Genomic DNA, 72,089 nt, shown 5'->3' with positions numbered 1-72,089 from the left:
TTTATGTCCCTAGGGGCTGTAGTGTTGAAGTGTAAGTGTGGGGTTTTTTACCTTTGAAATACATTGGAAAAAAAATGAATACATTATTTACTTGCAAGACAGTGTTTCTTTGAAAGTCTTCGTCCCCACATTTTAAGTGTTGCAAGTGAAATGTACATTATTCACATATGACTTCTCACATGTCTTTTTCAGAAATACAGTAACAATAAATTGTGCATAATATATTGTTTGCAAAGTAAGTTTCCATCTCCTGGGTTAAAATTCTGAGAAGGCATCTTTCTCCAACAGAAAAATATACAAATACAATTGTATATCGTTCCTTCTCATGCCCCTTTCTCTGCTTGTGTGAATAGCACAGGACTGTTGATTCCTGCCATATGCGGTTGGTATAAAAGAGTGACAGTCCAAACGTTAAAGTTTTCCCAAATGTCCTCTCTTCTCTTCTAACAGGCTTTTTGTTCACAATCTGAAAAGAAATATTAAATCCAGGTCATTTCTGTAATTTACAGCAAGCTTTAAGCAACTTAAATATAGTTGGAGAGGAATGGTTTGCAAAGAATAGCATTTAGAAGAATGTTTCTTTCAGCATTAGCAGTATGTTTGTCAGCAGACTGTGGTTTATGCAGGTTTTTGAGTTTTCTCAGCAAATGTTTTCGAATGTTTACTCTATTGATTGATGGTGAATATTCAGTGTTTGAGCTCTGTGCCTATGAGCTCTGTGCCTACAGACTATTGATCAGAAGCATTTTATAATGTTTTTTCTGCTCCTTGATTAGACAAACATACAAACACTTTGGCACAAATAATTGTGTGGGTGAAGCTGAGGCATGGTTGCTAGGAACACTCTTGGATTTTTAAAATTTCTCCAAAGTGTTCGGTCAGAAAAACAAAGTGAATCAAACATTTTGAAAGAATCAACCCAACGGGCTCAAGAAAGGCCGAAAAAGAACTTAAAACATCCAAATAAATAGCTGTGGATATATTTCTTTTAGCATTTTCCTTATTTGTTTAGATCAGAGAAGAAGGTCACAGAGTATGTATCCACGTGATCACATCTGTAAATAGCAGTAGCATTAAAGAGTACTGCTTAATCTGGGAGAAGCACTTCTGTCGATCCTCATCCTTCAGCGGTGATCTACAGAAGCTCCATTGGGTTTGATCCACCCACGCTGGTGGGGATACGTGTGGCAGTAACTCCTCCATGGCCGAGCCCTTAGCTGGCTGATGTCTGGGGGCTCTAGGCAGCAACTGAGATACATCTGTAGAAAGAACGCTATGGTCTCAATTTCCAATAAAACCCCTGAGATCACTGTCCTGCTGAGGGCTGGGAATAAGGAATAGAAGAAAATTATTAACTAAGGTCTCCTTAGAGCAAGAAATGCTGCAGCATTCCTTATGGTCTGTGAAAGCCTCTAGTAAAAATAAAGTACATGAGAGCTACTGAGAGCACCGTTCAGACTCTGAATCTGGGTCCTTGGAACCTGTCAGTTTTCTCTCATAAGCTCACTTTGGTTCCTGCAGGAGGTCAGGGAGAAAGGCAGGAACTGTTCCTCTTCAACCATCAAGCTGCAGGGAAATGCCATCCTGTCTGGCTCTGACGGTGGGAGCCGGTGGAGCTGCCGAAGTCGTGTAGCATGAGATGGCACTTCTTCTCTCCTCTCCCTTCTCCTCTGCCTTCTCCTCTCCTCTCTTCTCAGCACTGCTCTGAACACGACCTCAGCTACATGGATAAGCTGAGGCTCAGATCTCAGAGAGAGCATGAGAAGAGAAGGTTGGATGCCAATAAAATACTTCTTACATTCACTAGTGTGACAGTGTTTGAGAGTTGGAGGAAGGGTCAGTTTGCTGCACCCCGGTCCAGGTTTTGTCTGCTGTGCCTGGACGTGTGCTCCCTGTGTATCTTTACCAGGGCTCGTAAAGTGGTTTCTACTGGGAGTAATGCAAACTGAATTATTTATTTCACCTAATGCACTTCTTCATAAATTGTTTGGGAACTGCAAGAGTATTTGTTTTGTGCTTATTAGCCAAAGGCTGAGGTTTGCAAAATATGTGATATTCTCTGAGGTCCTCCCCTTCATAGTGGAGTGAAAACAAGGATCCAGTGAAACTAAATGAGAATTTTGCTGCTGAAATTGGTAGGCATAAGACTCTCTGTGTATTGATTAATTACCATGATTGGGCTACTCAGATTTTTTTGAACAGGCAAATCACAAATTAATGAATTACAAATAAGACAGTTTTCTTGCATAAAATCTTTATACATTCTTTTTTTTTTTTTTTTTTTTTTTTTTTCCTGGTGTGCTGAGCAGTGCAGATGACTAATACGGCACTCCTTTTGTGCTTTGCTTTCCCCAGCTTTCAGCAGTGGCCAATCTGTCTGTAGTGGGTTTCTCTGTCAGGAAGGACCATCATTTTGAGGCTATTTTGAAAGTGCCTGTCCGTGTGGGCTCTGCTACAAAAGAAAAAAAAAAAAATAGGTGAACAGTATGCTGCCAGTTCCCAGTAGTGAACGGGGAGCAAGAAGGCTGATATATCTGGACACACTGAGCTGCTTTGCAGAATAACAAGCAGATGGGTAGATTTCTCTTGCTACACGTGACTCACTGCTACAGTGGTTTCCTTTTCATTTATTTAGCTATGTTTGCTGTCTAGCACATCTGTGCTACGGCTGTTTTTCACCTCTGTTTATTTGCCAATATAAGGCATATATATGATACTCCTCTTGCTCAAACTGAGAGTAGCACTGGAAACCTTCCTTTCATGTATCAGAATATACAGTGCTTTGAAGATCCTTCAGTGAGACAGCTGTAGTGATCTAAGGCCTCAAGGCACATGGAGCGCTCAAGGACATAGGTTGAAATTCTGGTCTTGGCCTTGAGCTTTGCTTTTACATGTTCTTGTCAGCGGGTTTTTTGGTTTTTTTTTCTGCCTTCAAGTTTTGAAGTTGCTGATAGAAGATGATCGTGCTTCCTACAGTCTCTCTGTAATGCCCAAAATTGCCCGACTTACCACAGAGAAATAAGGGCAGGCAAAACTAAAAAGACCAAAAAAAACCCCAACCAACAAACCAAACAAACCCACAGAACTCAGAGATTCTGATGTTTCGTACAATGACAGATATGGAGTTGGTTCAGTCTTTCAAAAGGCCTTTCAGGAGCCTTCCAGTCTTGCACAGGGGTCTGCATGGACCATTGCAGAAGCCAGGGTCATGGTTGCATGCATTTACCTTGATCATGGTATATGTTTACTTTGCGTTGTTCATGCTCCAGTGTGGCTGGGCACGGCTTCTGCCACAGGGTACACTGCACAGCTGTGCAGTCATGGCCACTTTCAGTTTACTGTGAGGGAAGTGTGGCTACTGCTAGCCCCTGGGCCCTCTCCACTGGCCCACCTCAGAGAAGGGTCACAGGAGGAGGTGAATCAGTTCTGTGAAATTTGGGCTGAATTATTAAAATCTAACAGCTGCATGCACCAACACATGGTTAATAGGAGGCTTGGAAAAGGCTTTTACGTGAACACAAGGGTGATTATTTTTCCTTTGACTTGTAAATAAGCTCACACATTGCTCTGACTGCAGCACGGCTATTCCTGATTCTTATTTGTTATGTCTCATTATATCTTATACTTTATTTTACATTTCTTGAACTTTTAACTTTTTCAAGAATGTCATTAATGTGCTTCTGGCAAGCATTTGTGTATCATTATTGTCATATTTCAAAGTAAGCTCATTTCTCATCTTCTCATTGCTTCTTCAAATCTTTCTTTTTTCTATGGGAAGACAACATTAGGCCCAATTCCTAAAGGATGTAACCTAGATACTGAGGGCACACATTTATCTGCTGTTTGTCTATTCAAAACTCTAATCCTAAATATAAATACTCATCTGTTAGTTATTTGCATGCATGAAAGATGGTGGATGCAGCCGTACAAAGCTCCTTTTTTTTAAAAAACCCTTTTCTTTCCTCACTTGCTTTGGGGAAGAGCTTTGTGATGATGAGTTACCATGGAGTGGAAAAGGAATAAAACAATTCATGCTTTTTTGTCAGTAAGAACAAGTGGAAAATACTTAATTAATTTATACAAATTATATACTGATTTTATGTACATATTATATTACTGATTTATATTGTTTTATTTCCTCAGTTTGGGATTGTTTTTTTGGCCTGAAGAGTAATATTTTTGTGGGTTTCTTTTTCTCATGGCACAATTCCATTATTTTGGGGGGCTAGGATAGCTACAGCACCAAGACTTGAAAAGGTGAAAAATTGTCATAAATTGAAACGTTCTCACTGTTTAAAGGCTCATCTTTTCTAAGAGAAAATTGTTTCTTGAACATATTCTTGACTGATATTTCAGTGTAGGTTTGATGTAAAGCACCACTTTAATTTGTTGCAGATATAAGTGAAAGCTAAGTTGTTGCTTGAGGTGTTTATTCCGACAAACCTCAGCCTCATAGTCTGGATTCATATTGGTTACAGACAGAAGTTTAAATAATGATCTTTTGACCCTGATGTGCTGGAGGCCTATGAAGCAGTTAAAAGCCGTGTGAACTGGATCATAAAGCTTCTTTAGGATATACATTTGGTCTTGGAGCAACATGACTAAGCCTGTGTGAGCCATGATGCAGGAGGTATAGTCCAATTATAAATGGATAAATTATAGCAGTTCATGATAACAGTTAAGCCATAAAATAAGAGAACATAGCCACCATGTCAGATAACTGTAGTGTATGATACAAGTAACGAAGCACCAAAGCCACAGGAGGGTTTGATTACTTAAAGGAAATCGATTAAGTGATTTGCAGGGATTGGTAATCAAAGGCAATCAAAGCACAGTCCCAGTACTAAATGAGCAGCAGTCAGTCAGTTGTAGACAATGAGCAAGAAAAAGTTCAAAATTGTGCTGGTTTTGTCTGGGGGAGTTAATTTTCCTCATAGCAGCCGGCGTGGGGCTGCGTTTGGGTGTGTGCTGGGAACAGTGCTGGTAATTCAGGGATATTTTCGTCGTTGCTGAGCAGCGCTTGCACAGCGCCAGGGGCTTTTCTGCCCCTCCCCCAGCCCACCAGCGAGCAGGCTGGGGGGCACCGGGAGCTGGGGGGGCACCCAGCCGGGACAGCTGACCCCACTGAGCCAGGGGTATCCCATACCACAGGGCATCAGGCTCAGCACGTCCAGCTGGGGAAGCAGGAGGAGGGAGGGATGCTCAGAGCGATGGCGTTTGCCTTCCCCAGCCCCGTTGGGCTGCTGGAGCCCGGCTGCTGGGATGGCTGAGCACCTGCCACGGGGCCTGGGGGGGGAGTCCCCTGGTTCGCTTCACTTGTGTGCGCGGCTTTGGCTTTACTTAGTAAATTATCTTTGTCTCAACCCACAAGTTTTCTCGCTTTATTTTTCTGAATCTCTCCCCCATCCCACCGCGGGGGAGTGAGTGAGCGGCTGTGTGGCACTTAGCTGCTGGCTGGGGTTAAACCATGACAATTACCTGCATAGATTATTTGCCCAGCTTTTATACAATATGAAAGTTACAAGTTTATAAAAGTGTTTTGTAGATTAGCTTAGAACAGCCTGACATTGTCTAGTCATGGCCCGTTTAGGCTGGAAAAGAGATCTCTGTTCTGCTGCTATTAGTGATTGCTGTTTTGATGTGGAGAATTTCTTAAAAAGGTTTCAACTGTGTAGAGTGGGGAAGAATCAAAATCAAAGTGGGATTTAGAAAGTACCTGTTTTGTTGAAGCCAGCTATTACCTTTGTTTCAGTGTCTTAGCTTCTAAAAGGGGTGACCTTTGCAAATGAAGAAATAAGGCATATATACAAGAGAAGAGGCAGTAAAGGGCTTATGGTGGTGCATGCATTTTCAAAGATTCAAGGGTTTCTTCATTCGTTATCCTCTTCAGTTTCTTCTTTCAAGGGACAGACAGTTTAGGTGGGCATGTTTTTCTTTTTAGATTTAGTGAAACCTAGAGACTGCATGGTGAATTACATGCTTGCAATAATGAGGTAACAACAAGGCACTATGAGGTGCTAAAAGAGTACCTTGTGTTATTTATTTAGTATATCACACGTGCTTGAGTTTGTCTGAGCTTTCCTTGGTTTCATTGCACCAATGCATTCAGGTGTCAGTGGAAGTATCACTGCAAGGAGGCACCTGGGCTCTCCATGACATCCCAGCCCTGAAGCTCTCCCTTCCTGAGGCACAGCTAGCACAGGGAAGATGTTCCACTACTAAATCTTGCACATAAAGACCAACTGATTTTCCTCCCACAACCTTTCTTCATCCCACACAATACAAAATGACCGCTACTCCAGTCACCGAGAATGATCACACAGTAGTGCTAATACTTGCTTTTATCCTCCCCACCTGTGTCAGGCTCTGTTCTTGATGGTAGTCCTTTTGCTGTCCTTTAAAGAGCTAGCTCTTTGTCTCTATCAGCCAGGAACTGGAATCCGGATAACTCCCTCCAGTCCCTTTTCATTGCTGCAAACTTCCATCTTTTTGGACTTCCTTGATACCTTCTCCAGTGCTGTACTAGTCCACGGATGATGTGGAAGTGAAGTTTCCACCCCCCTTCTATTATCATGCTGTAGAGTTTTAGATCTTGTCCTTTTCCTTAAGGCCATGCTTGGGTGAAAAGCCATGATTGCCCACATGTCTAGCCTGATTACTTATAATTTTGCTTTACTCCAGTTTTTTGCACTCATCTGTAAACATAGTTTGTGCCTTATTCTATATTATCAGAAGTTTGGAAATTATATTTTCAGCTTGAGCTTGATAAGTCATTGCACTTTGATATTGAGCTCTTTGAGGCAGTGCTTGTGACACGTGTGAAAACCATAACATGCCTGGCAAGTAAGATTTTGTGTACTATGTATAAGAGTGTTTATTTTAAAACAAAATAGATGAATTGGAAAAGAAAGCATCTGAGTGGATTGTGTAAGTGGTGCAACAGAGATCTTCCTGGGGAGTACTGAATCTGTACGACACCATCTGCACAATAACCATGCGGTTGTTTTCTGTTTGAGAAAGGCCTTGTTCACCTGGATGATGGCTTTGCATTAGCCACCTGACCTGGTGGCCACTCTTCTAAACAGTCCAGTTCTGAATGCCATGAATTCAACAGGCTGTTTCTCACTCAGGTCTGTTGCTGCTGCAGCCATTAGACTCAGCACTGGGAGGCAGCCTGGGATGGGGACAGAGCGTGGTTTAGCAGAGATTCAAACAGAGACGCTTGTGAGATGCTTTAAAAAACAAATGAAATTATTCTGAAACAGAAACAACACTATCATATTCCAGCTGTGAATGTTTGTGTGGTTTGGTACGGATTAGAAGCTATGTGATAATGGGCTGGGAAGCAGGCAGTGGTATTTTTAACAAGAGGTTAGTCCTAAAATCCTCTGCTTGCATCAGCAGAAAGAAGTGGTATCAAGCTGATGGGCTCTGCTGATGGTTTTTCATTTCATTAAGCCTTGATTCACATCCATGGAACTTAGTAAGTACATGTTAATTTCTGCTTGACCCCCTGTGTGGGGTGGCTGGGGGAATACAGGAAAGTCTTTGCTTATTCCCTTTTCCCCCCTTCTTTTTTCCCTCCCCGAGCCACAGGTAGCTCTCTGGCATTTCTACTCCGGAAGAGTAGCGGTCCTCTCCTCTCCTCTCTAGTTTCTTGGCCAGTTGATGAGTTGCATGAGAGAGTACCCCAAGCTATTCGCTCTTTGCAATTCCTCCATCTGCCAGGAATTTTTTCTGCCCATCTTGGATATAATTTCTCTCAGCATTGGCCTGTACAAACTCTCTACAGTCTGTGCAATGATGATATATACTCATTTCTCCACAATGGTGTGCTTTTATAGTGTGATAATTAAATCCAGATAGCTGCTTTGTGACCAAATCCTAGCTGGAGTCAAGCGGTCCTTACCTTGATATAGGTAGGTGAAATTAATATATTGTCTTCTCAGCTACAGCTGACCTCAGCCAGCTATGTTAAGATGGTATCTATACAGCTGGCTTTCTTACAATATATTCTAGCTAAGTCAAGTTAGTTATCTTGTTGTCGAATAGCCAACATTTTTCTGGCAATGAAAATATAAACTCAGTGTACTGACAGTAGAAGAACTCCATCAGATGGAGTGAGGGTGGTGAAGGTAGAAGCTCATGTTCTTAAGTAGAAAGTATTCCATTTGATTGTGTGTTGAAGGGTGGGTGGTTTGGTTTTTCCTTTTTCTTTTTTTTTTTCTCCTTTTTCTTCTTCTTTTTTTTTTTTTTAAATTTTTACTTCCCTTTTATTTTCTTCTCTGTATATGTTTGTTGGGTGATCCTGACAGGTGCTATGCACAGGGGCAGAGCCTACCTGGATGATTTAATTTATGGTTCTGGAGAAGTTACATGTCACAAATTTGTTTGTAGACATTTGCCTAATATTTTTATTATCTTTTGCAAAGAGTGTATAAGTCTGTATATGTTTAAATGTCTTTTATTAAATTTTATCCTCTTTGTGAAAGAAATTCCTTTTTATTTGGTGTTTATACAATACCTGCTATGGCAACCTGCTGATCTCTGCTCAGAACAATTAAGATACTGTGTCAGTACTCCTAATGCTTATAAAATAATAGTGAGTAGTAAGGAGGCTGAACAATTCTTTTAAAATTTCCTGTGTTGCAGCACACTAAACAAAAGCCCATTTGACTGAACCTTATAACTCTTTTCAGTGTGTAATAAATCATTCTTTTCTTGGATCAACATCTCACTGGTTTCTTTTGGAGCTCATGCTTTAAATTCAACAATAAGCAACTGTGGTCATAGGTCTTATGATGCTTAATAAATTCAACAACAGCAGGATTGCTGGTATGGTCAAGATTGTCTTGTTCCCTGTGTATTTTACAGTAGTAGCCGTGACTCATACTAGAACTGAGGCACTGATGGCATGAGTGCTGTCTGCATCTTCAGAAACATGTAGTAGAGGTTCTTAAAATGTGCGTTCTTAGCAGGGAAACAAAGGCTGAGATGAAGAACTGTTTGTATGGCTTTAAAATGGGATATTTTTTTTTTGTTTTGGTGGTGGGTTTTTTTGTTTGTTTGTTTGTTTTTTCTCTGCTGAAACAATGTGTACAAGGTCATTCCAGGCATCTGTTACACAGTTAAGAACGGAGTGTAGCTCTTCAAGCCTTAGATAAAAGACCTATTTTCTTTGTTTATGAGATTCTCTTTTGATCATCTGTACAATGTCATTCTACACATATCAGAAAGTTGTGTGATGGCCATTGAATTGGATGTGTCTCACTTTTTCAGTTGTTTCACTGGTTATTTGGGAATAACTTCTCTTAATTTCTCCTCTTCTTTCAGTGTTGTTTCTTGGACTGAAAATATAACCAATAGTGCAGTAAGATTATACATTTGAGTAGTTGAGTTATTAAAAATGAAAGGAGGAAAAATTTTGCAACTTTTCCCTAAGAAGTAATGATGTTGTGCACGTGCATTAAAAAAAAACAACAAACCAACCAAGCAACTAAAATTACCCCAAACCAACAAAATTTTTCTGTATTAAGCAAGTATGCAATACAGAGTTTGGGGTTAGTGGAACATTAAATAAATTGTTTGCATAATGTAATTGCTAGTGGCACTTTATTTTTAGCATGTGAATTCCTTGCTGTTTCTACTTGAAGATCACATTAAGAACATAGGGGGAAAAAAAAAAAAAAGCAAAAAAGCATCAAGCACCTATGGAAATTATTTCCTAACACCTAAACGCAATATCAAAAACATTACTTAAAATGTGATATTTTTAAACAATTCAAAATAATTCAGTTGGAGTTCAGTTGACTTCAGTTATATGTTAAAAAGTCATTTTTAAAAAGTCATTCTCATTTAACAGCTTTTGCGTATTGCAGATTGTTACCTAAGGAAAAAATGTATAAAGTTTCTTGCTGATGATCTAAAGAATGTGAGTAAGATAGCTGGCAGATGGCTTATAGATATCATTCTGAAATATCTTATACTGACAAATAACAACGGTGTGTATAATTAGCACTCTGCAGATGGTATGCAAAATGATCTGCACTTAGTACAGAAATTCTTTTTCTTTTCTTTTTCTTGACAGGCTATTTTTGAGAGTCAATTTTGAAAACATGGCTTGTAGCTCTGTTTGGGATAGACCCAGATGTGGCTGAGAAGGTGTTCCTCATCTGGTTCTGTGCGCGCAGAGCCCTGTTGCTGTGGGGTCTATGTGCAGAGTGTGCTCCCACAGTGTAAGTAAGAAAGACAAATAGGTAGATCACAGTAGACTAATATGAAGTTTGAAGGCTTGTAAAGAGAGGAGGTCAAGACAAGGCACAGTGCAATAATTTTGCTTTTATTCCTCCGAATTTAGTGAATTACCAGATATTTTTAAGCATGCCATGCATTTGCAGTGTAAAGGTTCCTTCTAGCACAAATGATTGTGCTTACATTTTCGTAGTGCTGATTTTCATATTGCTGATCTCTGCTGGCGTTGTTTCACCCATGTATCGGCAAAAGCAACTGCCAAAGAAGAGACTTCAATGACCTCTCACTGTAATGAGTGCTACTACCATTTATTTGTGTGTTTGTACTAGTGTAGAAGCATTCATCTCTGATCAATTCCTATTGTGTTTGGAACTACTGAAACACAAAAACCCTAGTGTCTTGCTTTAAGGAATTTTCTACTTAATGTAGGCTGGAGGCTACAGATGAGTATATGCAGCTGCCAGAGAGACTGTGAGGAAACAGGACAATGGTATTTTGTCATAGCACATGGCTTCTTTGTGTTGTATAGCTGCTGAGGAGAATGTACAGCTTAGAGGGAAGATGGCATAAGGAACAGTGGGAAGACAAGTGGAATGATATTAGTTCAAAAAACTACAGCACATAAATCATGGCAGGAAGGGTCATAAGCCCAGTTGGGACTGGAAGTAGTCTTTCAATAGATAATGAAAGACTTTTGGGAAGAGGAATTAAGTAACTTAAAAGAGAAGGAGGAAAATTAGCTTATGACTTTTGTGATAGAGGAAGGAGTCTGTGGGGTGATACAAAGTGAAAAATCTGGTGTAATTGAAGTGATTGGCTGGGAATACGGTCCCTCCTGCAGTGTTTGTAGTGGTTATGAACAGGTACAGGCTTTATTTTTTCAAAGCCAGAATAAATGATATTACAGTAAGCAAGATGGAAGCGAGAGTGTGAAAGTAAATTTTAGTGGCATGACAGTAGCCACACAGGAAAGATTGTAACTCAAAAATGATACGCAAGATAGCTCCGCAGAATTTGGATGTGTACTCAGAATTGAAGATGAGACAAGCTTTTATTGTCCTGAACAACAAGCAAAGTGGTGAATTCTAATGATCAAAAAAAGAGAAAGGGCCTGTGGAAAGGAGGGGTCAGGCGCTCTTTATAGTTTTTCTTGCACTTTAGTTCCTGGGTAAGAATCACTGACAGGTTGGCCAAGATACAAATTTGCCTAGGACAGAAATATGAAGTATACAGAGGTCCTTGGGGTGATGGCAAGGTAACAGTATCTGCATTTCTGATCTCCTGTCACCTTGGGATGCGCTGTAGAAGGAGAACTGACTCCTTGCAAAAATGAAGGGAGTTAGATGGATGTGCTCAGGGATAATGTGAGAGTAAAGAAAAAGAGAAAATAAAGTCACAGAAACCAGAAAAAATGATACAATGTTAATGCATGTGAAAATGCAGTTCTCATTATAAAATTATCAAAATTATGAAGCAGCCATTAGAGGCTTGTAAGTGCTGAGCAGAGCATGTGGGCAAGCAAAAGAGCAGATAGGTAAGGAGGGACTGAGGCTGAACTGTAGAAAAGGGATTCTTGATAGCTGGTATCAACAGGGTATTGAAGGATCTCAGGAGTGAAAGATCAAAGAGGAATGGGACAAAAGGAAAGAGGCAATGAGGTATGTAAATGGGTGTGTAAACAGCAAACATGCTTGCCATTTGAGGGGAAAAGCCAGCCGGGTAGATAGGTTGCAGAGGGAGAAGATCGGTAAGGCTGGTTCACCGGGACACATGAAGGGATTAAAGAAGTAAATGCAAAATTCTGCATCCACTGGAGGAAGGAGAGGAAAAGAGGAAAGGAAGCTAATGAGGAAGACAGAGACGGTAATGTATCGTGTCAGTGCTCCCTTGAAGCCACTCACTCAGCTTCTGTGCAGAAATAGGAGTCGCAAGTGGGAAGATGAATCAGTCTGAGGAGCCAGGGGTAGTGAGACGTTTGCAAGGATTATAGAAATGGGCAACCGGATCCCAAAGTGACCTTCTTCTGACAGTGAACACATTGGCGGAGACCAAAATGGCTTGTAAATCCAATAGCTAGGTTTTATTAGAACGTAAACTAGGAGATCTTTGAAAATAGAGAAAACTTTAGCTGAGAGATAAAAAGGGTTTGTAAAGAAAATTGCCCCTTTCTGCTCTGCTCGTGCAGGGCAGTAGCCTTCTTTCAGGCTTGCTTCGTAACAGCTCAGAAGCCTGCCTCGGAGAACTCTCTGCAGGCTCCTTGGTGTCTTTTTATTCCTGTTACATCAGAGATACGGCTGTGTGGCTGTTTCAGGTAACGTCAGTTTTAGCTGGCTGCTGTGGCTTTGTCTCTTTTGGGCTACAGGACCTCCGTGCTGACCTCTCACACTCCCTTGCTGCACCTCTCAGCCTGCTCCACCCAAGCAGGCCAGATGCTTTGCTCCCCCAAGATTGCACACATGCTCCTGGAAGGTCCTGACCTGCCTGTACTCTGATTGAAGATAAATATTTACGTGTCACAACAGCAAAACTGTCCTCACCCGTGATGGTGTGGGATTTAGTTGAAGTTAAAGGAGAGATTTGCTTAATGAACTAAATGCTGAGAGAACAAATCTATAGTATACTCCTGATCTTGTTTGTTCCTCCAGAAATATTGAGGAGGGAGGAAGAGGATCATGCAGATCAGCTGGGATTGCCAGGTTACCAAGTGAAGGAAAAGAGGACAGAAGTGATAGTCAGGCCAATATCAGTTGGTGAGGCTAAAGAGTCATCAGGGTGGAGAAGTTCACGGTGCTGGTGCATGGGGAATTACCACTACCAAGGGTGAGAGCACCCAAGGGAATGGTAGGCAGAGATACTGGAGTGGGGAATCACTGCTGCAAAAGAGATGAGAGGCAGCAAGAACAGTGTGTCTCGGACATGCTGCCGTTACTGGAGTGGAAGGGCTGAACCAAGCAAGATGAGGAACCGTTCAGCTGTGGGTTGTGTGGGTCCCAAGCATGCGGGCTGAAGGCAGCGGGAGTTCCTGGGAGAGGTGTGTGCGCAGGGGGGAAGAGTACAATGGTGTGGAAAGTCTGTGCTACTCGAGAGGAAAAGGAAGGTATTTAAGCAGCGAGCAATGGCAGAGAAGAAGCTAGATGGGCCTGCCATGGTATGTGTATGTCACCTGAGGTGAGAGCAGGTGGCTCTGTGACGGGGACGTTCTTCATAGGAACCTTGCTGCATATTCGGGTAAGAAGTGTCCTGTAAAGCCGAATCGCCTGTGAAGTGTTGGCCATCTGCTGTCAAATACCGGCAGGTACTCCAGACCCCACAAGGCAGCAGCCATGCTTCCTTGTTGTTATCCTGCTCCCCTCCAGCCTCATTTTCTGCCACCTGTACCTGGCTCATCAGGGAGGGCAAGAAGCTGGTGGGGTAAATTTCAGCAGGAACGACATTGATTTTGGAAACAAAGCTGGACCAAGGTGGATGATGCGGCTCTGTTTGTCTTGTGCTTACACAGCCACCCAGTGCCTGAACGTTACCAGTGTCAAAGGAGCTAGGGGAAGAGCCAGCAGCTCGAAACAAAGAGTTTGGGAGACTGGACCTTACAAAGAGCCAAAACCTGTGTTGGAATAGCACACGTGTGGAGAGGAGAGACACTTCTTCAGGACACAGTGCCTTGGATTCAAATTACAGCAGTCTGTTTTGGATAGCAGGTTCAATAAACCAGATTGATCCACCTCCACACAGCCCAGCAGGCAGGCAGGGCACTGTATTTTAAAGCTCCTTTGTAGCTACAGTTATACCCACCCCCAGGATGAGGTCAGCTGTATTTATTTCTTACTGGGAGTGAAATGAACAGATTGAATAATTCTTTCTTTTTCAGTGTTGTAGTCTATTGTGCACACCTTTTCTGCCGTTATTCCTAGTGAGGATGGATGCACCTATGTTGACTCTGGCATTTAGTACCACTTTCAGAGAGCTGTCAGAACAGCACACCCAGGGAGAAATCTTCTCTCAGTTCTCTTAAACTCAGATCTTCTGTAATACCCCATGCCATTCCTGTCGATAAATACCAGCACCCCTTCAGCCCAGTGGTACCTGTTGCTTCGCCTCCCTTGAATTCAGATGTGCAGTTCTGGTTATGTCTGGTCTGACTCCAGGACCACATTTAAATGTGATCTGAACTCCTATTTACAATGGATTTACTTAGAACAGTGAGTAGAATTAATGAGACCTGAAAACTGCCTTTGGGTCCAAGGATCTACAGGAAAATCTTAAAAGAATTTGAGTAATGTGGGATTCCTAAATACACTCTTGAGATTCACACAGTGATATTTTCCCCATAGTTTGTGGTGCCTAACTTTATAGAGTGATAAACTGTACAGCTCTAAATGTTCCTGAGTTATATTAAATCTATTGGGCTATTACAGCTCAAGAGAGGGTGATCATCTAGTTCTACAATTCTAGTATCTGCTCGCAGGTGATCCGTTTACAGCTTCTGGGGGGCTCTCATGAAGTCATGATGGGGTTGGTTAAACTGTTTGGTGTGTGTTATATTGATCTGATATTCTTGATTCAGTACCAACCATCATAATAGCATGACTGTACCTCTTTGGACTGCAAAAGCAGTGTAGGGGTTAAAATACCTCAGAGCCACACACGCTAAAGCAGAAATAAATGGCATTTAAAAAAAAAACAAAACCAAACGTGAATGTAGTGGAGCACAGTAGAAGCCAAACAGATGATTTCATTTCATTACACGGAGACTCAGTCTAAAGACTTCAACAGTTAAAAAGGCACAAGAGAAGAAGGTAATGTTCCATGTTGGTACATTAAACCTCTTGTTTACGTTTTACTTGTTTTCGCAGTGACTGTATCCAGATCTGGAGGACTTCTACTTCTTGGCAGGGAAGAAAATGATAAAACCAGTCATTGATTGCGGAGTGTCATGAGTGAAAGCTGAAGTTGTCTGTGTATGCGGAATGACTGTCCAATGTTGAGCTTTTGAACGCTCCAGCAGAAGCCTGCTACTTGCCAGATGCAGCCACTATGGGCTGGATTTAAATTTTGATAATCTGGATTAAACTGAAGTGGCACAGCCTGAATCCTTCAGTTAATACAGAGAGATGGGACAGAACCACCGATATGGATGGTGATGGCTTGCTGAGCTTCTGCACATAGACTATTTAGATTGGGAAAAATGTCATTTTTGGGGCCTGGGAAGAAGAGGGCCTGGAGGCCAAAAGAAAGGTTCCTGAAAGGAAGAAGTGGTTTCAGGAAGGAGGAGGGGCTCTGGAATTAAGAAGGTGAAGGTCCTGGGTGGAGGAAAGAACTTGAAAGTGGAAGAAGACCTAGAGATCAGAGAGATGTGCGGAGACAAATGTTGCGGGGGTGCCCAGGGACTTTGTCTCGTAATTACTGACAGAGTATACTGTGAGCAGTGGGACAGCATGAATCGACATGACTTTCTGCCTGACCTTTCTGGACTAGCATTGACCAGGGAGGGGAATCAAGATCTAGTAGATGTAATGCTGTGGTGGGGAGTAAGCAAGAAAGCGTGTAAAATAATCAAGTAGAGTAAAAGCACTGACCACGTTGCTTCATAAAGCCCAGTATCCAGAGCCACTACAGGTTGTTTTCTCTGTCTTTCCAGGGACAGGCAGAAACTGTGAAAAAATGAGATCGACTAATACACGAGTTATTAGCCTTAGTTTTCTCCATGGAAGAGGAGTGCAGTACTGAGGAGCTCACGTATGTAACCACTTTCAAACTTCCCAATGGACCACCTCTGTGTACCTGCCACCTTCCTTACCACCCAGCTACCAAAGGGATATACCATGAAGTGCAAGGGCAGCTGCAAGCCTCAAAGCTCCATCCCCAACAGCAGCAGTGCTGCCTGCTCCTGATTTCCCCTCTGTATTGGTGGCAGCAGCAGGTGATGTAGGCAATGCCGAGTGGTTTGGATAGTGCCTCTTGGGAGCCTTGGACAGCTGTGGGGTTGTGCAGATGGCCCTAGCAGGGTTTGAGCACTTCACACTGATTTTTGAAAGGCTCACACCTGGACCGTACAAAACGTATTGCCTGGGATAAGCTGGCTGTCACATCCCTGACACAGGGTTTGACTGTATGCGGGCCTTAGGATTTGCTTTCTGCTTCTCTGCAGAAGGGCATATTATATGGGAGTGAATCAGAACTGCTCAAGACTGAATGTAGAAGGAACTCTTAAAGCTATTTGCTTTTATTTCAGCAGTCCTAACTCCTGCCTGTATTACTCCATAGTTAATGGAAGGGAATTCCTTTGACTTCAGTGGAACTTTTCCTGATCTAAATGTCTGAGTGAGGGAAGTCTTACACGCATAAACCATATTATATACCTGAGAGCCCTGGCATTTCTTCTGCATTGTTATGTCTGCCAGTCTTCACTGTTTCTCCTTTTTAGTTGGCCAAAGTCACTGCACATAACCCTTTTGTATCTTCTGGTGTCATGCTACAAATGTGTAGGTTTCATTATTACTTTGTGTATTACTTCATTATTTTTAGTGCTCGGCCATAATATCCAAGAACCCCTATGAAGATTTAAACTCCAAAGAATGAAAGCACAGATTTGAGGACAGTCCCTAAACAGAAAAAGGGAGAAAATACTTCCTAAAAGCCAGATTAGACAAGAAGTCAAGAGACAGAGGAATAAAATACCCGTTGCCACAAGCCAGACCAAGAGACACCTTGGAAGAAATATTAATAGAAAATGAAGAAAGATTCTTCAGGCTTTGAAACCAAAAAGAGCAACGACTGTAAAATGGTTCAATGTACAATGAGGGGGAGAGGAACATAATCCTAGCGTAGCTAACAGTTGAACGGAATAGTTTGTGCTGGGATTTAGCAGGCCTAGGATGTTGACCATTAGAGCAGAGGCAAGATGGCTAGCAGCCGTGAGGTTATGGAAAGAGAAATTACCACTTTCTAGATGAGAACTCTAAAGAGCTTAATCCTTTCAAGACAGGAGACCAACTAATTTCCATCCCACAATGCTGAAAGAGCTGGCACATGAAATTGCAGGACTACCGGTGAATATTTTTAATAAACCTCAGGGGAGAATGGATATGACTACAGAATAAGAAATGCAGTACCTTTATTTAAGAGGGGAAGAAGAAGTGATGTGGGAAAGGACAGGCCATTAATCTCACCTCAGCTGCATGCATGGCTTAGAACAAAGTTTGAAAGAAGGGCTAATTAAGACACATGAGAAAATGGGCAATGGGGTAAAAAGCAACCTGGCTTCACCACAAGTAATCTAAAGAAAAGGCAGGTATCTGGCTTTTTTTTGTCTTAAAGAAAAGTGCTTCAAAATTTGAAAGAGTGCTTCTAAGCACCTACTGTCTGGAGAAGATTCTTAATTATTGCTCCTTAGCGGCTCAGACTTTAGAGTGGTTGTGCTTAGCATTTCCCTCCAGACTTCCTGAAAGTTTCTTGCTGAATAAACTGATCTTCACTAGTCATTTATAACAGAGCTGTGGTCTCCTCCCTGTGTACCAAACACCAAAAGCTAGACGCAAAGCCGAGGCTTACTATGATATTACAGTATTTTACAGGATTGTTTCTGCAGTATTCTATTTTTAATGTTGATAATTACTTTGTGTGTCTGCAGTTAAGTGTCCTCATTCTGAAACAAGGACAGTGTGTACTGAGCCAGCCAGAACATTAAAAAGAAATTTTAGTGGGTTTCACTTTGCTTAAAAACAAACCCACAACATTCAACATTTTCCGAATGTTTTTTAGGTGCAGCCTTCAGTCTACGTCGTTAGGAACGATCAGTTGGTCAGGTAAGCAAGGAAGAGAGACCATATTTATGTGAACGCTATTTGATTTAATTGTAGTATCTTAGAATTACTCAGAATATGTTCACACTAGGTCTATTCTTGTGCAGTGTAGAGAGCGAGTAGGGAAGGTCGGGCTGGGTTAGGTTAAGCACTGTCTCAGCCTGCTTCCACTCTCCAGCTCAGCTTGGGCATCTCCCTTGTTATCTTGCACCACAGGCACACACAGGCAGCCTTGGCTGAGGTGTGGGTGGCTATATGGGATGCTGTGCTGGATCACGTGCGATATTTCTGTTTCTTTAAGTCACTGGATCTGTACGCAACAGTAACCATATATCCTGATAGGGGTATGCAAAGTAAAGGAATTAAATGCTCCTTGAAAATTGCTGTAATCAGCAATATATGCCTAAAATGTGTTTCCTTTAAATGTTAGTTTACACTTTTTACTCTGTAAATGATCCTTGTACGTTTTGGGCTGCCTAGGCTATTGCTTCATCAGAGAGCTTTAATGGTGAGATCCTCATAGTCATTAAAGTTTTTGATTCTGGAGACATTTCTGATTACCTGCAAGTTATCTTACAGAGTGCCAAGAAATGGGAGGGGTGTTGCTGCTTACAGGTAGGGGAAAACAGCAGTGGTGGCCGTCATCTGCTGTCCACCTCATGAAGCAGCAGGACTGCCCGAGAGGCTTTCAGAAGGATTTGCATGTGATGCTCATATGTGCTAGGCAGGCCTGGCTTTTACATCTAACTCCTGCCCTCTGGAGATGAAGTACATCCAAAAATGCTAGTCACCAAGGGACAGGAGTGGTACTGCCCAAAGGCCATGTGAAGCCAAAGAACTACATGTCTGTCATTCAAAAAGCTTGCCATGAGGGAGAGAGGAACATGGAGGAAACACTAGCTTGTTCTTGGTAGAAGGTCACAGATGTAGCACTTAAGTGGTGATTCAAGGTTCCTGATCGTGGTAGAAGCTGGTAGCAATCAGGACAATTGCTGTCTGCTTGGATCTCAGGCCATGCAACTACACGTGGTCAGGTGATTTCCTTTTTTTGGGAATTTCAGTCAGCTGGTAGCAAATGTCTTTATTTTATATTGTCCCTTACAGTCTGCTGAAAGATATTTCTGCAGTTCCTAAACTCAGAGTTCAAGTCTTGTTTGTCTTGCTGAGAAGTATGTATTTCTTGCTTTCAAATGCCTGCAGCAAAGAATTTCCCCAATTTTAGCCTCTAATAATTTCTGTCCATAGTACATCTTAGTTACATTTCTCCTGTCTTTTAGCGTTTCTGCTTCTTCAGACCTCTTGCTGCCCTTCTCAAAATTAAATTTAGCTGATGAAAGTAAAATAATTGGAAAACGGACAGGTACAGTAGGATACTCCCTTCCCCTCCTAAATATAGAAGCAGACAGAATGCATACCACTGCATGCGTGTGAAAGCTTGAGTTAGTAGCTATTTTCCATACGTAGCACAGCTGACCATTTGCTTCCGAATATTAACGTGATAGGGCAGAATTTCTTTGTGTGTAACTGGGGATGACACATAAGGAAGAAGGAAGAAAGGAGAAGAGGGAGCGTAGACAAGCAGTGTGTCTCCAGACTGCTGCAGGTGTACCAGCTGCGTGGGCTTCGGGAAAAGTGTGGCAGTGTATTGATTTTTTTTTTTCTTTAGATGGGCAGATTTAGAAAAGTTGCTTCCTGGAGAGTTTGTGTATTCCAGATTACCTAGGCTAAGGGAACGCGTAGTCCCTGGGATTGTTGATTTACTTTTCCTCTTTTTTTTTCTCTCATTTTTTTTCTCCACCCCCCGCCCTCCCCCCATTATTAAAGTTTAATTCTATTATCTTCAGAATGCAAATTCAACACTTCCATTAAATTCAGGTATATGAAGATCTCTGAGACTGATGTAAATTTTGGGTCACTATTTGCTTGTCACCTTCATTTTTACAATCCTCTTATTCAGTCTAGACTCGATTGTCTTTTAATGCTCGTTTTCTAAAACAGATGGAGAACTGGGTGAAAACTTGTGAGTCAATTCTCATGAACTTTGGAGATGTTCAGCGATGAACCAGATCTTGCTTTGAGCTAAATTCAGACCAGATTTTAAGAAAAATAAAATAATAGCTAATGCTGTCTGTCATTACAGGGATGATTACATTACTTAGAATGACTGGCAGCAAAATCTAAAACACGTCATTTTGTACTAGTTAGGCAACCTACATACTGATAATCTGGATATTGCCAGGTGGCTTCTAAATTCATTCTGACTTAGAGATGCTATAGATTTCAGTGATATGTAAAGTGTTTAAGGTGGAAAAAGGGATGAAGATACAATATTACCCTTTGTGCTAGGCTGACCCTGTCCAGCAGCTATGCACCCACAGGGTTGCTTGCTCACTTCACTCCCCTTCCCATTCCTGCAGGATGTGGGAGAGAATAGGAAGATCAAAAGTGAGGAACTCATTGGTCTCGATAATACAGCTTAATAGGTGAAGGAAAGAGGGAAAACCCCAAGAATTATTGCAAAGACAAGCATTCAGCACCTACCGGGCACCTATTGTCAAGGACAACATTAAGAAGCAGATATTTATGTAGTGCCCATCTCTAACTTTTGTGTCTCTTCAAGAATCCCCCTGTTGTGTCAGGGAAACACACACAAGATTTCTAAACCCAGGGAGCAGTAAAAACACCCTTGTATGCTTTGGTTTTAGATTGTGTTTCTGTGTACCTCTGTAGCTTATTTTAGAGAGGATTTCAGATGTGCCCATTTAGAACATTTAGTCCTCCTCAACAAATCATGCTCTGATTCACTTCATGATGAAATCACTTTTAATTACCATTTCAGTTTGAAACAGTAACTCTCTTTCTGCTCTGCTGTACGATAGCTGGAAGAAAGATTGAGGCTTTCACATTCCAATCAGCTCAAAACTCCATGAAACCCTGGTTAAGTTATGTGCATGTGTACCACACGGATGCATGGCTTTCATATTCTGGGTTTGTAACTAGGAATTAGCTCAATATCCAGCATGACTTTACAGAAGACCATTATCTGAAAAAATAAAGGGAAATTGAAATAATCCACATAGTTTACAGTTCAGCACTGGACTGATTTTTATTGAATTGCATACAGTCTACGAACTATACGAGTTTAAGTGATAAAGAGTAAGTATAAATTAAAACAGTAAATTAAAGATGGCTGATGAGTGCAGCGTTTTGATGTTTTTGTTGTGTAAAGCTGGTAAATTATTGCTATAAAGGTATGAGAAATGCAGAGATTTTCACACAGTAACTGATGTATTCTGTTTTTCTGGTGAACACTTAGGCATTTAATAGTCTTTTTCTTTAGCTATTCACAAGAAACCCAAAAGAAATACTAGAAATCTCATTTCCTAGTTTCATGAACACTGGGAATGAAGAGTAGCTTCTACGATACAATAATAAAGTCTCCTTGCTATCAGTTGAAAGCAAGATTCCTACTAAGTTACTGCTTTCTCTTCAGACCTGTGTGTTGGCTTAGTGGTAAAGTTCCACTTAAAATACTCCTTGGCATAATATGGCCCATGTGTGTGAGAGACAACGCACCCAAGCACATGTTTGTTTGAACCATTTCCAGTGGATGTAAGAAAGGAATGGTGTGGGTTCAGTTTGGGCTAGATTGAGCAAACATGATTAAAATTGATGAAATTAGAACTGGGGTTAGTAGATCTAATTACTGGTAAAATATTTGCTTAAAAAAAGAAGGATTGTACTGTGGGAAAATTTATCAAATGTAAGCCGTAAGGGAGATGCAAGGGTGGAACTCAAATTTGTCCAATAGTTGTAATTGTGCTGTAGCTGGGTATCAGGGCTGTACCTGTGTGCACACCTACTGTGCTTATTAATTCCCTGGGTGGTCCAGGATCTCACTGATGTGGCTACCTAGGTGTGACAATCAACTGGTTTGAGACCATGGATTGACTTGAGACAAAGTGAGTTCTGAATGGTAACCACCTTCTCAACAAAGTATTTGACTATCTGCTACAACAGCTTTTCAGGCAGGAATTTCAGAAAGTCCTGGAGGTTCCCCCAGGCAGCTCCTGCTGTGTCTGGATAGTTTTAGGTGTCGAAGTGTGCTGATGTTAATCAGCATTAGAGCTGAGTGGAGAACCTGGCCATACTAGAGAGTCTAGGTGGTTTCTGCTGCAGAACAGATCAAACTGGACAGAGATAAGACACTTGTAAATCATCAGTAGAAACTGTTCTTGCACATGCAGAAATGGTCATGTCTTTTGCACATATCCAAGGTAGACAGGAGAAGCTTTGTGCGTAAGGTAGGATAGTAAATAGTGACGCATCATGCATGGGGCAGCCAAGTACAACGAGTCCGGCTGAGTATAAGAAACAGCTGAAGGGAAGTTTCCCTCAGTTCATCTGGTCACTGTTGGAAGAACATTTGTGAATGAGTCTTATTGTTGGACGGAGAGCAACAGACCCTTCCTACTCAAGAGATTTGATTGTCCACGTGAGTATTACCCTGTGCAAAATTCTCAGTGAGGTAGGGTTTCTTTTTAAGCAGTCTGTGATTACCTATGTGACAATACTGATAAATATTGCATCATAATCCATCACAATGAAGTGAGAGTTTTTTGCTAAGATACTGAATGTTATACAGCCGTGGAGATATTTACTCATGATAGTATTGACTGCCTGACTAACTGCTGCTTAGCATCAGTGGGTGAATAGTCAATATTTGCTGATTCCCCAGGGCCCCAATGGCTATTCTGAAACCAAATCACATAATAGAATTTTCTGAATAGAAGTTAAATTATTTCATTCTGAAAACCTTATTCCACCATGCTTCAGGTTTTCTAGCGAGGAACAGGGTTTGTTATTAGCAGCTAAAGCCCTCAGAGAATGGTGATTAGTCTTTGAATGCTAATCGCCTTCAAAATGTGGGTGATAGATAGCTGGTGAAACTGTGACAAGGTGTGTTTGTTATTGGAGTCATTCTGCAAACAAAACCAAAAAGGCGTTAGAAAGATGTTCAACAACAGAGAGTGGAGAGGGGATGGTAGAGCCGAAAGAGTACAAATCCAGAACAGACCCATGCATTCACAAAACTAATCAAACAAGTTGAACTAAATTCTTCGATAAGCTGTAATGCTAGCTTCATGGGTAGGAAAATAGATAATGATGGCTTATTCATAGACATTAATTTGATTGAGTTACTATTAATGACACCTGAGGGGGAGGTTTTTATTACTGGAGTAAAAACGATAATCAGGAAGTACCGAGTGAGGAAAATTGGAGAGGAAGTGTCAAATTGCACTAAAAATGGCTTATCCTGTTGCCAAATGACTGGTACCTCAGAGACAAATCATGTTCAGTGCTTGCCAGTTTCTCAAAGCTGAAACTGTTATTAGCCATATGAACTCACTTTGGGCAGAAAAATAGGAGCAATAATTGGGAACTAGTTAGGAATATTTCGGTCAATGTCTACAGATCGATGATGTAATCCATGATGAGGATACTGAGGATGAGAAATGCTCGTGTTAAAGGAAAATGATGTGGCTAGACAGCAAACGAAAGCAAGCTCAATATCTTGTTTCCCTGGCCAACAGTTCAAAAATGAGCCATTTTGAACCAAGCCGTGCTTCACCTAGTTCACTGCTGGCTTACGTAAGGTAGGAAGTTCAGCTGAACATAACTAGCTTCACGAGCACACTGCTAACACATTAGCACTCTTCAGGGCACAGCAGGGATCTAAAAGAAAAAAAACAACCAACTTGAGTCACACCCCCCCTCAGTCCAGTTTTTCATGGGCTCACACAGCGTCATGTGCATGAACCCCTATGCTTTACTGAGTCTGTGTTCAAATGGGTACTGGAATCCCATCTCTTTTGGGGATGGGAGCTGGAGGAGCAGGTCAGAAGGTTCTCCAGCAGCAACTCTTCAAGGAAAATATTCTGTATCTACAGATCTAAATAATTTGCAGCCAGCCTTCCTGGATCATTGATGTTGGTTTTTCAAGGTTTCAAAATCATGACAAACTTCCCTGAAATGAAAGAAAACAAGCTTGCAACATTTCAATAGACTAAAAGAAACTATACTTGGTAGTTCTTGGTATATCCATCTGGCACCAGTCTTAGACAAAATAGTGCTAGACAGTATATCTTCACAGAAATATCTGTTACTATTTAATCTAAATCTTAATGGCAATAGAATTAAGCTTTGTTAAGACATTGCATTAATATGACACAACTTTCTCATTAGGAATAAAAGTGACAGAAGATCAAAATGTAAGGATGAAAAATAGCTAAGCAGTGTGTCTCAAACCTGAATTGTAAACAAGAAGAAATGAGCCCTGTCTGAAATCTTTCCTGTTTCTTTGTCTTTTTCTAGGGTTGGCTTAACAAGAAGGTGTGTAGCACTGGTGAAGTTTAAAGTGATGCAAGTATTGGGAATATGGCAGCTGCTGAAAGAGAGAAGACAGCTGATGTGGAATGACCTGAATCGGTTTGGTATACTGAAAAGGGCAAAGAAAACTGCCTGTCAGTGAGAAGTTCTTCCTGTGGAGGTAATGACAAGTAACGATGGAGAATTCTCTTCTGGCTGGTGATGTTGGAAAAGTCTCGAAACTCCTGTGGATGATCACTCAGATGTAAAATGTGCGTAATGTGACCATAAGACTTTGTCTGTATACACAGGGAATTATCAAACATCTGGGGTAGTGAAGGTACCTCATCTGTACATTGGTTACATATGCTCCCCAACGGACTAGAGTGTAAATGAATGACCCAGCCAAGTCCAGACCTCAAAACCACTTGGCTGACTTACTGCATTTGGCTGTGCCACTACGGTGCCATTAGAAGGTCTCTACACTCTCCTCCTCTGGGAGGTATAGGTACAACACATGGCAAATGGTATACCAACAGAGTCCACACTGTATGGGTCTTCAGGCAGGCAGGTATAAGAATAACAGCGTCAGGGGCTGTGAGCTGAAGCTGACAAATTCAAGGGTGAAATAAAACATATGAAGAGGGAGGATAATTAACTTTTCCCTTGGCATGACAAGCATGGTGGTTGTCTGTCCACCTTCAGGGCCTTTAAAAATGAAACATGGGTTTCCTTCTGAGAGTGCAGATGCTAGTCCGAGCAGGAACATTTCAACAGTGTCCCATGGCTTACTTTATGCATGAAGCCAGTCATAGATCACAGCAGTCCCTCCTGGCATCGTGGTCTGGGTTAGCAACCTCACAGTAAAAGACTTAAGAAAGAAGAAAAAAATAATTAAGTCATTGTACTGTTGTATTGACTCACATGACAACAGAGTTGAGATCAAACACACCTTTGTGAGTCTCCCAGTAAGCAAAGTAAGCTGCAGCATATCAGAAAGCATTCAAAATGCTCTACATGTGAAAGAGTCTGGCTTTTGATTAGCCTCAGAAATTTCATCAGTGGCAAATTATCAAAAGATAAAACAGTACAGCAAGAGAACTTGCATAATTTACATTCTTTGAATCGGTTCAGTTTAGAAGGTTAATATACAATACATGGAGACCCCACAGGCATAGCGTCCTATCACAGAGCATTATCAAATGCCAGACATGACAGCCCATGAGATGAAGGTCAAGAATTTATCATCCTTTCATTAAATAATCAGAATGGAAATCAAAGAACAATAAAAGGGGAGAAATTCAGCAGCTGTAAGGGCAGCAAGATTAAAACTAGCTCTTTTGGAAGGATTGCTCAAAGTTCTCTAGATTTTAACAGTAAATGGCAAGCTTGTGTGTTTTGTTGAGGTTGAAAACCCTAAGCTACTTTCTCCAGTGTGATGACCTTTCCATTGTATTTTTCCTTTGAGAAAATTGATAATAGGAAAATAAGAGGGAAGATAATCTTGCCCTGATGTTCTCTGTCCATTCACTGTCTTCCTAGATGCTCAAGATTCTGTTTTCAAACAACAACAAAAAAATGCCCTTCTTTCATTTGAAAACTTGTGAGCTATTTAGCTTTAAATCACAGGAGATACAGCAACTTCAATGATTCCAGTAGTTTGTACTGTGTGAATAATTATGTTTTTCCTACGAGAAAGTGAAATTATTACTTGGTTTAATATATTGCTCCTTAATTCAAGGAGAGGTTTTCCTTTTAAAGCTTTGTTGCAAAGAATGAATTTTTCATTTACTCTTCCTTTCCCCCACCTGTCCTTCTCTCCTTCCTTTTTATTGTGTCATTAAGAGAGCTAGATATATTTTGGCTGCTACGGGCTCAGACACTACGATACAACAAAAAGAGGAGGTATCTTCATGTTTGAATTATATGGTGGCCAAAATAAACACATGAATTTCACCTGCCTGTAGACTTTCAGCGATGCTTACAGATGAAATAAATACTAAATCCCTGTTCTTACTGGGGAAGTCAGGAAGTGTCCATTTTTCATGTAAGCTGCTCTGTGTTTGATTATGGCATTAAATTGATAGTGCGACTGTTCCTAAAATAAAGGCAGAGTCCTAGCAATTCTGGCAACAAATCCAGTCTCCTAATAATGTAATGATTTTATATATTCTTCTTATGATAGGCTTTGATTCTATTTAAAGGAAAATAATATATTCCTCTTTTCTTTTGCACAGCGACAGAGGAAGTCGGGAGTAACAAAACGTTCTATTAACTGAAGTAATGGAGCAGCACTTTCTGCTAAACTTGTGCAACTCTTTGGAAACACTATGTGCTGCTTGTTCACTTTCAGCCTCTTTCGTAATCATTTTAGCAAGTCAAGTAAGGTCCCTTTCTTCTTTAAAGATGTTTCCCTGCATCACAGTCTTGAAGCCTCACTTGCTGCTAATTGCAGTGATTGCAAATATGTTGACACTAAAGCTTGGTGAATGCTGAAAAAAAAATCTGCAAATATTTATTTGACTTAGTAATCACATTTGCTTGGCAGTGTTCACACCCATTGGAGATTTTCTTTCACTAGCGAGCTCTTAATGGCATGAATGGTTGCAAAGCAATGTATTTTGAATAAATACTGCAAATTTCTCGAAAGCAGATTTCAAAATCAAAATGGTAAATATTACTGCCATAAAACTGGTCCTTAAGCAGACTGTTGGACCTAGTGAAGCTGGTGTGCTGTCCTGTAAGGGAAATGACTGTGAGCTTTCAACAACACGTATGAGAGATCAGTGAAATTGCCAGTTTACACCAGCAAAAAGCTTGACTGCTAAGCCATATCCATAGAGCCATCTGGGCATCATTACTTGAGATGTGCACAGTTTGTCCTTGGGGAAATGAGGGATTTAAATGCCAAAATAAATGTACTGTGCTACAGTTTAATATATACACTGAACTGTTTTACCATTCTCATCTATCTTTCCTTTTGGAAACTGCAGAGCCCTGAAGTGATCAGTTTATTATGGTGAACCTTGGTGAAAAATAGTGCTCAAAGGATTCCTGTTGCTTTGTGTCTTCCAAAAGTCCTCTAATGTTTTCCTTGCAGGAGTTTTGCTGTCAGCCCTACATACTTGAGAATGTAACAGTAAGAAAGTATGCTAACGAGGTGGAAAGGGAAGAAAGATGCAGGTGGGGAACAGGAAAGAAAGGAAATAACCCTCATTTCTAAAGAACCTTTGTTTTAAAGAGGAAGTGGAATAATTGGGTTTGTAATTTTTGACAGGCAAATTTCAAATTTGTACATGTGTATCATGAAAGGTTGGTAAATTAACTTAGAATATTATAAAATTGTGAAGCCTACTTTTTTAACTGCTTTTTTTTAAACACACCTAGTCTCCATTATTTTAAATTTAAAATATCACCAGCATCATTACCCATTAAGGCTAAGCATGGGAAGAAGGCTAAGCATGGGAAATAAAATGATTTTTTTCTTCCAATTAATCTTTAATATATATATTGCAATGTTAGGGGGAAAACAGAATATTAGTTTTCTGCAGCATTTCATCTTGCACTACTCTTTAGGCTCAATTTATTGAATCCTACTTTGATGAAGTTACGTTAAAAAAATCAAATGATAAAAATGTGCTGATACTCAACCTTACAGAAATTGTATTTCAAGCTTAAAGAAAGCAGTTTTCTCTTTCATATAGGTGCAAAATGTAAGATATTTACAAAGCTCTAGAAAGAATTTAAGGTGGAAGAAGAAGTTACATTCCTTTGAAAAATAAAACGGTTGCCACGTAATTTATCCTTTAGATGCTTTCCCTTCCTTTGCCCTGGTCCCTGCTATTTAAAGTTTCCATGTGTTGTCAGACAAAAACCCTAGATCAGTTGTCAGTGTATACAGCTTTCTCCAAAGTATTATTAGAAGAAACCACATCACCTGCAATGTTTGCAAGCAATTTAGTGTTGCTGTATGTGTATTCGGTGTCTTAAAAAAATGCAGTTAATTGTTTTAATTGTTTATTTAGCAGTAACTGATTAAACACTCAGGCATATCACCATAATTAAGCTAGTTCTGCTCTGAACTTGATACATATCAGCTCAGATGTGAGGTCTAATCACTGGTAGTTGTAAGCACTAGTTGCACCTGGTGGAAGAAATGGATGAACATCTTACAGATGCTTGAAGCTCGGGAGGGGGAGTTTAGCAGGCTTGCAGAAAAAGATCACCCCAGCGTTAGATGATGTGAGCAACAGCATGTACTTCCTGTACAGAGCTCTCAAACAAAGCATGTTTTCTTCTTTTTTTTCATCTTTTAGTGATGTACAAAATTCTAGTAAGAGACTCTTTGTCCCGAAGATCATGCCTTTGAAGTATGCAAGACAGGCAAAGTGTGGCAGAAGGGAAGAACTGTTATAACTAATTTACAGGAAACTGAAGCTCAAAGATGTTAACTTTTCCCAAGATCAGACAGAAGGCTGGAACTGTGAATCAAGGTATGGACCTTAAGGGCAAGATGTTCCTTCTGGATTTGTTTCCTTAAATATTGGAAAGAAAATGTTTTGTGATCTCCAGATTTGACAGAGCAGGGATAGTTCTCCCTCTGCAAATCTCCATGGAAACTCACGATGCAGGTTGAAATGGAGACTGCAAAGCAAAAGGAGTGCAGCTCTGGGCTGTTTAACTGTAGCAAAGAATTTTCTGCATGGCAACATCTCCTTAAAAGTGGATTAGAACTGTGAATAAAGGAAGTGTCTTTGTCAAGGACTAAGGCCAGAACTTTCGTTGCTAGTAAAATGTTGTAGCAGCATGGCACCTCTGTTGTAGGGTTATCAGATTTTAAAGGCTGAAAAGTAAGACAAGTCCAGAAGAAAAATCACTGTAAGAGAAAAGCAGATTTTCTTACTGCCCTCGCAGGGTAGAGCTGCAATTGCATATGCCTAATTTAGCCTGTATTTTTCTGGATGCCCAGAAACCAGAAAAAGCAGAGGAGGTCTTGACTGATAGACTTTTCAAATGGGTACAGCGTTTGCTGTATAGAATGAAGGTTTTGACTTAGAAGGATTGTCTGGCAAACCTTCTTCAACTTTCTTCTGGAGATCTGGGGCATAAAGGACAGACTCAACCTGTTCTGGGTACAATGCCACAAAGGAGAAATTTTGTACTTTTCTTATGTCTAGGATTGCAAGGTGGTATTAGGCATTGTGGTCCTTTTTATGCAAAAGCAAATTTCTCAGAGACTGATATTGCTTCTGTCTGCCCATACACATCTTAATGTAAATCGTAATGTACAGGTCCTAAGAAATATAGAATTGGCCTTTATATGCTTTACAATGAGTTTGGAAATTTAATTTGTTTTGAGTTGATGGTGTTTTTTCATCGTTAGACCAAAATCCATATATATATATGTAGTTTATACATATAAGCTACATTATTAATTTTCATTGTTAGGCTCTTACCCTTATATTCTAACCATAACATAATGGCTGATAAAGTTTTCCTTTAATTAGTACATTTGGATCTAATGTTTTGTAGCTCATTTAAGACATGGATTTGTTATTTGCTTATGTTTATTTTCTTTCTATAAACTTAGAGTTATGTTTCTTTTAGTGAGAAACAATGTTAATTGTAAATGCTACTTTGCTCTTTTGTATTTTAAGTTGTGCCTGAGTGCTCAGAGTAGCAGGTCTGAATTTCACTCAAAGATACAGCTGATATTTGTGCAGTGGTCCTGATTCTGCAGTTATCTCTGTTAAGTGCTTAATATTCCTGCATTTAAAATTCATACCTGCAAGTGTTGTTTTTTGAAGGAATGGGGTCTTTGTACATGCCAAAGCATGTGCAAAATGATAATGAACATATAATCACTCTAAGACACTTAGAAATCACTCTCGTTGCAGGAAACTACTTAAAAACATTTTAAGTCCTATATAAATTACCCTGAATTAATGAGACTTTCACTGAAGTAGAACTAACATCCTTACTAATGCTAAACGGAATCATGATTGTTAGTCTAATACATTGAATAAGAAATCTGCCCATTATAGTTTAAGAATATGGGACAGGCAAGTCTCTTGATAATATGTTTCACAAGCAGAGGAGCTCTGCAAAAACCCCTTAGTGGACTGTCGGCGCTGGGAGTGTGCCCTGTGCAGTGATGATGTTGTGTCCCGGCACAGGCGTGGTGCCGCTGTGCCCAGCTAACCCACCAGTTAGGCTTAAATGGGGCATCACTCCCTGCAGGCTTTGAGGCATGACCTACTGAGGCAAGCTCCTTTGAATTTTAAAGGAGTAGGCGAAAGTCTGGCTTTCTTGTTTTAGGCACGCAGACTGTGCAGTCAGGGGAAGAACCCTCCTACAGAGAGCAAGTGAGAGCAGGAGCTAAATGCAAGCGGTCTGAAATTCCTGTTTGGAAAAACTCGTCTCTCTCCATCGCTATCTGGTGAGCCCAGGGAGAGCAGGTCCCGAGCTGGGCAGCTGAAATGGTATAGTAAAAAAGCTCTGCTGAATCCCTTGGCTAAGGCTGGAATTTCCATTGAAACATCCCAGTAAGAGAACAAAATCTTGCAAGCAACTTTACTAGTTCAAGTGAACCCCTAAGTTTTATTACAGCTGGAAGCTACCAGGCTTCTGGCTTTGGACAAGAAATGCCTCCAAGCTGCTGTGTTCCTGTTAGGGTCCTCCTGGACTACGAGGGGGACAAAACTCGCTCCGTCTGCTCTCCGTTAGGAGATGGCCAATGGTTCTGTGCTTGCCTTTGTATAGAACAGCTTGAAATTTGACCTTTGACCTCTTATACAGGAAAGGTTGATGGAAGAAGTCAAGAAGTTGAAATTTTAGGGTGGAAATTGTAATTCTGCTTTTCTTGGGAATGCTTGGGAACGGCATTACTAAGTGAGAAATAGGGTCAAGAAAAAGCAGAACCTTGACTCTCTTTAATGGGCAAACTTGTGGACATCTGCCAGAAGAAGTGCTTTCCAGCCTGTATATAAACTTTCTCCTGTCTCCTCTCACTGGTCTTCCTATCTCTTGAGACTTGTTATTCTATGGTTCCTCATTTCCAACAAGGACGACTCCATCAGAAGCAGCTTCTTCTTTTACTCCATGGACTTCACAACCCCCCTGTCTCCCCCCCCCCCCTCCCTTTTTTCTTTATAGATGGGTTAAGTTGTTTTTGTCTAGCACTGCAGCTGTTGGTATTTCTCTTTATGGGAAACCTTTGGCTTTTTTTCTGTCTCATGTTGTTTTTGTGGTAACTTGCCCAGAGTGGGAGTTGAAACAAATTCATTTTCCTGAAATGTAGCTATGGGAGGGCTGCACCAGAAGATGAGAGAGAATATGAAAGGATCTCCATTACTGTGTTTATAGCTACCTGTCGCTATTGATCATTAACTAATCTTGCTAGAAGTATGGCTTCAATTTTCTTTTTTCAATGTGGATTAAGCAGTGTTGCCAACACACATTTTTCTCTATCAGACATTACAGTAAGTATGTGGCATGCAAAAGTTTGGAAGCCCTCACCTCAGATTGCTCTTTAAAAATGACTTTTTAATGACTCGGAGATTTCGTGCTTAGTGGCATTGAAAAATTAGAATTTAACACTTGCAGCTGACTTAAAAGGCTGCAAAAAGGATATAAAATGGACAGAAGAATTCAGCCGTTTGAAAGAAAAAAGGGTGGTGGGGAAAGGGGGATATTTGCTTTTGAAAAGGCTTGAATTGCAGCTCCTATTTAGCATACAATGCATTGTTAAAGAAACTCCCCCACCACCCCTCAACCACAAAAGAAACCACCTTGTCTCTACCTGGCCAGGGCAGCACTGATGGCAAGGCAGCTGGGTATCCTCTGAGGTCAGCAGTACCCCAGGCTTGCTACCAGCCTGCGCTAAGCACCTGCACAGACTGAAGGAAAACAGGTGAAAATTAATTCTGAAGAAACCGGCAGGTGCCTGGAGAGACTGAGATTTAGAAGTGGAGCTGTAGTGATCGGTATAAAATGTCTAAAAGCAAAGGGCAACATCTTAAAATCAGTGGGAGGAATAGTGTGTGTCCATGTTTTGCCAGGCATAGCGGTGGAATTTTCTGTTCTCTGACTGCCTTTTCTGGTTCGGATCCATGGCACACTTATTTCTAATGTTTTTAAGGCCAGAGCTTAGTGCTCCATCTAGAAAAAATAGGCAATAAATGACCAGAGGTGGCAAAATGCCTGTGATCTTGTTGCTTAGGCATACAGCGGTCCCCAGTGCAGCAAGGCTGGCATCTGGCTGTCTCCCTGGGGGAGGGAGAGCAGGGCTGTGGATGGGGTCGCAGGAGGGTGCCACCTGCTATCCCCCTTCTGCACATCCCTTTGGCTGGCTGGGTCTCCATCCCACTCCTTTCCCCCCGTGCCTCCTCGTGCTGTAAGAGTAGTCCCTTGGCATAAGGCAGGTTCCTCATCTGTCTTCTACAGCTACAAGGCTGCACCCCCATGGGGTGATGATGCTGCCTGGGCACGTTAGACGTCACTCGGTCTCCTTTGAACTAGCAGATGCACTGCAGGACTGCTACAGGGGACCACTGCTGGAGTATGATTTGTGGGAGTTCAGTGGCCTCCTGTGTAGGGCTGTCCACCACAACCCTCATGGGAACTGGAGGATGTTACTAGGACGTGATTTATCACTGGGAGGGAGAGCTGAGCCCTCAGGTGCTAGGGTGTTTGTAGCCAGTTGGTTTGCATTGATTTATCAAGATTTTAGCAAGTGAGTTACTCTGGTGGTATGCTATTACGAAGCTGAGTTATGACACATAAAATTCTGTAAGAAACATGGGAAGGAAAAGTTATTTCATCCGAGGGGAAGCGGTGTGGGAGGGACTTCATTCAAGAGCTGTGGGAGCAAAAGGTTGCAGCGCTGACACCTCTTGCCATCAGATGTCTGCCTTGCAGCAGGCTGCAGACGGTGCAGCTGTCTCCGTTTTTATGGTGCCACAGTTCAAGTGTGAAGCTCACAGTAAATCCTTGGTCCTTCCTCCTTTTCCCCCTGCAGTTAGGGGCTTCTGTCATCAGTTTCTGTGGGATCACTGACTTGTGGAGCTGTGAGGCTGTGTGGGGAGAGGCTTTAAGGTGTCAGGTATGTGTGCAGGAGGCATACCTCACCTTTCAGGGGTTCCAGGAGAAAGAGCTGTCCTGTCTGCTCTGCCCTCTCAGTAAATAAAATAAACTGAAATCAAGAACTTCGGTGACACTGGTATCCTCCCAATGAAATGTGAATTACTTAGTGAATAATACTAAATGCTACTTCAGTATTAGCATTTCAAGATGATGCATATTCTCCACTCTAGAAACAGCTGGTTAACTCGGGTCTGTCATTCCTGCATGTTCCTCAGCTGGTATTTAGGTACGATGTACATATGCAGCACCTGTGGTCCAGCTGAGAGATGTCAGGTTCCAAATCAAATGCCCCAAACAGCTGTAAACTATCCTGAGTTTGAGGCATGCTTCTTTTAGGTCTTTCGGATTTCTTTTAGTTGTTTTTTGTTTTAGGTTTTAGGTTTGGTTGATTTTGTTGAACAGCAATAAAGTAATGCTCCAACTGCCTTCTGAAAAACAAGAATTAATGTATAGAGTATGAAGAAGTCTTAGCAATCTTTCAGAGTTATGTCAGTGCAGGGCAGCATATGTAAGAAAAATGCAAGTGAAAAATTAGTGAATATGCAAAGGAACATTAAACCTGCCCTCACAAAAAAATAATGTTGTATGTCAAAAAAATCCGAGAAATTGTGCAACTTGCTAGTAAAAACCTAAAGCTACTAGAGACAAAACAAATAACAAACAAATAACATCAAAGCGTTGGAAGTTATAGTAAATGCACAGGTTATTTCAAAAGGAGAGGTCCACCTGTAAATTTGGGATCGGCAGTTTCATATTACAAGAACGAATGAGGGAGGCAAGAGTGGCATGAGATCAAAGGGCACTTACAGGCTGTACTGAACGTACGATGGAGAGACAGGCAGGACAGAAAGCAGGATCAAAGGACAGTAATGATAAAGAAGGTCTGCTTGCCATCTCCTGTAAAGAAATGAGGTGAGTCAGCACAAGTTCAGAGAGTATTAAAAGAAGAAATATAAAAGGAGAGCACATTAGAAGCAAGCTACATGCATTTCCTGACCATCAGGGGATGAAATAAAAATGGGATGTGGGCGACATCCATGCACAAGTTTGTTGAGTGCAGGTGCCTTTAGCTTTTGAACTATGGATTAAAAAGCCTTTAGGGGAGTAGTCTGAAAGAAGCTGAAGCAGCCAGCACATTAAATGATGGTCTCATTACGGGGCTTGGTGGAGCCTTTTCAAGAGTGCTTTGAGTTCAGTTTGTTCCTAGCTAACGCCCTGCTGTCGGTAAATAGAAATGGTGCATGTGCTTATTTTTTGTTCTTTTGTTTTCCTCCGGGGCAATGACAGAAATATTATTACTCTTGTCTACTTCTGGAAAGTAAAGCCAATTCTGGTAAGTCTATTGATTAGCTGGGCATGTACCATCGAACAAGTAGTGAAAAGAGGTTTCAAACTGTACTTGGGAAATGCACTTAATTAAGGATATCAAATACTCAATTAGAATACTTAGCAAAATGCTCGGTATAATATTTAGCACTTAATATTTGTCATCTGTTGGAGGACTTCATGTATAGTATATGTAGTACCCTTGTAGTGCCGTTCCTGCTGTTTATCAGAGGCCTGTTTGTGCCTGAGTCAGTGAGTGGCATGTGTAGGGTTATGCCACAAATCCAGCCGAGAGCTGGGAACGTAACTCACGCCCGAGACTTGAAAGAGAGGAGGGAAATGAGCCATTTCCAACAATTCATGATAGTACATCATATGTAGTCTAGAAGGAGCATTGTTACAGGGGACCATTACCGACTACCTCTAGAATGTGGATCTAAACCAACATAATTCTTCTCCAAAACACATATTTCAGTGTCTTTACTCCTCTCTCCATCACAAGCCCTACAATCGGTATAGCACGTGGTCGGTATGGCACGGCAGGAGAGTGGAAACTTCTCAAGAAATTCATTGCACCATTCCTTGAAATAAAATGTGTGTTTTCCATTGCTTTGGGAGATTGATGGGAGAGGTGCTCCTGCAACCAGCCTCCGTGTGCAGAAACCAACGTGCAGGGTTTTCCCTTTCCAGTATGTGCGTACCAGGAACCTGCACGGAGCACTCAGTAACAGCAAGATGAGGCACTTGCATTGCAGGGTGCTGGGCCAGCTCCTCAGCTGGGGCCAGTCCATGTAGCTAAGGATCTTCTGTCTCTCTCTCTCTCTCTCTCGTATTAAATTCCACTAATCTGTTGAAATGAGCGAAGCTAATTCCTTGTCAAGCTGTTAGTTGAATAGGTGCGGTTAATCAAGGAGTGCTTTTTTCAGAGTCCCGCTCCTTTGTGCTGCCATTTCCCTGTGTATGCCGCGAGGAATTTTTCTGATATGATGAATATAATAACTGAACCTTATGTCTTCATTGCTTTCTGCTCAATTTATTGTAGCTGGCTTGCTTTTTTCGGTACTACCCCAGATTTTCTCTTGCTCTTTTTTTTGCCTTGTTGCATATACTATGGAATGAAAACAGTTTGAACTAGACCTAGAAATACAGAACTTCCTCAGCAGTTATTTTGTTCTCTTACCTCCCCAAATTTTAATGCAATTGGGCTCACTGCTTTTTATCCCTGATCAGTATTCTAGTGCTCTTACATCTCATTTTCTTTATCTGCTTAAAGTAGTTCCTGATTTCCTGATTTTACTGTGGTTTACCATAGAAATTTCTGCAACTATTTTAGTGAACATTTTCTGTTGAAGTAGTTAGAAAAGTATTTTACTACCTCTTTCCATAGTCTTGAGAGAAATTTCCTCTTCTCTCGTGTTTTCTATATCAAGCTTAATATTGTATCCCTATTGTCCACAGTTTCCTATACTTAGAATTTTTGGTAGAGGTTGAAAGTGCCCGGACTTCCAGATTACACAGAAATATTTTTATTTAACGATTCAGATTTATAAAAGCACATGCTAAAATGAAGCAATTTTTAGTCCTTTACAAATTTAATTTACTTTTCTGTTTCTGTTGAATGATGTCCTCCAGTTTGTTGATCAAGTTGCGTGGTGATTCTTGAAAGATAGGGATCTGCCTAATGCACCTTGCTTGTTTATGGTTCTACTTTTTTTCAGTGAAAGGAAACTCACTGAATTAAAAGTTGTAGTTTGGATGGAAATTTAAGATCTCAAATTTTTAGCTCACTTTTAGCACTGTCAGGCATGGCAGTAATGAGAATGAAGACTTAAAGACTTGGAATTTTTTTAGTCACTGTAAATGTGACAAAAGATACACAATTTTATATATTTCATGCAATATATAGATTTAACATATAGTAATGCTATAGCATATATAAAACTTTTTGAAGAAGGAGTTATATCCCCTTTTACATGCAAGTGCCATATGGTGCAGTCTCATATATTGCTATGCCAAAATGATTGCTTTCCAGAAATTATATTATGAACTGGCAATAAAAACAGTCCTTGCCAAGCCATGTGTGGTGGCATTACAAGAGGATAAATGAGCTTCAGTAGAAAAAGTGAAACAACTCATTCCAGTTGTGTGCGAATAATTGCAATTAGATTTATAATATACCCTAAATCCACGGCAGTTTTAAAGTTTTTCTGATGTAAAGGGTGTTTGTAATTCATCTGCAGTCTCCTGTGTGTCCATCAGCACTGGCTGGCAGCCCTGGGTTTTCCTGCTTGTGGCTCACTACTCAAGCTCTCATGGTGCTGCATGTCTATGCGGACAGAAACAGCTGAAGGTTAGGAGGTGTGTTCCACATCACAGAGCATGAATAGAGGAAAGGATATTTGGACTTCTTGTGTTCAGATCATCAGACAATATACACCGTCTTTCTTAAATTATAACCTTCCTTGCTTTCTGACACTTTCATTTTCTGTGTGACCCTATCTGTGTTATCCTAGAGCACTGGAAGCAACATGACCACATGGATCCCATGACTTACTCTGACACGGCCAATTTAGTACTCCCCAAACCGGTGGTTCTTAACTTACATTGGTTTGGATTATGGGCTTCAGACCTTCTGCCTTACATGACAAGGAACAGGGCGTATTTGCCAAATGTTCTTGCTATTGCTATGTGGAAGGAAATGGAAGGGAAGAACCTGCAGAAAGAGGCTTGTGATGCCCCCATGTTCTTTAAAGTGATAGTGACTGTGACTGAGACCGAGCATGGTTTATCAAGAACACTACAGAATTTGTTCTCTGGAGCAGAAAGGGGAAAGGCTACTGGCATATTGTTTAAAAAGACCTGCATTCAAGTTCATCAGGATGTTAACTGTGATATTGTAAGATCTGCGTGAAATCTATGCATAAAACCAACATTACACTGTTGAGTCCTGAATCCTGTTTCTCGAGGTTTCTGAGCATTGAAGAGAGCTTTTGGAGCATCTGACTCAAAGAACAAAACCCAGATTCTCTTCCCTTCCCTCTCTAGCTGGGAAAAGCATTGATATTAATGGTGAGAAAGGCTCTGAGGCAGAGTGTCAGGGTTTTAATCTGGAGCATAAGAACTTGTATATTTCTGCTTTACACTAGGCATACCTAAATGCTGTTCCCTGAAAGAGATTAACGTGTCCAGCGTAATCACTGATGATGCATTCATTCCATTTCTGCTGGTCAGAACCATATGTGGAATAAAAATCAGTCAAGTAATAGAAAATCACTCCAGATATTTTAACAGAGAAATATTTACTGCTACTATGAAATGAATAGAACGTGACATACGATCTGGTGAATTCAGAAAAATACATTTTGGCCAGGTTCTGTGCTTGAAGGCAGAAAGCAAATGGAGATAGGCCAGTTGACATTGCCTGAGGATCTTGCCTTTGTATGAGGCAAAATAAACGAAAAAAATGTGCACACTACAGCTAAACTAGCGCTTGTTAAAGTGAGTACAGAGGGGAAGTAATAGAGCGAGAACTACAAAAGATATTTAATAGGGGATTGAAATTGAACTGTACAGACCTATTGATAGCACATTATCAGCCCAAGGTACTTTTTCATCGTGGCCTAGCTAGTTAAAGTAAAGACCATTAAGACAGTGAGGAAGGCATTTTGAGCAATGACCAATGAAAAATAAGGCTGATGTAGCATTCTGTAAACAAACAATAGCTTTCCAGATAGAAAGAAATGAATCAGCAGGGAAGAAAGTCCACCCCAAAGCCTTTAAAAATTGCAGTTAAAGACCAAATAAACCAAACTCTGAGAAATAATTATAATAAACCACACATTCTGATGACATGTAACATCCATTCTCACTCTGCTTGTCAACCTTCTCATTACTACTGCAGATTAATGAAAAACTGGACCTAAGAAAACATGTCCTTCAGCTGAATTGCTCCTCGGTTCCTTCATCTTTACAAGATCTCTCTTCATTTTGCCCTCCTAAGTTGTAAGTTCATGTTTATTTGTGCATCCACACCTGGAAACCACTCTGCTTTTGGTAGCAAACGTCAAACATTGCTGATTGGAAGCAACAACTAGTAAATAGAAACCGAACTATCAGCATGAAACCAGTATAAAATGTATAAAGGTCAGAATAGCAGCACCCTCCTCCCAGCACTGCCATCTTGCCGCCTCTTTTTTGGCAATTCCTGGTGGACAAGGTTTCTCAGTCCCAGCTCTGAACTTTATGCTCTGTTTTTTCACAAGTATTTGGAATTAGGGATATTTTCTTAGTGCTGGGAGACCTTCACTTGTGTGAGAGACCAGCAGTCTAAGTTCTGGATCGTGGATAGCCCCTTCTCTCCCCCTCAGACATCCCCATTTTTGTTAGTAACACCACAGCTTGTACCACAAGCAACTGCTGCTGAAATCCTCACCAGTTTTAAAAATGGGCAGAATTCATGGTGAACATGGTTCCCCCGAAAAGGCAAAAATCTTACCCTAAGTGCTCAAGGGAAACTGGGAACACTGGAGAAGAAATCTCACGATCTGTTCTCAGTGCCTTGTTGTGAAACACCCACCGTTGACACAAAACAGGCTCTGTAAGGAACGTCTGGGATAAGTATAATTTGTCTTTTATGCACGCAACTTTACCAGTGTAAGCTGATATGTTAAGTAATGGATTTGGTTAATTTGACTGTCAGAATGCTAAATGCCATCACATTTATAATCCTATAATTAAATTGTAATTGAGAAGGGTTTGAATCAACTAGCTAGCTGCTAATATGCAGCAGAGGCTTGAGAGTTAAGAGTCGTATCAGAACTCTAATTTCAGTGTATGTTTCTTCTCCTTGATGCAGCCTGTTTGTGTAGCTCGATTATTAACTGTTTCAGAGTCAAACTGACTGGTTGTTAGTGTAATGCCACTGTGCCATGCCACTGTGCCATGATTTGCAATCAAATAGGGTAGGGGGGTGGTAATTTTTTGACAAAAACGACTGGAGTTGCCATGCAATCAGATGGAAGTAGTTAGAGTAAAGCAAAACAGAATAACTGTAGGAAAACGAAACAAAAGTAAATTAAGAGCTTAAGGATGATAAAAATGTGAAAAAGTTAAGGATTAAAACCTCATTGAAGTCTTATGGAACATTTCCTAATGATGGCAATATATTTTACTGATAAGAACTGTGAGAGAATTTTGCATTGTTGTATGTATAGAATATTATTAACATAACAGAAATAGGTATAAACAGTAATTATGCAGCAACATTCTTGTATAGCAATCATCTTTGGTTTTAGGTGTGTTTATTCCTCTAGATCTTTGCTTTCATGAGTTTCTGTGACAATAATACCAGGTACACCTTCCTTTGTAGAAAAAAGGGCTTATAAATCTTCTGACCAAAACAGTACAATAGGAACATTCTCCACAATCCATTGCTTATATATGGCCTTCTTTACTCCCCTTTCTAAGTAGATCTATTAAAAAAATTATCTTTACATTTTTAATGGTTTGATTTGGCTACAGATTGTTTTTAAAGTTATAAGAAATGGTTAGTTCCGCCTACCTTGTTCTTGAATTCATAATTTCTGTTAAGTATGTTTGAAAAGCCTTCAGATGAACTTGAAAAACTTGTGCTGAAGAATTAAGAAGGAAGCAAATATTCCCCACATGGACACTGTAGAAGAGGAAAATGAGAAATATATACCCAGCATATAAATTTGTACCTTTGGGGATGATTTTGTTCCTTTCTTATTATGTTTTATTCTACCCCCCACCCCCCGTTGTTTTTTTTTTTTTCTTTTTACCCCTACATTTTTTTTTTAGATCATAAACAGATAGTGGAGAAAGCGTATACATGAGTATTTTTAGAAAAAATCAAGGTCATAAAAATTATTTAAAATCTAGGAAAAAAATACCCCAACCACTGGTGTCTTGAAATTGGAAAAATATTGACATTCTGGCCAGCTGCTTGTGAAAACTCAGCTGCAATGTTCTTTTGTATTTATAAGAGCTAATAACCCACATGATTTCCAGGGCAGAAATAATAAATGGGTTTATCTCAGTGGAAACCTAAAAGATTGGCATTGTAGAGCTCTAGTGACAGAGCACAGGGGTGCCCATTTAAAGCATCAATGTTTTCCATCTTATTCTTCCAAAGGGCTTCTCCTGCAGAACCTAACCACTTAGCAATGAACAGACTTGAACCTTTTTTGAATCATTAGTCAGGATGGGATTTCCTTCCTTCTTGGTTTTAGACTTAAAGTCAATACTTTAAGAGGGCTTAATCTACTTCATCTTTCTGCATTGAATAAAGAATAAAACTCTATTGCCCAGTAAAACAGTAAATGAAGAAGTAAACTCAGGACATGGATTTTTAACTTGAGTTTACCACAAATTCCAGTATTTGAATATATTTTGCATAATTTTTAAGTGAAATACTGGAGTGAACATACTATAGGTGAAGGCAGTTGGACATCCCGTGTGTGGTGGGTAGTATGAAAAGGAATGGGCATTTGGGAAACACCACGGTAAGAGATTTTGCCTTCATAGGCCCAAATGTTTCTGACAGAAACACATCCAAAGAGGAACAATAGTATATTAATATTTTGGTGCAGCATTTAGCTCCCTAGGGGCTTCTGGGGAGACCTTTTAAAAAACCCTAAAAGAACACAAACATATGAAGGAAATAATGATAATAAGCATATAACTCTATGTGCCACCAGTGGAATGAATTTTCCACCCCCCTGTTAAAAAAGCCCTTCTTTTCATGTCATGAAGATATTTCTTCTTTCTTCTTTTTGCATGAATTCTTTTTTGCTGCTTTCTTGTCATCTTTATTTACAAGAAGTGTTTTTAACTCTGCCATCATCCTATTTAAAATAACACAGTATGTTCATTGATTTTTTAATTAAAAAATAAATAAAAGTAAAAGAGGTTTGAAATATTTGGAAATATTAGTGAGGTTACCCAGAAATGGAAGGAGAGCAGTGAGCTTGTTCCTCATTTATAAGATTTATTCTGTTTTTGTCACTAGGCCAATGAGGTTAAGAACTGCTTTTTGGAGACCTTGGACTGATTGAAGATCACAGACAGGCTGGGGCTTAAAAGGAATAGGGTTTACTAGGACACACCCAGGTCACAGGTTTAGGAAGTGATTTTGCAAAATGAATTGTGTTTTCCAAATTCTTGGAGCTGGATGATATCAGAGACTACTAATATCCACCAGACCACCTCCACCTCATAGCCCAGTTTGAATGGAATGTGTTATGTCCCAGGTTTCATGTTAGAGCAGCACAGATACCCTAATTAAATCTGCATGAGTTAGCTTGGGTACCAGAAGCAGTGCAGCTGCAGCAGTTGAGAAGCATCTTTTCTACGTGGTTTCCAAGGTGCTGGCTGGTTTACAGCTGCTTCCAGTACCTTAATGTAATATCACGGTTTCTAAGGTAGGTTACTCCTACAGAAATTGAGCATGACTGTTTGCATTTGTACCATTATTTGAATAAGAAATTCCAGACTATTATTCTGCTTCCTCAGAAATAGTGCCTTTATAGAAAGGAAAGTAGAATTGCCAAAGCATAAAAAACCAAATCCAAAACCAAACTAACCCAAAACTTATCAGCCAGAGCTCAATTTTAAAGCCACTTATTAAGTATTTATGGAGCAAAAGCAAACAGGAGTGTGTAGGAAATTTTGAGAGACCTGTATGCCAAGCTGGTAGGAAATTTCATCGCTAAAGCTCTACTCTTTTTGAAGAAAAACAGGAATATATGCCTTATTTTCAAATTATTTGGGCAACCCTAACTCTGGTGCATCTGTGAGCTGTTAGTAACCTCTGTACATGTCTGCTATGTGTCTGCAGAAGGTAGCGGTGTGGATGTCCAGCCGTTTGTTACAGTAAGGAAAGAAAGCTGATCATCTCTGTACAGTTTCTAGTAACTGGAATGGTTGTAATTATACTAAAAACACACAAAAAGATATCAAATAAGCTGTCTGATGTTCTGCCTTTTCACTGTATTCAGTGTAAAAAGGACCTTCTGATAATTAGAGGAGCGACGAGTGCTCTTAAAACCCCATTATCATGTATACTTTGTGGTTGCATAGGTTTTGGAATTGGATGATGGTAGTACAAAGCAGTATGAAAAGGTGCTAAATTTAAATCAGATGAGAGGAAATAATAAAAGCAAAGAGAAAAGGCTGGCATTTTGTAGGTGCCTGAGTTTGGAGCATATGATTGCACATTTTCTTAACAACGATTCACCTCATCACTGAATGACCTATCTCAGGTCACAGCAAAATATACACACATTATAGTATCTAGCATCAGTTTTGTGCTTGTAGTGTACAATTTACAAGTTAGAAACCCAATTTCAGTGAAAACTGGACAAGTCCTCTTTTGCTTTTGGGATACAGGTTAAATAATCTGCATGGCACCTATAACAATGTCTGAATCAATGAAAAGGTTTGCCCTGACCTGACTAACTCCTGGGGAGACTTGTCTTCTAATTAACACTCTGCCTGTCTTAAATTGTTGTCTGTAAGTGAATGTTTTTGGCTTTTCATATTCTTCTGTTGGGCTATTTGTTGTAAATATGTATCTCTCTCTTTTTTACAAGGGACTAGTAATTATCCAGGGCTTTATGAAATTCAGTTCTTTTTACTGTAATAACTATAAAGCTGATTTAATGATAGCTATTCATGCCAATAAACATTTAAATATTTTACAGCAGCTATATCAATAGTGTATTAATTGTAAATGCCATTTACTAGAACACAGTCATTTGTTGTTTTGCAGATGAATCCACTCATTGAAGTGCTAGAACATACTGATTTTGCCATTTTCTCTCCAACCCAGGCAGAACGAGGTTCCTGAGATAAAAGGAAACTTTAATAAGGGAATTTTAACAACATGCTGCTGTAAGAAGCTAAGAAGGTTTAGCAGAAACATATTTGAGCTAGTTATAGAAATTGACTGAGGGGCAATTAGATCATTTCACAGACAAGAGACTTTGTTGTTGTTTCTTCCACAGGGGAAAATTAATACATCCCAAAGCGTGGAACTAGCCTGGGAGATCCCTTGACTTCCTGACTGCATTGTCTGGGATGATAAACTCGAGGGAGAATGAAGATTTGAGCTCATGTATCCCATGCCAGTGCTGTCATTGCCAGAATACTCTAGAGCCTGCAAATTCCTTTGTCACCCTCCACATGAACAGGGCTCCGTTTGGCCTCACAAGAGGCTCTGATGTGCCAGAGCCCCCGGATATTTTGCAGAGCAGAGATGCTGCTCTTTGCTCAGCCCTGGTAACAAGTTCCTGGTGTGGTGTTTAGTGTTTTGTGTTGGCTGCGCTGTGGCTGGAGGCAAAGCATCGATGGAGAGGCTTGGAATGAATGGTGGGAAGTGATTTAAGCACAACGCAGTGGAGGAGCCGGAATGCCATGTGTGGTGTCTGCTGTCACTGGCAGCACAACAGTGGAACACTGAGCTGGGACGGAAGGGAATGAGGATGGAGGAAATGGGGATTAAAAAACTTTTATTAATGAAACAGCTGTAACACCTTAGGTAAATTTTCTGTTTTCCTTGGCTATCACTGGTGTCTGTTGTCCTCATTAATTTTTAGTGCATGACAGCAGCATGCTTTTATTTCTTTATTTTTCCTTCCATCTTATCATTGAGTTGAAATAATGAATATAATTAAAGAAAGAATAGTATATATTGCCAAGAATTCTTTTTTTCTTGACTACTGCTGCTACCCTGCAATGTGAGCCCATCTGTCCTGTACTTCGCCCACTCAAATTGCTGGCAGATCTTTTGTTAAAGCCACTGCATGTACTGTAGGTCCCGCGGGGTTTAAAGTCTTTTCCCATATACCCAGGCAGGTGCTGCCATCCATAGAGTTCTGATGATCCTGGGGATAGCTGAAACGTGTTAACTACTACCTGTCTTGTACTCACTTTGGGTGAAACCCCTCACATGTTATCTTTGCACGCAGGTGTTGTGGTTTTTGAGGCCTCAGGGCATCAAAAATCAGTTTATAAGACAACTTTCTGAAGTTTCTTTCCTGACTCTACTCTTTCACCTGTTATAGGCTCTTCTGACACCATCTGTATTCTTGCAACCATAGGTTTAGATGTCACATTCCCGTCTTCTAATGTCTATGGAGAGGAGGAGAAATGACTTTCCAAAGACAAGCCAGCTGACAAGGAGTGTGATTTTAAAACAGGCAAGACTGTTGGAAAGAAAAACCTCTTTGGTAAGTGCAGAGGGAGCAATGATCTTTGTGGTAATCCAACTCACTTTGTAGCAGTTCCTGATTAGAGTGGCCAAATATTTACTGGTTCTTACGACCCATATGCTACCACTGCTGGGGGAATACTCTGCTATTAATTGTTTTGCATGTAGATCAACTGAACTGCAAATCAGCTTTTTTCTCTAAAGTAATGCCAGTAATGACAGACAGCCCAGCAGAACTGAAATCTGATGCTTGTTCGGTTTGCCTGGATCTGTGGCCTCCTGTTCTTCATATGGTATGGATGGATGCTCTTTTCTGTTCTGCACATCCATGTTTGCTGGTGGGCAGCTTCTCTGCTTCTCCCTTCAGGGACAGGCAGAGAACCGCTGGGAAGTCTCTTCTGAGTCTTCTGTTACCCGGCAAGGCTCTGCTCTTTGGAACCCCCATGCGGTCTGAGAGGAAGGAGAGAGGGAAAACCTGTTTTCTCTAAGAGAGAACAAGAGTCATGGTGTGTTTCAGTTGTCTTGTCCCATCTGTCCGTCCCCCCTCCATCCCCCCCCGAGTTTATACAGAATACTTTGCACAAAAATTTCATGTTTTAGGGTTTTAGGTTCAATGAGCCTTTGACTATTTCTAGCAAAGACTGAAGAAGACCAGATTCACAAATTCTCCATGAAATAGAGGTAGATGTGACTGATTGTGGTTTGGAAGAGATTGTTTGGATTCAGAGAAGAGCTAGGAATGTGAACAGACAAGAAGAATAAGAAGACATTTTGTTTGGTTTTTCTTGGAAGGGAGGTTATAGAAAGGATTCGTGGTAAAGCTGCAGATGCATTCACACAGAAGTGACATGGCTGCTGACTGACAATCCAGCAAGTTCCATTAAGTTGCCAAGAAATGAATGGGTTTACTGAATTTGCACATGGATCTAGTCAGATGCTTTGGGAAAGGGGTGCTTATCACTGGAGTGCAAACCAGCAAAATGTGTTGGCGATGCCTCTCCTTTTCAGAGTGGTGAAGCCAAGCATATACTGTCTGTACACCAGTATAGTTTGTGTGCTGAACTTCTTGACATGAAGTTCAGATACAGAAAGCACTCAGTTGGTCATGGAATTAGGACGTAAATTTGAAAGTTTCTGGCATAGTGTACTATGCTTTTACAGTGTTCTTTCCTGTAGTGGAATCCTTGCCTGGTCCTTTCCCTCCTGCTAGTATTCGTGACAGTGATTTCCAGTTCTCTGGCTGCATCTAAGGGAAGAGCTGAATGGCCAATTTTAAAATATTTGAATTATTTTTTCTTCCTTTTGCTTTCTTGCTCCAATACTTGGTTTGTATGGTAGGTGGAAAAGATGATGTTTTCTGGCTGGTTCCAACCAGAAGACATCTGGTTCCTCAGAGGTATGCTTAGTATGGGTGTATTTTTCCTGTTTTGAATCTTTCAACTCTTTCCTTCCTCTCTTCAGGTTCTGTCAGCTTCTTTCTTGCATTACCTCTTCATTTGTGCAGGATCTTTCTAATCACAACACTTTCCAGTTTCCACCCCTTCTTTCACCCATGCTCAATGTCTGTCATTTCTTTCTTCCTTCAGGAACTACCTGCTCCACCTGTCTTTCACAATCTACTACCTGTACCCTTATCTACTGATTTTCCACAATGTTTTTCACTGCACCAATCAGCTGGTTTTAATTTTGTTCCCCTTTTTTTTTTTTTTTTTTTTTCCCATGTTCTTCCAGCAAGGTTTTAATCTGTTACCCTACTTAGGTATTATTGTGTAGTTTTACCTTCACCTGGCTTTTATCAGGCCATAGTCTGCAGCCTCCAAAATTCCCTGTGCAAGACAAAATTTCCAAGCTGAGAAAATTCATTTTTTTTGAAGTCATGTTAATTTCACATTATGAAAAAAAGTTATAAACTCAGAGAGTTCATAGAAAAAAGCTTTTCATTCACAAACATTATAACATCCCAGCAGGACTGTGTATTTGCATCCTGTGTTTTATATTTTCCTCCCATCTTTGTTTGGATCTTGGAAGGCTGAAATGCTTTCTGGGGGGAAAATTCACACCGTAAGACCCATGAATACTAAGATTGCTGTCTTAAGCTTTATCAGAACTAGGAATCTGAAAACTATAAACCCTATCAAAGGTAAGTAAGTATACAGCATGTAACCCTGTCATTTGCACAACCTGACTTGATCACTGATTATTTTCTTACTAAAACCCTCCAGATTTCTTCTCCTGTAGGGCAGTATGGAAAGCACAGAGCAATCATGCCTGTCTGTGAGTAGTTTTGACATTTGAGCTGGATGGAGTAGAGTAGGAGCATGGGACTGGAGACGTCACCTGTATTCCCCAACTACCAGAACTGCTGTTTTCTTATCCTGGGTCTGGAATTAGAGAACCCTTTACAGAAATGGATCAAACCGTGTTGTTAAAAGCCACAAGGTTTTGCTGGCATTTCCCCTACTGATGGGCTTTATCCAGAGCTATGCTGTTCTGACAAGTAATTTCTAGCCATGACCAACCTGGAACTACTTGCTTTTGTCCTTTAGCTCATATTGCTCGTTTCCCTCCCCAGTGCTTATCTCTTCTGTTGCCTTGCCGTCTCAGCCTGTGGTTAGCAATCTTACTCCCTCCCAGCCTTCATTTTATTGGACTAAGAAAACCAGGCTTTTTTAGTCTGCTCTTGTAATAGACTTGCCATTCCCCAGGTGCTCCTAGTAATTCTCCTCTCTGCCTGCTAAAGCTTCTGCAATTCTGGTTCAGCGGGAGCTGCAGGTCCCCAGCATGCCCAAAACCCAAGCTTGACTGTAGGTTAGCTCGGTTCCTTTTTTAAAAGGTGATGCTTTTAATCACAGAATTTGCATGGTTTTAGTATGGATGTTACAGAGAGATAATGCCAGTTCTGCCACAGACGTCCAGCACTGTCCTGTCCTTGCTCTCCATTCCCTAGGCATGTGCCTAGTGCTGGTGTCACAAAGGTGGCCTCTTTTATGTATTCCTTCATGCGAGCAGCTGTTAAAATAACACCAGCAGGCATTATAAAATAATAATGAATAGTAATGATCCCAGGAGTAGCCTGCCCCTCCATTAGCTCAGCTGGAGGGTAGGATAAATTGTAGTACATTCTAGTTAAGAGTTTAAAGTCGGTGGGGGATATGAGACAACCCCACTCTATGAAGATGCTTCACCATGGATGTCTGCAAAGCTGTGCCTCTGCTGACTTGCCTGTTTAACAGGCAGCTTGGCTGCCATGAGCACTCCCTGTTAAGCTGGTTTTGTGCTCCATTATCGAGGTGCAGGAAGAAAGCAAGCACACGCTCTAGTGATCCATACTGCTCGTGCATACCTCATGGAAAATCTTTTAATAGAAAGAAACGGGCATAATCAAGAGAAGGTCTCATGGGCAGCTCTAGGGGTGATTACTGGCCTTACTTATCATTATCCCAGGATAACTGCAAGTAGAAAGAGATGTTACAATCTATGTGTTGAGGCTGCAGCTTCACAGGAAATGAAAGTATTTGAGAATCAGGATGAATGAGTGTACAAAGCCATTTGATTATACGTAAGCGTACAAAGCCTGAAGTGTCTTCTGCTGGAACAGTCTGTTTTACTTATTGTCCACTGATGGGGACTGTGTGCAGCATTTTTCTCTATTATTGAGTATTTATAAGGTGTTGTGAAGCCTTGCAGTATTACTTGGATCAGACAAATATTATATGCATTTATTCTGTGCTGTCAGTGGTAGTGAGACAGCCAGACCCTACGTCAGCTGGCTACGTATTTCGTTTTGGTTTGGGCTGCTAGGATCATGCATAGTGCTCCCATTGGCAGCATAGCAAAGCAGCTCCCAAATTAAAGAGAATCTCACATGATCCTGATGGAAGTGTCGAGAAGTAACGTCTCTGATAATCCAATAAATGGCTTTCCCCCTGCTGATACTCCTCATTTCTCACATGGGAGAAGTATGAAAGAAGAGTGTTCTTCCTATTTTAGGAATTTACCAGTCATTGCAGAATCGTAAAAAAATGGTGTGGAAGAGACTAGTGAAATCTGATGAGGAATGAAAAACATGCCTCAACCTGGCAGCATTATGCATGAGGCTAATAATGAATCATGTGATCACTTCAGTCAGATTGTGCATGCCGGTGAAATGTAGCTATTGTTTTTTCTGTCATTTATTTCACAGTTTTGCCTGTCTCCTCAGCTGTAATTATCATTCCATCGGGGTTCTAAGAAAGCAGAACCATCTGGGGAAATCAGCATTGCTTCACTCAGTCTTAGCTGGAATTAAAATGATCTGCTCTGAAGACGATGAAGGAGAAAAAAAATCCAAAATATCTTGTCATAGGAATTAACCGGGACTGTTGACCAGCATTCACAGTTCAATATGAGAAAGAAATGTTATTTAATTAGATACTGGAATGTACAGTAGCATTACAAAAAAAAAGGAAGGAGAAAGTTTGCTCTTATTTTTTGTATAGCAGATAAGTTGTCTTGCAATTCTGATGCATGTATACTTTCATGGAAGCCAATGAATCGTTCCTGCTTATAAAGATGACAGGATGAGGCCAGCATGTGTTAAAATCAGTGAAATATATTAATGCTCATTCCTAAAATATGACCTCATATTCTCAGGGCTGCAGAAATGGAGGATGTTCAGTAAATTAGTCCAACAGCTTTTTACCTCTAGGTTTGAACCCTGCTTAGATCACCAATTGAAATGAATCTCTGTCTTCATCTGAAGCAAGTCTCCTCTGAATATTTATTGACATCACAAAACTGCTTTGGCATCTGGCACAATTTGACATGATTAATTGTCACTGTTCAAAGAGAACAGGGAAATAGAGCAGCATGCTGTTGTAGTGTCTGAGTGTCTGCACAGTGACTGCTAAACTCGTGTCGTTGCTGTTGGGCCTACGCTTTCCAAAACATGCAGGAAGCTAACATTAACAAAAAAATGTTGTGTGTATGTGGGTGAGGGAGAAGGGTAATAAACAAACATGTCAGCAAGGCACTCGGTTGTTGAAAACTACCATCTATCAAACACGATTCAAGACCAATGTCTTAAGTGATGCTTGCTGCTTACCATTTTAATTTGTCTCATAAAATTATCAGTGCAAAGAACACATTGGCTAAATTAACGAATAATATGAGAATTAAAGTCACATCAGGCAAATGAATAATTCTGTGAGCGTTGGAGCAAACAAAGCCTGATGTTTTATGAATTTGTATCCAGTGTTTTGACAGGACAGAATCTATTAAAGCATGAGTTTTTCCTGTTAGGATTTTTGTGTCATTTCTCTGCTGTGCAGATCCTATGGTTCCTGGTAATAACTTATTTTGTAGCCTGTCCCTTGGTGAGAACTACACGGTGTCTCTCCTCTATCCAGCCTCAGCCATCAAACATCTGGCAGTGTATTACTGACTTTACCTGTGCAGCTGGGATAAGCTGGAATCAGAGCCTTTACTCAGTCCTGCATTTTTCTGATAATCTGCATTGCCCACGTGATTCTTGCTCTGGCTGCAGTGAGTCTGCAGTGAGGCAGACAAGTAAAGACCCACGTGGGAGAAAAGCCCAAGCTCTCAGTCATAAAGGCCATATGGGGGCAACTTGCCTGGGCCATTTAGCTCTGAGCACTTGAGCACAGCCTTTCTGTTGAATTTAGGTGAACCTGCTCGAAAGAAGGGGACTGACAGATTTCATCGCTGCGTAAGCCTTGCTTTCCAATAAAAGCAGGTCAACCATTGTGCAGGAGCTGGGAGGAGCTCATATATTCCGGCTCTTGCCCTTTTTAATGAATTGGGGAATAGCAAACGACATCTGTCAGTCTCTGGAAAACAGATCTGAGGCTCTATCTCATTAAAGCGTACATCACAGCTGCTATCCAGTGTTAGAAAGGAAAATGTTTTAACTGATGAAAAAGAGAAGTAATGGAGGCAGTAACAGCACCACAGGTTAGAGTTCTTATTTGTTTCTTCCTTGGCTGTTACTTGATTTAGAGCTGGAAGGAGACTGGTGTTTCACTGCACAAGAAGGTCAGAAAAGATGTCTGAAATCATCAGGAAGAGTGTGGATGTGGAAATAGTGTTTTCACCCATCAAATTTTACAGCAGCTGAACAGAACTTTGAGAAATGTAGACTTCAAGTTTTGTAGAGTAGTTTTCCTTTGCCAAAAACACTAGCTAACTGGCTGCCCTCAGTGGGTGTTCCTAGCAGATGAAAACAACAGTGGAAAAAATCCCATGGAAAATGATACTCCTAAAATTTGTCAATAGTACAAGAATATAAATAGGAAGCGCTGTCTGTTAAGGACATTCACTTTTGTGCCTTTGTTTCTGCTTCGTATTGTTTATTGTGGAGGTACTTAAAAGCTGCTTATGTTTCTGTGGATGAATCTTCCTGTCTGACTGTTGATTCAATAGCATTACATGAAGCATAACAGAAAGAGGTGGGGGGAAAGAGCTCGTTCCTTCTGCAGTTCCATACAGCTGCTTCAGGTGGCTACGCTGTCTCCACTGATACGTGTGCAGGCATATCTCCCTCTGAATGCACACAGGCATTTTTTCTTTTCAGGGTGATTGCCATGCTCGCTGTCTTGCTGTTTTGATGTGATTTGGTTTAAGTTTCAAAGTTATTTTAGATTTTATGACAGTGTGCATTTATAAAAATACATGCCTTTATTCATAATTAAAGAAGCTTTTATTACATTTATTCTTGGAAATGAGGTAGCACATAGCAGTGAATTCATTAGGCCCAGCACCTGTAGCTCAGGGGCTCAGCTGTTGAGGAAAGACGCTCCTTTCCCCTCACAGCTCAAACTCTAGGTAAGTGCCCCACATTAGATATGGCCTGGGGTGAGGGGAGGAAGGGCGGTGTATAGAAGTAAAGAAGAGGTGTTACAGGTATGGATCAATGAGGAAACATAAAAAGCTATGATTGAGAAACTGAAGAATGAACGAGTGTCCTTAGATCTTGTGTGCAGCTATCCTGATCTCACTTCACTGATCACTTGGATAATCTCCTTCCTAGTCTGTGTTCAGCTCCTTTCATTGTAGACCACACACGATTTCTCTGGCCACCCATCAGATCACTTGAGCCAGTGTGGAGTGATTCTGACTTGTGAAATCGTTGTTAGCTGCATTTTGAATGAGGCTGCAGTGTCATTCCCAAGTTTTTCCCATTGCTCTTCCCATTTTTTTTTTCCTTGATCTTTTCAAACGTGGCTCCAAGCAGCAATAGCCTGCAAAACCACTGGCAAGTGAGCATGTCTGAAATGGAGGGTGCACTCTTTAGAGACAAACTAGACATGCTGATAAGGTACTCTCTGTACTTTCAGTGTTCCCCACATTTAGAAGCGCTCTCTTGGAACCATCCCCTTTCTGTGCTATTTCTTCTTCCAGATTTAGGTTTGGATGTGATTTGTGATGGCAGAATATCCTGGCAGAACAGAAGACCTCTCAGTCCATTTTCAGAATGAAAATGTCATGAAAGCAGGCCAAAAGACAGCGACATCAGAGCATGCAATTTGAAACAGAGTTTCTTAATTGTAGACTGGTGTTTCCCACTGAGTTTCCTGTGGGTTTTGTGTGAGCATTTGCAGAATTCACTGTAAAATGAGACAGATTTACATTGATTTACATCATATAGCTATATAGATCAAGCAAGCAATAAGTTGATACATCTTCCAATGCAATATTCACTTGCTACAGTGTGGTCACTAAGAGGTCTTACTCATTAAAGCTTGTTCAAGGAAAATACTGTTTCAGGTCCCCAAAGGCACCAATAACCCGTAATTATGCTGACCAGCCTCACCTGGGGTCCATCCAGCCTAGCACCCGCCCCATGCATACACCACACCCTCTGCTCATTACTGCAGGAGCCCTATTTAAGCTGTGCCATGGGTGTTGCTCTGGGTTTAGAGCTACTAATTGTAGGGGCTGTCAAGTATTAGAACAGGCTGCCCTGGGAAGCAGCTGAGTTGCCGTTCCTGGAGGTATTTAAAGATGTGTAGATGTGGTGGTGTTTAGGGATGTGGTTTAGTGGTAGACTTGCTCTTAAAGATCTTTTTAAACCTGAATGATTCTATGATACTACATTATAGATGTACTTGTTTCTGTTACTGCTCTTGGCTTGTTTTTTCAATTTGCCAAATAATTGCCTTGCTTTTGCCTGAACTGTCCATGGGATGCATTGCTATTGCTGTTCCTGCTTGCATGGCGCTGGTGCCATGGGGCTGAGCCCTGATGGTGAGGCTGTTGGCCAACCTGTGTTGTGGCTGCCCCTAGCTTGCCTTCTCTCTTGGAGCTGCCCTTTTCTTGCTGCTCCCTGCAGGCACAAAACTCCCCATGAGTTCTCTAATTGCTTGTATTTTCAATGTTGTTATTCTAGTCTAAAGAGCTTCTGTAAAATGCAGAAGAAATTAAAAGGCTGTAACAGCTAATAGGATACAAGCCGGGCTCAAGAGTGAAGTTACCACCTCCAAAAAACTATGATGTTTTTTTCAGCAAAAATCAAAGTAGTTTTAAGTAGTAATGTATGAAGTTTAAAGACTGTGTAAAGGCAGCTGAAAGGGTTAGCAGTAGAAATTGCTGTGGAAACCCCCCTCTAATCTGCTGATGCTTACTTTTAAAAATTAATTTGAAGCCAGGTGGTTTCATCATGTTTGAAATGCAAACGCTAATCTTAGTGACTTCATCATTATTGTTTTCTGTTATTATTATTGATTCTCTTAATTCTGTATCTAGGCTAGTGCAGTTATCTTGGTGGTGTGCTTTCTGAATGATAAGTAGTGTTACCTACCTAGCTCTGCAAAAGAGGAAGAGAAACATAAGGAAAAAGTTCTTTCATGCTTTGGGAGCTAGAGGAGTGTGGCTCCGCAGAGACCCAGGAGCCCTGCGGGTGCAGCCGTGCTGCTAAAGCAGTTGCTATCACGTGCCCACATAGTCCTGTGTGAAGAAAATGGGGCTGGCTCTGCAGTGCAGGGTACAAGGTAAGGTCAGCTGAAGCATTTGTGTATTATTAATTTCTTGTTGCACTTCACAGATTCTGAGATTGGAGTCTGTGCACCTATGGGCAGGATGTAAAAGAGAAATGAGATGGGATGGCTCTAAGCAGAGGGTTTCTCGTGGCTGGATTGCTGGTAGTGGGGGGAGGCGAACAGGGGATGTTTAATTCCACTCACTGCAGCTTTTCCAAATACAGAAGAGACTCCCCACCCATTTTGGTCCCTGTACAAAGTTTGGGAGCCCAATAGTGCCTCTAAACACATGCTGTTTTCATAGGTGGCAATCTTCTAACAATGTATTAAGTGGCATTTATTTCTAGCAATGTAGATACAATTCCCAAAGAACATAATTTGGCATCTGGCACTGACAACTCCTGGTTTTAATGCCTCTGCTATTCAGTAGCACTCTACTGTCACATCACAAAAGCCCTTCAGTAACTACTTGCACAGTTTGGAGCCCCCCTGAACCAACTGAGTAAGAAACCATCCACAAAATGATGCGAGTATCCTCAAAGCATCAAAAATTGTTCAGGAAATTAAACAGCCTATGGGCTTTGCTGGATTTATTCTTTTCATATGGTTGGTTTTGTGTGTAGTTTTGGCATTTTGTTGTGTGGTGGTTTTTTATTTTTTTAGTTGCTTGGGGTTTTTTTTTAACCAAAAATCAAGTTGTCTTAGGAAACAAACACATGTATCCCAAAACCATCTGTGATTCAGCAACAGAGAGAGATGACAAGCCGGGTTATGCTTGCTTTTTTCCTATTGTCACAAGCAAAGTGCCTAATCATAACACTCAAACATGTTTATTTGGTTGCTTCAAAATGGCATGTGATGGAAAGCAAAGTCTATATGCAACCATTTCCCAATTCTGCAGTTGGATTTAATAAATGCTGTTTGAGTTTATATTCCCTTGTTGGCTTATTTTGGGGAATTGCCCACCACTGTAAAATCTGAAAGTTCAAGAGAAGAAACTATGAAAGGGAATATCTAATTTCTATACTCTAGCTGCTGTTTCATTGCCTCAATTAATTTACACTTGTAAGTCCCTCAATTTATGGAAAATTATTGGAGTGGCAGTGTGCGCTATTCATAGCTGAGAGCTGGATTTTAATAAATGTAGGCTATTTAGTACATAGACATGGGTTTGTCTTTGAAATCCATCAAGGCTTGTCCAGCCTGCTCTGAATAATTTTAAGAAATCAGTGCATAATTAATGAAAAACACTATCAGATCTTTTGCCTGTGGGCTATCCATCCTTATTTCCAGTCAATGTGAGGTTTGTACAACAGTCAGAGTTAAAATTTCTGAACTTCTTCCCCTCCTTTAGACTGGCTCTACTTGCATACTATATGATTTATCTCTGCAAAATATAAATTGATAAATGGAAAACAGTTGTTCAGTAGTGCACCTGAACTAGAAAGATAATTATTTATATAATGCATGCCATGGCAGTAAGTGTCAGGAATGTATTTCAAACAATGTGTCTCAGATCAAATTCTGATTTCTGTTTGCTGAAGTAAAACTGCAGCCTATAAAAATCCCACCCAGTTATCTGAAGGACTTAATCCAGGATGTTGTCCTCATCACTATATGCTTTTGTGCAATAATAATTTAGATGAAACTCGCAATTAAGTTATTTGTAATAAGGTCTTGATTTTTATAATCACAGTCACCGTGGGGAGTTAGCACGGGCTATAAACTGGACTCTGTTCCCTGGACAAACACTCCTGGCAGGCCTGTGTGCTGGCTTAGCCTTCGTCTGCCCAAGGAGCGCTCTTTAAGCGTGCAGTGTGACGTGGAAAGTGCAGGGAGGCACTGTGCTGCAGCGGGGTGAGTGTCTCGCTGCACTAATAGCTGGATAATGAGGTTTCCACAACTTTGTTCTGGATTGAATCATCTTGTACCTATTGTTGACCAGCATTGTATGCCCCTCCTCTTGTAGAGAGGGGTATCTGTGGGGATGAAAATTTTAAAGGATGTCTTGAAAGTCATGAGCCGGAGAAAGCGTGGTGTTGAGGGGGAAGAGGGAGGTTTCAGCTAAAGGTACCTCATGAGGAGTGTGTGGACAGGCTTGTCTGGATTGCAGATCATATAAGGAAACAGAACTGTCATTGCTTCTGATTCAGTAAAGGACTGGACTTTATTTATCTTGCTCTAAATATTTGATTGCTTCCACTTAATAGTAGATTGATCATTTCTTTCTATCCGTACACCTTGAAATGCTCAATAGAAACGGTCAGAATGAGGAAGGAAGAGGGGGGGAGAGAGGTATTAACTTCTGTACAGCTACCACAATTCCCTTTTTGGCCATATAATATGTAAGTATATCTTACATAAACAAATTTATATAGGAATATGGATACATTGTAAACAAATATGTATAAATATACAGAATCCATCTGTCATAGTGAAGCAGACAATTGCGGTTACTGATATCTATTAAAAAAAACAACCCAAACTCCAACAAACAAAACAAGAGCAGTTATTTTGGCCCCGGTTGCTTAAAACCTCTGCCTTTGGGACAGCTCGTCCTAATGCCACTAGGCTGATTTGACAGCTGCTGAGTTTTCCCTTGTACATCAAGACAGCGAGGAATAAAATGTAGTTTTCTGCTTGTTAGTCTCACTGAGTCATTTTTCAATTAATTATGGAAAGGAATGTATCTAGTTGTGGAAAATCTGGAAGTGAAGTGAACCTGAATGTGAGATCAGGCTCACCCCGATGCTGGGGAGCTGCTGCCATGGTGCTGTGCTGGGCCTGGCTGTGCTTCCCCCTTGCTGGCAGGCCTGAGGCCTGGGTTTCCCCTGCCTGTCACTTAGATTTCCACACAATTATTAGAGAAGGGCTTCTGCCATACTCCTGAGGCTCAGTAGGGAGTGACTTGTGTTCAAGTAAAAGCAGTCGGCTGTTGTTATCTGGAAGCTCCTCTCATTGCCTTCGTGGTGGGTTTCACCTTCTGCCTCAGCACTTGGCCTCCCTTTGGCAGCTGAGGGATGGAGGAGGGTATTTCCCTTAGGTAGTGCGACTGATTTCAATTCGACCATCTGAAAGTGAGTATAGACTTTGCATGACAGTAGTTTTAGAAGGAATATCATTGTAGAAATGTATATTTTTAAAAAGGCCCCAGTTGCAAACTCTTAAGGGCTGACAGAGTCCATAAAACTAATGTCAAGACAAGATGACTCCACATGTATCTCTTGCTTAATGTTACACCTCCCTCATTTCCAACTACAAGCCCACAAATAGCTTCCTAACTCATCATGTAATCTTAGCTTTGTAGTCATCTACCTGGAAAGCATAATTTTAACCCCTCCTTCTCCTGTTCTGGTGCCTCAGGACATCGGTAGCTGAGTGACCTTTTCCATATTTGCAGCATAAAGCTTTTAGTGACTGCTGGTATGTGCCTTTACTCAATGTTTTCTTCTGGTTTAATCTGTTATTTTTTCCCCTAGTATCTGTAACTGGCAGAGGGAAAGGCAGACTGTGCTCCTGGGCGGGCAGCTGTGGGAGACTTCGGGAGCAGAGCCTGGCTTTCCCTCCATGCCAGGCTATCTCCACAAGATTAAAGCACTGACTACCCCACATTAAGCCACTTTCTGAATTGCAAAATTGCTTGTTTACAATTTACCAGCTATCTGCAAAGCCTCTATTAACCTGTAGAAGCAGGCAGAGATATCTCGCAAGCAGGAGAGGGAATTTTATGCCACTAGTCTTGACCAAGAGCTATGATTTTATTTATTTGCCTCCCCACCCCGCCCCTTCTCTGACTTCTTTCTCATGCTTTGCTCTGACTGCACTGCCTTTCTGGCTGGTTATAAAACTCAATTCATAATATGCCCAAAACCAACACTGACAAAGTGTATCATGTTAGCTGCACCACTAAATAAAAAAAAACCCTTAATATTTTAAAGGTTTTTTTAGTCAAGGTTCAGTGGTTGAAATGTCACCCTTGTAGCTTGTTAAGCTCTTCAAAGGTTCAGAGCTTTAGGAAAAAGATGATGACTTTCTTCTTGATTAAAAATGAACTGTTTCAGTCTTGGAAACTGCTCCTTAATTAAAAAGTAAATCATATTATATGTTCACTATGATGAACCGATAATAATTGGAAATTACTATTTTATTACCTTACATACCAATAAAATGGTATAGTATTTGTGAGCGGAAAATCACAAATAATCTTAAAATTCTGTCTCGGTGATAGGCTCTTTAATGTCTATTAGCATAGGCATTACTTTTGTGTCTGTTGTGGCTTAATGCTTTTATCTCAAATGTCATATAGAAATTATTTTCCATCACATTTTAAATATTATTCTGTAATAAACTTTGTGCCATTAAATCTTCAGGAGCTATTAACTGCTTTTACAGTAACAGAATTTTACATTTGGGCATACTGTAGCTGTTAGCTCAAGTACAGGCCATTTGGGGCTTGGTCTTAACTCCATAATAAAAGATATTTGTCTCTTTCCTCAGTATTAGATATTGTCCAGGATGCAAATGAGGTGACATTGCAGAGCTGTATCAGTGCAATGCACACAGGTGTGGTAGGACTGCTAGTCTTTCACCAGTGATTCATTCCAAAGCAGTTTTGAAGGGCTGTTCAAAAGCATTTAGTCTTAGCTGTCTGAGCGTGTGGGTCAGCCTCACATGGAAGCAAGAAGACTTATGCAGTTATGGGGATGCGTTATGCAGGAAAATTTGTAGAATCATAGAATGGTTTGGGTTGGAAGGGACCTTAAAGATCATCATGTTCCAAGCCCCCTGCCATGGGCAGGGACACCTTCCACCAGACCAGGTTGCTCCAAGCCCTGTCCAGTCTGGGCTTGAGCACTGGCAGGGATGGGGCACCCACAGCTGCTCTGGGCAGCCTGTGCCAGTTCTTTACCACCTTCACAGTAAAGAATTTATTCCCAATCTAAATCTGTCCTCTTTCAGTTTAAAGCCATTCCCCCTTGTTCAATCACTACATGCCCTTGTAAAAAGTCACTCTCCAGCTTTCTTGTCGGCCCCTTTAGGTATGGGAAGGTTGCAATAAGGTCTCCCTGGAGCCTTCTCCAGGCTGAGCAACTCCAACTCTCTCAGCCTGTCTCCATAGGAGAAGTGCCTCAGCCCTCTCATCTTTGTGGCCTCCTCTGGATTCACTCCAACAGGTCCACATCCATCTGATGTTGGGGACCCCAGAGCTGAATGCAGCACTCCAGGTGGAGGTCTCATAAGACCAGAGTAGAAAGGGAGAATCCTCTCCCTTGATCTGCTGGCCATGCTTCTTGTGATGCAGTCCACAGTACAGTTAGCTTTCTGGGTAGCAAAGGCATGTTTCTGGCTCATGCTGAGCTTTTCACCTACCAACACCCCCAAGTCATTCTCAGGGCTGCCCTCAATCCATTCTCTGTCCAGCCTGTCTTTGTGCTTGGGATTGCCCTGAGCCACATACCTGGCCTTGCTGAACTTCATGAGGTTTGCACAGGCCCACCTCTCAAGCCTATTAAGGTCCCCCTGGATGGTATCCCTTCCCTCCAGTGAGTTGATTGCACCGCACAGTTTGGTGGTGTTGGCAAACTTGCTGGGGGTGCATGTCCATGTCTCAGACAAAGATGTCAAACAGCACTGGTCCCAGTAGGGATCTGAGGAATGCTGCTTATCACTGGCCTCCACTTGGACATTGAGCTCTTGACCACAATTCTGAGTGCCACCATCCAGCCAATTCCTTATCCACCTAGTGGTCCCTCTGTCAGATCCATCTCTCTCCAGTTTAGAGACAAGGATGTTGTGTGACAGTGTCACATGCTTTGCACAAGTCCGGGTAGGTGATGTCAGTTGGTTTTCCATCATCCACCAGCACTGTAACCCCCTTGTAGAAGGCTGCCAGATTTGTCAGGCGTGATGTGCCCTTAGTGAAGCCATATTGGCTGTCACCAATCACCTCCTTATTTTACATGTTCCTTAGCACAGTTTCCAGGAGGATCTGCTCCATGATCTTGCCAGGCACTGAGGTGAGACTGACTGGCCTGTAGTTCCCCAGGTCTTCCTTATTTCCCTTTTTAAAATTTGAGGTTATGTTTCCCCTTTTCCTGTCTGTTGGTATTTCACCCAGGCTGCCATGACTTCTCAAATATGATGGATAGTGACTTTGCCACTTCATCTGCCAGTTCCCTTAGGATCTGTGGATGCATCTCCTTGGATCCCATGGGCTTGTGCACCTTCAGGTTCCTTAGACGGTCTCAAACATGATCTTCTTCTACAGTGGGAGGTTCTTTATTCTCCCAGCCCATGCCTTTGTCTTCTGCGACTTGGGTGGTGTGGCTCAAGCCCTTGCCAGCAAAGACTGAAGCAAAAAAGTCGTTGAGTACCTTGGCCTTCTCCATGTCCCAGGTAATGAGGCCTCTTGTTTCCTTCTGTAGAGGGCCCACATTTTCCCTGGTTTTCCCTTTATTGTTGATGTACCTTTGGAAACTTTTCTTGTTGCCCTTGATGTTCCTGGTCAGATTTAATTCTATCCGGGCTTTAGCTTTCCTAACCTGATCCCTGCCTGCTCAGACAGTTTCTCTGTGTTCCTCTCAGGCTATGTGTCCTTGCTTATGCCCCCTGTAGGCTTCCTTTTCGTTTGATCTTGTTCAGGAGCTCCTTGTTCATCCACGCAGGCCTCCTGGCATTTTTGCCTGACTTAGCCTTTGTTGGGATGCATCACTCCTGACCTTGGAGGAGGTGATCCTTGAATATTAACCATCTTTCTTTGGTGCTTCTTCCCTCCAGGGCTTTATCCCATGGTACTGTGTGAAGCAGTTCAGGAGAGCTGACTTTGGCCTCTTCAGGGAAGTCCAGCATAGTGAGCCTGCTGTGTGCCCTCCTCACTGCCCTAAGGGTCTTGAACTCCACCATTTCATGATCACTGCAGCAAAGGCTGCCCTTGAACTTCACATTCCACACCAGCCCCTCCTTATTGGTGAGAACAAGGTCTAGTGTAGCACCGCTCCTCTATCACTTGGAGAAGGAAGTTATCATCAATGCATTCCAGTAACTTCCTGGACTGCTTATGCCCTGCTGTGGTGTCCCTCCAACAGATATTGGGGTGGTTGAAGTCCACCATGAGAACCAGGCTTGTGAATGTGAGGCAGGTCCTATCTGTCTATAGAGGGTCTTATCTGCTCAGTCTTCCTAGTATGGTGACCTGTAGCAGACCCCCACTATAATGTCATCTGTCCCTGCCCTGCCTTTAATCCTGACCCATAAGCTTTTGGTTGGCTCCTCTTCCATCCCCAAGCAGAACTCCACACACTGCAGCAGGTCACTGACATAGAGGGTGACACACCCTTCTTGTGTCCCCTGCCTGTCCTTCCTAAAGAGCCTGTATCCTTTCATTCCAACACTTCAGTCACAGGAGCCATCCCACCATTGCTCACTGATGCTGATAAGATCGTAGCCCTGCAGGCATACAAACATCTTTAATTCCTCTTGTTTATTCCCCATGCTACGTACATTTGTATTTGAGTTCGGTCCCTGATGAAGCTGACTTACTGGCTGGAATGCCTGGAATTCCTTTGTGCTGCTCTTCAGGTGCTCTCCTGCTGACTTGTCATCCAGCTCTGATGGATGCTCTGGGCATCTCTTGCTGGCACTGGTGTCAAACTGGTAGAAGAAGGATGTATTGAGGTTCCCGTCCCCTGGCAGCTTTAGTTTAGACCCCTCTTCGCCAGCCTGGCAAGCCTATGACCAGAGATGCTCTTCCCCATCTCTGACAGATAGAACCCATCAGCCCCTAGCAGACCAGCTTTCTTGAGCTGGAGAATATTGGTCTGTAATAATTGCAAAGTGGGTGCTATGAGAACAGTACCCTGAGTGTGGAGTAGGACTACCTGTCTACCTAAGTAGAGTAGGGATATGGAATTTATTCACCTAAATGAGGTTTCACAATCAGGGGACTTCTTAGTGCAGATGATGCATGTCAGGGGAGATGACCCAATTTTGCATACTAGAAAGTTTGGATAATAAGAATCCAGATAAACAAGCCCCCAGTGCACTATGTATTGTATTTAAATACAGGCTTCTGTCCCTACCACAGTTTTTAAATAACTGCTGCTTGTACTAATTATCAAAATGACAAGATTTCTATGTAGAGAAAAAACTATTTCCTATGCTCTTCTTCTGAGTTCTGTTGTGAAGTCATCATGATCAAAACTCATGAGATTAGAGGTGGTTTTGGGAATAAGAATCTTAAACCTTGTATCCTGATTTCATTACAGAGTAAAGAATAAGGCAAAACCTGGTCTAGGAGAGAAAAGTTGTTGTTCATAGAACTTTCCACAATTAGCAAACACAACAGGGATAAAGGAAATTGGGCACAGTAAATTGCTTTTTGTTTCAGGTTTCTCTTTATTCAAGCTTGCCCCAGCGTGGTATCCATTCTTTCAGTGTGAATTTTCATTAGTGAAGCCAAGAGATTTCAACAAAACTAAATGTTAACTTTTAGCATCTCTCAAGCTCAAACCAATTTCTCAATCTTCTGAATTTGGTCAAAATAATCCCTTTCAGGAGCTCATCGTGGCTTGTGAAGGAAATAAATAATATCTGATCCATGACCTATAAGTAGAGTCATTATAATTTTGCTAATCACCAGCCTGCTGAAACATACTCAGAAGCTAAAAACTGAATTCATGGGTAGCGATGTCAGATATAATGCTGTGCTTGTATAAGCTTATGTAGGTAAAGTAAACTAAAAAGCGATGTATTTCAACTTGAGTTCTGTTTATCTAAAGAAGATATTTTTTTTTTCTATTTGAAAAAAAGTTGGTTTCTTGTTTGGGTTTGTTTTTTTTTTTTTCCTATTTTCCTTTTATAGCAGAGTAAGGAGAAAGCGTGCATCTGTGATGCAAGATAGTCATGGTATAGTAAGGGATGCTGAAGCCTCATGGCTTTTTAATAACTGTCTTCCAGTCCTAGGGATATTTGAAATAGAATTTTGGTCATGGTGACATTAGGAAATGCGAGTGTCAGATGCAATTAGGCTATTTCCCATTTGGCAGAATTATTACCTTGCTTTTACTGCAGTTTAATATTCCAAGCATCCTTGATGACTTCTTAGTGTGTGTGTGGGTGGGTGTTAAAGCTAATAGAGGAATGCAAATGGGAATACCCTGATCCCATTCTGCCTTTCCCAAAGCACTCTTTATGCTTGGGAGATGGAATGAGGAGAGCTCTGTAGGACCTCTCCCTCCTGTAGCATGAAGCTGGACTGTGCCACTTCAGAGAGAGGGGTCTTGTGAGATTGTGCTCATCTGCATGCAGGGGTAGGGTTTTCCCTGGGGAGGAAAGGGTGGAGAAGCAAGGAGCTGGATGGTTTGGTTCTGCAGCATCTGACATGGTGCGCTCCCTATCTGTCACTAATACTGTGTCTGTACAAAAAGTCACCCATGCCAGGTGACAAGCCCAAGGATACCATCCAAAGCCAGTGTCGATGATGTTATTTTCCAGTTTGTCTGAACCTAGTGCTGTCTCTTCTCCAGCGTTCCCAATGCCCTAACTGGGCAATGAGTGAGTGTAGGGTAATTTATATGTGCATATACAGAAACTTTCCACATAAGAAGCAAATCTTACGACAGCTGTAGTCATTTAAAAGTGAAGACAGTTTCTTACGTAAAGCATAAATTTTGTGTTTAAATGCTGAGTAGCTTTCTATGTGGTTTATTTGTGGAGTTCTTTTACCAGCTAAAAATGTAAGCTACTACATAAATATTTGTTCAGGCTTAGTTGCAAAATGACAGAGCAATGTTTCATGTACAGTACTTCATCGATGGAACAATTTGATTGAAGTCTATAGGGAAACTGATGATGAAAGGAATTATTTCAAGGCTAGCATAATTTCCAAGGGGATTTTAAGCACTTGCTGTCTTTTCAGCCATAGCTACATAACTTGGCATATACAGAACAGTTAACTATGGAGACGCGTTATCTTTCAGCTTTGGTATTCTTGATATTTCTGCCCTCTTATAAGATGTTCAGAAACATGCAAAATTTCCAGGTTCCTTTTTGTTCAAATCTGGAAGTGTGGGAAATCCACATGTGTTTCAGTGTAACGAGTGAAATTTAATATCTGACACAAGCTTTCTGCTTCGTTTATAGCTTTCCTATTTCAGTCTCCCATACACCGTGGATCTGTGTCTGATATTTAAAACCAAAATATCTCACTGGGAGACATAAAAGGAATAAATGGAACATCTTGTTATTGCTCTGTACATGTGTCTGTGATGGGCTATAGAGAACTCTTTCACTTTTTGTAGCTGTTCCCTTCATAAATGTAGGTATTGCAAAACAGAGGGAAGGGTAATCTCTTCTGGTATGAAGCCAGGGTACTGGGATCTAGTTTGGCAAGTGTTCTCTGCCTAGTTCTGCCACAAATTATTTGCTGATTTTGATCAAATAATCACAGCTATATCTAATTTCATATAAATAGCGGGAACTGTTACATTAATAATTTGACAATTCAACTGTGACAATCTGTGCTTGAAAAAGTCTGAAATTATGGAGTAAAAGCATTTACATAAATTCAGATGGTGAGAAGATGATTTATTAATAGACCTTTTCAGTGTAAATTTGAGGTAGGTATATGTGCCCAGCTACATAAAGCAATTCATAGGCTGCCCTAATAACTTGTTTGCTGTTATGGTAACACCTCAAAGCTACTGTACCACATAACCATTGTACGTGGACTCAACTCTATCTCCATCTTCCTCTTTAATTATTCATTCCATTTTAAAGAATTTTATTTTCGAAAAGGAATATTTAAATATATCTTTATTTTCTGATTAACATTTTGGCACAGTTTTTTTTCCTTTGACTGCAAATAGTAAGGAAACCAAAAGAAGCACTGACTGCATAGAATCTGAAAAAAAATATTGCAAAAACTTAAGTGTTTTAGTAGGTCAGTTATGCCAAGATACCTGATAGCGTGATCTGACCTGTTAAAATGACAAATACAGCTCTCAGTTAAGAGGTTCACTAATTTTTGAAATTATCCAGGAATGCATAACTTAGGAAAAAAGTGAATATGAAAGGATGGTGTGGGAGCCCATACTGTGAGCTGGCTGCCTCGGAGCTTGTTTGCATCCCCGCCAGGCTCAGTGCAAGGCTGCCCAGTGCTGTAACCAGGCTCGGCAGCTGTGGACCAGACAAAGAGCAAACAGCCATCTGAACCCAGACATCAGCCAGGGTCAAGAAATGGCCACTTTTTTGGGGGGACATACCCAGACACGACTGACCACCTCAGCCTGCTGAGGCATGTGCAGTCCGTGATGAAGGACCATGCAGCTGTCGCGTGTGCCGAGATAGGGAGCATGTGGTGACGTGTGGTACGTGCTCTTGTCTGGGAAATGGGCTCCTGGAATGCCCTATAAAAGACTGTCCCATTGAACAGTAAGGCCGTGATCTGGAGACCCCCCTCACCAATGGACAAGGCAACTACGGATCAACGGGCTGCTGCTGGATCCATGGTGGTGACTATCTCTTGCAATTCTATCCTGACTGCTTGCTAGGTTTCCTTTTTTCCTATCCTTCCTTCCCTTTCCTATTGCTATTTTCTTGTGAACGCTGTTTCAACAAACATTTCTGATTTCACCTTGTTTGCGTCTTCATCTCACTCTGAGTATAACATCAAATCTCCCTGGCTTGGGCTGTCCAGGACCAGAACAAATGGTAGTACTGAAAGATCGATAGGCTGCAAAGCAGGTAGGAGGTTTCCTTACATGTATACTTCCTGTTCACAAGTGTCTTACATTAACTAAGGAGTTGCATGCCTGAGTCCATGCACTCTGAATTATTTTCTCTCATGCAACAGTCAATTTTATGATCAACTGTCTGTCGTGTCTCAAAGTAGGTAGCAAGATACAAGAGGATTTTTATGTGCAATTCAGACTCTCCTATCTGGGTTAGAGCATTCCTGACAGTTGCATCTTTCCTGGGGTAATTTGGCTGGGAATTGCTAGTACTGGCAAGATAAGCCAGCACTGGGTAATCTTACAGCAATTATGAAAGTTAACATCAGGCACTTTTTTTTCTTTTTTTTTTTTTTTTTTCCCCCAGAGGCAAGTGCACCTTTAATACGTGAGTTTATTTACAGAATGTGCCACACTCCTCCTGGATTCTGCTCACAGAATGGAAAGGTGGAAAAGCACCCACAAAGCAGCTATTGAATAAACAGCCCGCTTCACCCTTCAGAGCTCTCTCACTGCTTGGGTGGAAAGTATGATGGATGGACAAAGTTTGCAGAAAGATACAATCGGTTCTTGGCTAGCTGAGAGGGAGGCTCTAACCTCTGAGTCCCTGGAGAGGTTTTTGAGTCAACCCTATTATCCTCGTAAGGCTGTAACAGTTGCAAGGAGTGTTGATCCTTTCATCCTGCAGCTTTAACATTGTTACTGTGAAGAGCTCTGCAAATACTTGAGACAAAACTGACCTTTGGGCTTGGAAAAGCCTGGGGGTTCTGGACTTTCTTGATTGCAGGAAAAAGTGTGAAAGAAAAGTCAGCATTGGTTTGATAGATTGGTCTGTCAATCTAGCTTTTTAAAGATCACCTTGGAAAAAACAGTCAAACAAATCAGCTGGTCTGGAAGAAGCACGTGCTGAAACTCCATAAAGAGAAAACTTTTGCATAAACTTTTTTTCTTTGCAGGTCATCTGAAGTAGCAGGAAACAAATGGAAGAGAAGGGTCTTGGAAAGTGAGAGCGTTTCTGAACCTGCCCAACATGCATTCCCTTCGTGCCAGCTCACGCCCGATCTGTCTTTCCTTCAATCTTATTCCTTTCTGTTTCAGAAGATACTGTTCCAGAGACAGGTGAGCTTGCTTTTCTTGGTACTCCTAATCTGTAACAGTTCATAAGAACTTAAGAAATATGTTGGTGGTTAGTGGTGAGGTTTGGATTTGTTTTTCGCCTAGTATTTGGAGTTATTTCTTTATAAAAATTGTGGTCAGTTTGCAACTTTTTGGAAGTTTACAGGTATCCTGATTGATGCTTCCTTGAGATGTGTTATAGCAAAGCTAAATAATCACAAACAGTATGTAATGAATGTGCAGGGTATTTCCACTCTGGGAATTAAAAATCTTTTGAGTTCATTTATGGTAGATGCTGCAGTGTAACCACCTGGTGGAGTCATTGCAAGGCCTGGTTAATGGTAGAGATTTTTATGCCAGAATTTGTTACTTCAGTATCTTGCACACTGTTCTGTGGTGGAAATGTTTCACAGGCCATAAAGCTGTCCCTTCTGCCAGCTGCAACTTTTGAAAAATCATAGCTTGCTGCAGCCTTGATTCTGCTGTTGCTAGAGGATGCATCCCACATTTCAGATATGTTTAGGTGTTGCAGGTCCATTGAAAATGTGTGGCCTATAATGAGGGCCCTGTTAAAACTAGTGTGTATTTGGAGTCTATCTGTTTGGTGTGACCCTCAGCACAAAGTATAGTACCTAAGCAGAACAGCAGTGAAATTACTTGGTGGCTTTTTGATAGCTTGGCTAAGAAACAAAACACCCTTTTGCTGAAGATGTGTATGCAGATGCCAAGCTCTCTTCTAAGCTTTGGAGGATTAAACAATAGGTGAGGTGGAAATGGTCTTCCTCTCCCCACCCTTTCAAAATGAGGTATTTTGACTGGGACAGATACACTTCTTGTATAACTAAACATGATGTGCTGAGTCTCAGTGAGAAGGATGCTTTAAATAAAGTAGTGTTTCATAGAAAAGATTAATTTCTTATAGGCAAAAAGCAAAGCTTCCTGAAAGAACCGTGATGTTGATCCGATTCCATTACTTTCAAGTTTTTGATGCCTGCTGAAGCGTAATGTTGCCTCAGAAGCAAAAGGAAGGGACTTTTTCACAGATTGTAAAGAAGTTGTGACATTTCTCAGATTCATAATAGTTTTTCAGAAGTTCCAACATTAACTCTTTTATGCTATCATACATCTGAACTGAAAAACCCTTTTGTTCCCTATGCCAATTATCTTTTTAGGGTTGATCAACCGCTACAGTTTGTGTATACCACATGCTCTCAGCTCCTAGGAATTTAACTTTGCTATACTCTGTCTGTACAAAAATATTTAGCTTAGCCTTTCCTGGTTTTAATCATTGTCTTTTGCTCAATGTAATGGATTTTGCAGTAGCATAGCTGATATTAATGCCATTAAAACACTTAAGTAGAGAGGAGCTGATATTCCAGAAAGTGTTTGAGTTAGCTGAGAAGTGAGGCTGATATTTTACCCTTCTAGTAATAGAATAGAGATATGCTATTTCGTTGCAGGTTCAGTAGTAATTATTTACACTGATGAATAGAGAAATGGAGCAAAACGTTCTGCTCCAGGCTTTTACTGTAACTTGTTTGAGGCTGAGCAGAATAACTAAAGTTTCTTTTTCATGAAGAAGAACGCAGATGAGGTGACAAAATGTGACTGGGGAATAAGGTTGTGACAAGACCGATCTGTGAGGAAACCAGCAGAAACCAGGATAGGATGTTCCCCAGAGGGCCAACCAGTGCAGCTGTGCTGGCTTCTGAAGGCATGAGTCTGTGCAGGAGGTGTGATGATCTGGCCCTAGGCTACTGAAATGTGTTATTAAAAGAATGATCCTTATTTCCTTCTTTCATGAGAAAGGCATTCTTCTACAGAAATTTCTGTTGCTTTGATGTCAGAAAACAGGGTTGTTTTGAGTAGTGCTGATATTTAGTATCCCAAAGAGTCTGTTGTAATGAACAGGTGAGGCTTTTACGTGCTTCCAGGGGAAACTTGATGAGTGGGAGAATGTGGAGGAGGAAGAGTGCTGCTCCTTCCTCAGGCAAGTCAGGTGTTGCTGCTTTGGCTTTGGGAAGTGATGTTGCATGGGGCCACAGACTGAGGCACAGGGATGCTCAAGCTAGCGGAGCTCTGCGGTATAGAAGCGGAGAAGCAGTGTGCAGCTACGTGAAGAACTCTCCGCAGAGCTTACTGGGTTTTGTGTGGATTTCTATGGCTCTGCTAATACCTGGGCTTCAATGCGCTGCTTTGTGGATGAAGAAGATCACTGCTAACACTGAGGTCAGGCTGGGAGATTTCAAATCTCTGTTTCCTCTGGCAGAGTACAGAAGAGAGTGCTGTGACCACTGCATGCTCTAGGTTGTGTCACCTGTTGCACTGTGTGAACCCTGCAGATGTCTGTGCACGTACCTCACACCGTGCTCAGCAGCAAATTGTTACTGATGCCAATTAGAGGATCAAAGAGGGACAAAGTACTGTTATGGATCAGATATATGTCTAAAACCTCAGAATCGAGGAAAACATGAATAGCTCATCCAAGGTCAGTATCACGTATCAGCTAAGCTGTGTGTCAGTGGAGCTTTAATCTTGGTATTTTTTTCCCAGAATATGCATAAAATTGAAAAAAGCAGATGATAATGCATGATGACTTGACTTATTGAAAGCCAAGAGGAGACTGAGTAATTTCAGTATGAATCCACACTACTGAAGAGACAACACCACAATATTGAGTCAAATTAAGAAATGTCAAGAGGGTAAACGAAGGGGTAATGAATTGTAGTTTTAGAAATGACTATATTTTTAAATGGGTATGGGGGTTTTGTGTTGTGGTTTCGTGTTTGGTTCTTGTTTGGGTTTTTTGTTTGTTTGTTTTCTGGTTTTTTTTTTTCTTGGAGTAGCTGCATCAGACACTTGGGACAAAGCAGATGAAAGATGAGTACATATTAAGACTAGAATAGCAAATAAAGGAAATTTCCCAGTAATGTTCTATTGCATCTTCCAGTATATCCTTGTGGAATGCAGTACTCGGGTGGTCTCAAGAGCATGCAATGGCATGGAAGAGAAAACTCATGAAAAGAAAGGAAAGTTCAAGAACAAGAACTGAGAAAAGAAGATGATAGATATATGAAAGAAAGTGTTCTTTATAGAAAGTAAAGTAGGAATTGGTAGTCAAATTTTGGTAATGTTAACTGCTCGTAAGACAGACACAACTCCCAGTAACCCCCCGAACAGCAAGTTCCAAGAAATACTCTTTATACAGCTTGTAATGTGGTAAGGCTAAGAGTCATGCTGTAACTAAATACTGCAATAAAGGAGGGATTACCAGAAAAGCAAATATTGTCATGCTTCATGTATAAGCCAAGTGCCTAAGTGCTGGGGTTTTATATGAAACATTCCTTGAACAAGCTATTCCCCTTTATCTACCGCAAGGTTTCTGAAGGGAAATACTCTGTTAGATGACATCGAGGGTTTGTGCCATGCTCATGTTATACTGCCCTAACTAGTTATGGCTCGGTCATTAAATGCAGCAGAATCTTACCAGAGTCTGTGACCCCAAATGTCGCCAAACAGCCTGCTGTCTTCAGAGAAGAGCGAAACACCTCATGTTGCCTCTAGGATGCTCAGCTAGATGTAACATCGCTGACAGATTATATCAACTTCTATGATCCTTATTTTGTTTCCTTTGATCTCTCCTAACAAAGTACAGTTTGTTTAAAACAACTGAAGCCATTAATTCTCTTTTTTTTTTTTTTTTTTGTGCAAACCTATATGCTGCCTTTAGTGGCTGCTGGTGGAAATAAGCCTAGGATTGCTTTAAAGTTTTATATACTAAAAGAACTGTTTTGAAACTTGATTCCTTTCTAATTAAAATGAAATCTGAACCCATGTGAGGTTTTTGATAATTTCAGCCTTTGTTGCAAGAGCAGTTCTACATGAGTGAAGTTCTTTTATCTCAGGAACTCACTGCTATTGTACCATTTTATGTTCTAGCTGCTAATTTCACCCCACACTGTCTCATTGACTTCAGTGGGAATTTTCCTTGAACAAGAATTAAATAGTCTTTGGAATTAGTTCCCCCATGAATTCAGAATATTAGATATCGGCTCAGGTTATGTTACATGCTGGCAATTTTCCACCTGTTAAAATTCTTGGAACACATGCAATAAAATGTCTTCAAGCTTGATAAGAAAAGTTACATGTGGTTTGAATTGTCTGCAGAAGTCTAGGAGTTTGCTTGGAGTTTGTGAAGGCTGCTCTGAGGTTCTCTTACAGGAAAGGAAATTTCTGTACAGAGCTCCTTATTTCACTACTGCCAATTCTGCATTACTTTGGAGTTATGCACTTAAATAAAGAGAAATGACTTTTTCTTATGGTAAATAATGAGTAAATTATAAAGACAAGAGCATAAAAAAAACCCCCAAACACCAAAACCCCACAGCTCAGCATGGGGTTCTTACCTTGAAAGAAGACCCAGAATATTTTATTTACATGCTTGGGTTTGCATGTACGGTGAAAGAGAGAAAATTTAAGCAGCATATGCGTAATTGAGGATGGGATTGTTATTAGTTGTGCAAAATTGAAGGAATACATCTTCAAATGACTCTGTTCCTGCATGTGAAAGCAAACTTTGGCATTTGAAAGACTTTTAATCTTCCTTGGCTGTTCTAGATGTGCTTATCTGTCCTTGTGCTAGCTTTAAGCATACACTTACAGGGACATTGTAACAGGCTTAACAAGGGACCACTGGATTTTTTTTCTTTAGTTTTTCTAATTCTCAGGCAAAGTGGTTGATTGGAAATAATTGCCATTTGCCTTGATCCTGCCTGTGAAGGCTGTTTCCAAATACTTTTCCCATTTTTTTAATCCCACTTTTTTTTTTTAAGGCATCTTCCTTGTAATCAAATATTTTTGACAAGATGTGGATGATTTTGTTACTAATTCAGTACTCTTCATCCATAAAAAATGTATTTATTAAATACTCATTTTTGACTCTGTATTAGCAAATAGGCTGGAGGTCCACACATGTCAATACTGGATACATAAACTTCACAGGTTCTGCTGATTAAGAGGAGCTTATAAGAATCTTCTACACTGAAGTTGTTTGTTTAATGTTTTCTAGCTGAACACCTTATATATAGTGTACCCTTGTGAACGGACATTCTTTTAGACAACGAGAAATATATCTTTGGGATATGTTTGG

The 72,089-nt window shown here is 41.0% G+C and overlaps 1 long non-coding RNA gene across 1 annotated transcript; it reads left to right on the top strand.

Annotated features, from left to right (window-relative positions):
• Positions 1-28,745: 28,745 nt before the first annotated feature.
• On the top strand, positions 28,746-44,429 carry LOC119156314. The gene is made up of 3 exons (XR_005107068.1): positions 28,746-28,912; positions 38,791-38,891; positions 43,916-44,429. It is a non-coding gene; the product is annotated as an uncharacterized LOC119156314 (long non-coding RNA).
• The last annotated feature ends 27,660 nt before the right edge of the window (positions 44,430-72,089 follow it).

This window comes from Falco rusticolus, chromosome 12 (genome assembly GCF_015220075.1).
Source record: "Falco rusticolus isolate bFalRus1 chromosome 12, bFalRus1.pri, whole genome shotgun sequence".
NCBI lineage: Eukaryota > Metazoa > Chordata > Aves > Falconiformes > Falconidae > Falco > Falco rusticolus.
This window is presented reverse-complemented; position numbering and strand designations above follow the sequence as displayed.